Source organism: Clytia hemisphaerica, unplaced genomic scaffold, assembly GCF_902728285.1.
Source record: "Clytia hemisphaerica strain Z4C2 unplaced genomic scaffold, Clytia hemisphaerica genome assembly, whole genome shotgun sequence".
Taxonomy (NCBI): Eukaryota; Metazoa; Cnidaria; class Hydrozoa; order Leptothecata; family Clytiidae; genus Clytia; species Clytia hemisphaerica.
In genome coordinates, this window is record NW_027103358.1 from 198,277 (window position 1) to 259,224 (window position 60,948).

At 35.3% G+C, this 60,948-nt stretch overlaps 3 protein-coding genes and 1 long non-coding RNA gene across 4 annotated transcripts; 1 reads left to right on the plus strand and 3 right to left on the minus strand.

Annotated features, from left to right (window-relative positions):
• Positions 1-29: 29 nt before the first annotated feature.
• LOC136821195 (uncharacterized) lies at positions 30-776 on the minus strand. Its single transcript, XR_010848704.1, has 2 exons — positions 732-776; positions 30-419 (listed from the first exon to the last, which is right to left on the minus strand). It is a non-coding gene; the product is annotated as an uncharacterized lncRNA (long non-coding RNA).
• A 12,856-nt stretch (positions 777-13,632) lies between these two features.
• LOC136821204 (signal recognition particle subunit SRP54) lies at positions 13,633-32,739 on the plus strand. The gene is made up of 16 exons (XM_067077440.1): positions 13,633-13,813; positions 14,045-14,129; positions 14,485-14,589; positions 15,070-15,136; positions 15,381-15,438; positions 19,768-19,857; positions 20,538-20,598; positions 23,981-24,040; positions 26,761-26,849; positions 26,964-27,064; positions 28,016-28,102; positions 28,348-28,421; positions 29,349-29,457; positions 30,022-30,192; positions 30,578-30,673; positions 32,392-32,739. The coding sequence occupies exons 1-16, from the start codon at positions 13,644-13,646 to the stop codon at positions 32,490-32,492; spliced, it is 1,524 nt and encodes a 507-aa protein (XP_066933541.1). The 5' UTR covers positions 13,633-13,643; the 3' UTR covers positions 32,493-32,739.
• A 321-nt stretch (positions 32,740-33,060) lies between these two features.
• On the minus strand, positions 33,061-34,426 carry LOC136821214 (uncharacterized). The gene is made up of 2 exons (XM_067077451.1): positions 34,341-34,426; positions 33,061-33,969 (listed from the first exon to the last, which is right to left on the minus strand). The coding sequence occupies exons 1-2, from the start codon at positions 34,387-34,389 to the stop codon at positions 33,128-33,130; spliced, it is 891 nt and encodes a 296-aa protein (XP_066933552.1). The 5' UTR covers positions 34,390-34,426; the 3' UTR covers positions 33,061-33,127.
• A 4,465-nt stretch (positions 34,427-38,891) lies between these two features.
• LOC136821225 (F-box only protein 42-like) lies at positions 38,892-60,644 on the minus strand. Its single transcript, XM_067077459.1, has 5 exons — positions 59,792-60,644; positions 59,391-59,487; positions 59,040-59,096; positions 40,092-40,299; positions 38,892-39,864 (listed from the first exon to the last, which is right to left on the minus strand). Exons 1-5 carry the CDS (start codon positions 60,574-60,576, stop codon positions 39,569-39,571), a joined length of 1,443 nt encoding a protein of 480 aa, XP_066933560.1. The 5' UTR covers positions 60,577-60,644; the 3' UTR covers positions 38,892-39,568.
• Between the last annotated feature and the right edge of the window lie 304 nt (positions 60,645-60,948).

Sequence of the window (60,948 nt, forward strand, 5' to 3'; positions counted from 1 at the left end):
AAGAATCACGGAATGTTACAAGAAAACACTTTACTCGATATACTAAACAGATTTTATACACCTTCCTCTTGAAAAGTCTGTAGTTTATTTCGACTCTTACTCAATGATGACGTCATGAAATTAAATAATCTTATTTTTGACTTCTTTGGTGTTGCACCATCCTTTTTCGTATCCAGTGAATTGTGGGAACCACTTTTCGAATCTAGTGAATTACTTGGTTTCTTTTTATCGGTTTGTTTAAATCCGAGATCGACATTAGATGCTTCCGAGCGAATCGCATGCGTATAAGTATCGTTGAAATATAGCGTCAATGGTCGCTGGAGTTGTTCTTGACGAAGCTGGACTGGTATAGGTCGTACCATGGCACGCTTTTTGTTTTGTTATCACTTGCTGGTATTTGAGTCTTTTTCCCATAAGCACTAAAGAGAAGTAGTCACTTTGGTGAATGCATGGACTTATTTAGAGATGGGAAATTTCGACTCCAAGCCCAAACAATGCTATTTATTTTGCTATCAGTAAAAATAAGAAGAAATCATATCTCAAGACTTTAGTGATAGTATTTATGCTTGCATTAATGATTAATAAAATTTGTTTCAATTCCCGATCCCTGGTAATAACTAATTACGGAGTTATCAATAAATCCGTTCAGCACGATTAAATAAATTATACAACATACAAACACGCTTAAAAATAATCACCGACAAATATAAACCTTGTAACATTTTCTCTACCTTATATCACAAACTTTCAACTCATTGAAATCTAGTGAAGCGAAAGGGTTTCATCATATGTCATATTACATTTGTATGTATAAAACTTTGTTATGAAAACCACAAATATTCTCTAGCTCCTCTCACAAAGATCATGAAAGGACTTCTCGTTGTCCTCGTACTTCAATAAAATCTTTCAATTGGATAAAATTTGCCTTCAATTGTCTAATCTAGCTGCTGAGGGGCTGCTGAGTCAACTCCTCGGGACACAAAACAAGAAAAAAGGCACTCCAGAATGTCCACATGAGGTTCCACCCTTTTAGATAAATGCTTTTAGTTTTTTCGAATGAAAAAAAAGAAGAAATGAAGCATGGAATTGAAAATTTTCTAAAAAATGTAAATTTTGCCACATTTTGATGACATCATAGAAAAAAATCTATAAAATACAACTTCATTCAATCCTTCACTAGGTATACATCAATAAAAGGAAAGATCGACATTTTTCTTTGATCACCAAAAAAAGTCAGTATATTGCGCAGTATTCAAATTTACAATGAGATTAGATGAGAGACGCGCTCGCGTTTCTCTTCAGCTTATATTTCAGCGAGACCAAAACCATTGAAAACATCGAGGATCTTTAGTAAAGACTGAACCAGTCAAATGAAAAAAATCGAGACTGAAATTCCGTAATCGACGGAATTTATGTAAGTTTTGAGCAGATTATGATACTCCGCGCACAGGTTGTTAGCGTACCGCTTTGAACTTTATCTGATATTCCGATGGTGTATTGGCGGCCGCCCACGCTAAAGCTCTGAAGGAGCGGGCCAATATCACCATCGGAGACCTATAGTAGTCATCGTTTGATGTACCGCATCACAGTCGTGTCTAGCTGTCCTTACACTTTTTGCTTGACTATCGGTTGCACCCGACTGAATTTAGCATGAAAATCTCTGCTGCCTGAGAAACCTTACAGTAAAATGAAAAATGGTAACCCAAAGGTTCCAGATGTTAAAATTTTCCCGACCTTCAGAGCTTTAGCGTGTCGGAAGAAAATTTCTACATCGAGTACCAGATAACTTTGAACTCTTTCACACGGCGATCTTTAATCGGATTCAAAAATGTTCAATTTTGGTCATAAAGAAAAATCGATGATGTCTAAAGACATGATTTTTCCTTTATCTGATGAAGAGCTAAAAAGCGAGTATATATACAGTGAAAATTTCAAAGTTCTACTCCTTTCCAATCGGGAATAATTCCAATTCCGATTTTGAGGGAGCTCACGCGGGATGTTGCGGGATATTGAGGGAGCTGAAAGTAAACATTTCCAAAATTATCCGATTTTGAACAACTGTCTTAAAAAAAAGTTTTGTGTTAAAATTATACATACCAGGGCATTATTCACCCAAAGAATGGGGTCGTTTTAAGAACTTTTACAGAACTTTTTACAAAAATAGACTTTGGATTTCCCCTATTTTTAAACATTTCTCTAAAGATCGCAGTGTCATCCAGATTTTTTTGGGATGAATATTAAATGAGCTTTTGAACGTGGTAATTAGCTAAAACTGAACAATCGCACCAAAATCAAAACCCCATCATCATACACATGAACATTAGATAGAACCCAGTCGCTTTCGCTTTCTTGTTAAAAAAAGCAACACGATTTTGAATGTTTGTTTTAGTAAGATGGACAACCAGATCAGGTTGTCACCATATCCCCTTAGAGAGCATTTGGGACGTCAGAGACTCATTTGCTGTTTTATGGTTTGTTATACGCCCCTGTGGGCGGGAGACTTTCGAGGCTGAAAAGGGACCATTATCCTTGCACATACAATCATGGTCGAAATATAATAATATATTGACATTTTAGTGTATTTTAACATTTTTCAGAATTTAAAGTTCGGGCAAGAATTGCTATTATAGCACTTCCAATTTCTTGCAATTTCTTGCATTGGATATTTCGATTTTAGAGGGGTTCGATGGCTTCTAGGCTATATTCCAAGCCTTATTGGAGCAAATTTGAGCTTTTAAATCTTAAGTCTCATGTTAAAACTCAGAGTTAAAACTCTACTTTCCAACTGTAGTTTAAGGCCCTTGAACATCACTTGTGATGTTTAAAATTTCGCCGGGAAATCCCTTTTATCTCAAATTTTTTGTCCATGATTGTACATTCGTCACCCACCCAGTTTGCCGAAGTACAAAGAAGCCACCCCGACCCGCCGCCACCGGGCGTCTCTAAAGTAATTTTGTTTTCTTGAATCTTGAATCTTGAATCTTATAATCGTCCTCTTTGTTGACAGTGTTACATCAACAAGCACCTTCTTCCGCTAAATCACGTATAAGGTGCAAGACATTTGTTTCTTTTTTTTCTTTTTTTTTCCTTTTGATTTGTTTACAATGTTTCTTTTAGTTTTTCCTCTTTGTCTCTTTTTTCTATTTGGAGATTTAGAAATTGATTTGTTTGTCTAATGATGTTAAGATCGTCCGTTTCCTTCAAGCATGCTACTGTCAATAGACCTTTTCGCCTTTGCGTCCGCCATATTGAATTGTATGCAAAAGTTATGGTTGCCGAATTGCCGTGGTGAAATTCCCTTAGAAAGTATGCAAAACATATGCAAAAAGAAAGTATTAAATAAAAACTTAGATGCATAATTGGCATTATATTAAAGTGTAATCTTGTAGAAGAAAGATTAAATTTGCTTCTCTTGAAAACTAAAAACAATTATATTCACTCATCTCTTAGAACAAGCACTTCAAAAGACCATAACATTAGACAGAATCTCAAACTGAAAAATCACCCGCGAAGGTAAAAAAATATCCTTATTCGGCTGACGGCAAATTATTCTCCTGGGAATAGAGCCGCCAAATGATCAAATCAAAACATTGATAAAGTGTGACGTCATAATTACTGCTTTCAGTTTGCGTGTTTTGAAAGTTTGATGTGTGTACTCCGTCTTCGTGGAATTTCTTAATGGCATGAAAACAGAATATGCAATGTCTTTAAGAACAAATTCCTAAAAGGCTTTTGTTGTTCTGTAAATATTTCCTTTTGGATTAAGAAATTCCATCTTTTATTGTTCTAATGATTATAATATTTATTTATAAGATGCTTTGTTGTCTTTTTAATCTTTGTGTAAACTTGCATATGTTTTGCATACATTCCAACTAAATCCAACCACGGCATTTTCGTTCCTGTATTTTTGCATACAATTCAATATGGCGGACGCAAAGGCGAAAAGGTCTATTCGGCAGGAGCTGTTGTACTTCTACATGCTATCATGTGTTCAGTGCTTTCTTTCTCCTCACATAGCCTGCATGTTCTCTTCCTTCCAAAGTTACTACCAACATCAATCATTTCAAGCCTCCTTCTCATCGTTTCACTAGCTTCCTTTAATCCCATTTTATTTAGATAACTTTTCCTTTCAAACCTTTGTCCACTTTGATGCCTCATCTTTCTCATTTCTTTCTCATCCAACTCCCTTTCAATCTGCTCAGCAATTTTCCTCTTTATTGTTTTCTTCCATAGTTCTTTCTTGTATTCCTTAGCAGTGTTCAAGTCTACCCCAATGTCTCTAGCAATTCTTCTTGTCTCTGATGCCCAATTATTTGTCTTTGCTGTTTCACTGCATTCCTGGTCCTCTATCACCACTCTTCCTAATCTGCCTTTGGCTGACGTTATAAGGTTTTGATAGAGCATCATTCTGTGATAGACCACCTTCTTTTCAATCGGCCATATCCCAGTCTCTTTCAGGATGCCAAAGTAAGGTGTTGATGATGGCATTCTTAGTATGGACTTGAGTATTCTCGCTTGGATTCTTTCTAATTCTTCTATCTCTTTTTTGTCAATCCTTGTCCAGCATTCCAGGTTGTATATCAGAGTTGGGACGACTGTTCTCTCATAAACTAGCAGTGCTGCATCTGTGGACATTGATCCCAACCATTCTTCCTTCACTGTTCCTTTCAGCTCATTTAACATAGCCCAACTCCGTTTTTCAATTTCCTTTAACTGCTCAGAAAGTTTGCCATCTTCTGTGATCCAGTTGCCTAAGATTTTGTAGCTTGCAACTCTTTCAATTTTTCCTCTTTTGACATTCATATCCAGCTCTTGAACCTCCTCTTTCCTCTTTCCGGTTTTTATTATCAGGTAATTCGTTTTTCCCGTGTTGAAAGTGAACCGCTTTTCATGCTCCATTATTTGTAGCTTTCTCCCAACACACTTAACCAATGAGGGAGTCCCTGCAGCTGTAATATCATCTACGTAAGTCAAGGGGGCTATAGATAGCTTTGGGCTGACTACTGTTCTTGCGTCTTCTCCAATTTCTGTTATCTTTGATGTGTTGCAGCAGCACAGCAATGGTCCAAATATTGTACCTTGCTTGACTACTTCCTCAACCTGAAATTCTTCGGTCTCTCCACAAGGTGTCCGAACCGTCATTCTTGCCCTTTGGTTTAGCTGTTTTAATAGTTGGGTCTCTCTCTCTCTCATGCCACAGTCCTTCAGGTCTACTAGACAGTCATCCAGCCAGAGTTGGTCGAAACACTTTTCTGCATCGGCGCAAATAATGTAGGTGTCTCTTCCCACCTCCCTGTTCTTGTCTAGTACCGCCATCAGTGCTAGCCAGTTGTCCTTGGTCGATCTCTCCTTTTGTCCACCGTTCTGGAATTTGTTTATATTCAATTTTGACTCTGCCTTGTTAAGTAGTACTTTCTCATCGCACACCATAAGAAAACGATGTAATCAAATATGGTAGCAAAGCTGCGAATTAAAGAAATTTCACGAAGTTGCCAGAAGTTTCAGTAAAGTTGTAAAGTTTCAGTGATATAGATATATAGATATACATTCTTCAAAAAGAAGTGGTTGAAGTACAGTTTTTTTTGCAGCTAAGGTGAGGAAACACAAGGGGGGATTAATATTTTGATTGTAGGCATGGGGGGGGGGCAGTCAGGACCTCTTTGGTCTTTTTTAACATTAGTTCGGATAGAATAAAAACATACCTGATCAACACAACCAAACCTTCTGTCTTGCGTTTACTCTTTCCTTCACAACAACTTTCGTTTTTGCTTATGTAGGTTTTAAAATCCACAAGTAATGAACCTCTTATAGCTTTATCTGAATAAATCTGGTTGAAAACCTGCTATCAGGTTTCATTCCGTACGTTTTTTATCCACGTGGTGAACCGGTTTCCCCGATTTCCCGATAATTAAAAATTGGAACTTTCCCGTGGGCGCGATTGGGCGTACTGCCATCGCGAAATATTTTTCGTGAAAATTTACCGTATTCTAACGCTAATATAATCTAGATAGGAAACAAATATTAAATTTGACTCTTTTTTGCTCGTATTTCTAAATTTTACGATAAAAAGAACTATTTACAAATTATTTTCTTTAACGGGCGTTGAATCGATATTGACATATTTAATGATGTCATAATCAATGCCGTGCATATTTTGTCAGTGTCGTGCATATTATGTCAACATCCTTTTCATTGGATAAATACCACTAAAATATACAAGAAAAGTAAAGATAAATTTATCGCCCGCGAGCACGGCTTAGCTAAGCGCACCTCTCTTATTCATTATCTAATAATTGGAGCGGGCAAAGATTACCGCGCGGGCTGATAGCGGGCAAAGGTTATTTGAAGATGTTTTCAGTTATAATCCTAGGTAGAACAAACTAAACATAGAAAGGGGGTATTTTTTAGTGCTCTATACGATGATCGGTATTCTTTTTGAATTCTATGTTTAGATTTTTCTACCCAGCCCCGTTGCTATGTACGCGCGCCTTGTTGCTAAGACCTTTGCTTGAAATCGAAAGTGAAACCAAAATAATTTAGCGCAAACTGCTGTTTGCGTAATATCGATAAAGTGAAATGAGGTCCTGACTGGGGGGGGGGTGACTCACCCAGACAGTCAGGCATCCTGGCAAATCCAAATGAACGGGGTGAGCATTTGCATGGGGTATTCGTCACCCAGTGTAAATGAGATAGGACGTCTCGGGCTAAAAGCGTGAAAATGAATAAAAATGAACTTCAAACTGAAAATGGGAAAAAAGGAAGAAAACTGGGAACTTTATTTTTTCGTGTTAAAAGTTTCTTCAATCAGTCAGGAACAAGTGCAAATTAGGATACCTGTCGGCAATCTCTCCTACTTAGGAGAGTTGTATCCTAATTTGGAGATTTAGGTATCCTAAATAGGAGAGCAGACACTTTGACCTGAATTTTTGAGGTTACTACTTCGATCCGCGTTTGGAAAACTATGCAAACCTTTTCTTCATCGAGATTTGCACCACTGACCAAAATTTCAAGTAATTTCTCTGGCGGGTTCCTCGAAAATTAACATCCTTAATAATCTGCCGTTCAGAGCCTAAAATTTTGCTAACACGAGCTAAAGATTTGTTTTTCTTTTTTCAGTATAGACCTAACTCTTCACACAAAAATTATACGGGAAACGCATGTTTGGAGTTTGTACCCTATGCTGCACTCAAGCACTTAAGCCAAAGTCCCGCAAAGGCGGGACAAAAATCAGTTTTTTGAAGTTTGCAAAAAAAACGCCACATAGAAGATCTTTCAAATTCAGTATGTGAATAGAGCAGTAAAAAATACAACTTTTCTATTTTTCCTTTTTTTTGCAAAAGTTCTAGGAATGAAAACAAAGGGATAATGATAATTGAATACTATCCGCCATTGAATTGATGACCCACGGCACTATCGTAAAGCTAGAATCGCTTCGCATACTCTTCGCTTGAGAAAATGATTGACAGATTGAAGTTTTTCACCCGCGCAGGAGTTCCCGGAGCGTTCTCGGCTCAATCCTCGGACCGCGCTAAAAATGGTAGACTGAGCTGTGATAGATCATTTCGATGGAAATTGTTGGAATGTTTACAAGGCTCTTGACAGAAAATCGTTTTAGAGCTTTAGGTCTACACTGTTTTTAAGGAACGGCCCGCTACGGTCCGAATTTCAAGATGGTAGCCGTATAGAAGGAAGGGGCCTGGCGATTTTCGCGCTAAAAAAGCTTTCGTGTATGCTAGTTAGCACATTTTGAGTGGTTTTGGGCTATAGTTTTGCATTCCGCCAGCCAAACTCGATGAAATTCAGTACACAATCTCATTTGCTTATTATTTACATCTTGGAAGTGGTAAGATGGCGCGGATGTCTCTGGTTGGTGAAAAATACAGGTTTTTTGGTTTTTAGTATCCTAATTAGGATGTTGATTGCTATTTTGGATACTTTTTTGTATCCAATTTAAGATACTCACCTAAGTAGGAGAGATTACCGAAGGTATCCTAATTTGCCCTTGTTCTTGACTGTCAATCTTCGAAGACAAAATTGACCCATGGAAAAAAATATTCATCTATGCAGTTCTTTGAAATGAAGCAAAATATTTCGGACCCGGTTCAATTGCGTGGGGTATTCAGTGCTATTACATCACTTTTGTTTTCGACCCCTTGCATTTGCCACCCATCGCAAGTGAAAAATACCCCGTTCATTTGCCAGGATGTGCCTGACTGCCAGATTTGAAATAAGCTGCAGTTATGTTTTTTCCAGGGGATATGTCAATCGAAAATTTCGATTGTCGAACCAATCAAATATAATCGAAACCAATCGAAGTGATTGACCAAATCGATCGAAGCCAATCAAAGTGATCGATCGAAACAATCGAAGTCAATCGAAGATTTACATCATTTTAAGATTGATTTGGTTCGATTGTACTCGATTGGCTTCGATTGATTCGGTCAATCACTTTGATTGGTCTCAATTATATTCGACATTTTCGATTGACATCCTTTTTAGTTAGTGGACTAATGAAAAGCCCGAACAATAAAACCATGTTGTGTGATCAAATCAATTGAGCGAAGTAAATTGAAGGGATTCTTCAAATCAATTGAACTCAATCGAAGTGATTGATGGAACAATTGAAATCAATCGAAGTGATTGATCGAATAATAGATCAAATCCAATCGAAGACGATTGACAGTGTAGCTGGAACCTCAATATTCCAGGATTAGAAAAAGCTATACCTGTTATCTTTTTTCTTTAAAGAATCAACAAGCCATCAACATCGATAAATTACACACATTTCCTCAGAAACTTTTAAAATTATCTGCCATTATGACTTTCTTGAAGCCGTTCCGAAATTAACCAATCGGGTTAGGTATCGGAATTCCTTTGTATTTTTAAAAAGTTGATTCTTCTAATTTTGGCAGTATAACTTTCCCCTGGAATTTATTGTCGTTTTTTGGTTTTGAGACTGTTGGGGCATAACATATACCTGTTAACCGCAAAAATTCCAAAATTCTCAAATTTTTGAAAATCTTGAAAATCTGATATCTTGAGTTTAAAATAAAAAGGAGTTGGGAAGTTGTTGACCCTCATTGGATCGAAAACTTTATGAAGAATACAATGCGAGGGGTTACAAGGACGGTTTGAAATCTTTGGTGTTTTCAGTTGATGACATTACAACGGAAAAAAAAGCGATGTCTCAAGATTGGAAAGATAGATAGATAGATAGATAGATAAATATACTTACCGATAAATTCTCTACGTGTAAAATTTACATTTCAGTTGGATGAAATATTTACATTTTAAAAACTTTATACATACGTAATTACATACTACTAACTTAAGTTGTCCTTCACTATGAAAATGAAAATCATTGAAGCTTAATGTGTACTACCTGTAAGGGAACTAATTTTTGCGGGAACTAATTTTTGCGGGAACTAATTTTTGCGGACCATCAAAAAAAATTTTTTGCGGAATTAATTTTTGCGGTTGTTAAATTATCTTAATATTTACGGGAATTAAATTTTGCGATCAGCTAGCATGAAATACTCAACGGTCGTAAGGGGCTCATTTTCGGTTTTTTCAAAACTGCATGTACTTCCACCTCATAAACATACCTATTTTTGGACTTTTTTGGAGAAGCTTAATTTAGCCGTCATGAATGTGTCCTGTCAGATGTCCCATAATGCACCAAACTGGAAATTTTTTGGAAAATCCTTGAAAAATCCGCAATTTTAATGACGTCATTGACAGAAAAACTTGAATAAGTTCAGGTAGAAAAAAGATTTTCAGCTCAAATTTTTACCAGAGATTCAAATTAAAAATTAAAAGCATTTTAAATCGAAATTGTTTTGATTTTTTGATGACGTCAGCTTTTTTTCGCAAAGATGGTTTTTCAGCCATTTTTGCTGACGTAAGCATTTTTTCGATTTTATTTTCCAATTTTCTAATTCGTTTTATTTATATACGTCTCTGGTCGAAATTTCAGCTCGAAATCTTTTTTCTACCTGAACTTATTCAAGTTTTTCTGTCAATGACGTCATCAAAATGGCGGATTTTTCAGGGATTTTCCCATTTTTTTCGAGTTTGGTGCATTATGGGACATCTGACAGGACACATTCATGACGGCTAAATTAAGCTTCTCCAAAAAAGCCCAAATATAGGTATGTTTATGAGGTGGAAGTACATGCAGTTTTGAAAAAACCGAAAATGAGCCCCTTACGACCGTTGAGTAAAAATTTTCATGAACCAAAATTCTGTTGATACTCCAAGAAGAACACCAAACAACCGAAACCATGTACTAAGACTCGAAAAATGTTATTACAATGGACTAATTTCTTGAGGAAATAGTAGCATATCGCATTACTTTATATTTTCTGTTAAAAACTTCTCGTAGTTGTGCTTATTAGCAAAAAAAGCTTTGAAATGAAACTTAAAGAAAATTTATCGTTAAAATTTATTTTTGCAGATGACAAATTTTGAAAAGTTTTGCGGGAATTAATTTTTGCGGTCCGTAGGTCGACAAAATTTTCCCGGGAACTAAATTTTGCTGTTTGGGGCCAAATCCGCAAAAGCCGCAAAAATTAGTTCCCGCAAAAATTAGTTCCCTTAACCCTTTAACTGCCGTTCGTATTTTTTAAGGTTTGACCTATTTACCAGATGTCGGCATATGCCGACATGGGCAAAAGGTAGCGATTTTGACTTCATTTTCTGAATAATATATGAAGTCAAGGACTATACTTTTCAACATAGAAAAGCTTTTAACTATTATCTTTTTTCATTTCAAACCATCTAATACAAAATCTTTGTAGAAGTGTTAAATTTTGCGGCAAAGAAATGGAAAGTGCCCATGTCGGCAAATCCCGACATTGGCAAAGAAATTGAAAGTGCTCATGGCACTGTAAAAGTGTAATTTTTGTCAAAGAATTTGATAAGATGAATAGGTGTAAAAGTTTTTCGAAGATTTTGTTAATATTGGAAAGCAGGGAAATTGGTCTATAGTTTCCTACCTCAAGTTTGGAATCTTTCTTGTGCAAAGGTTTTATTGTAGCTCTTTTCAGACATTCTGGGTAGATGCCTTCACGAATAGAGCAGTTAAAAATATGAGAGAGGATGGTGCTTGCTGTTGGAGAAATCATTTTCAAGAATGTTGTGGGGATACTGGAGGGCCCTGAAGCTTTTTGGTAGTCTAGTTTATTGATGAGTTTTAGTACTTCTGTAGGCGTTACCCTGGTTAAAAATATAGAGTTTAGGGTAGGATCATTAAGATAGTCTGTGAAAATGCCTTGTCAGTTTTAGGAATTTTATTTTTTGTATCATCTGCTATTGTTCCATAGTAATTGTTAAAAGCCTCTGCTATGTCTTTGTCTCTTGTAACCTGAGTGTTGTTGTGTATAATTAATTTTGGAGAGAGGTCAGAACTCGACTTGATACCAATTATATTGTTCACCACCTTCCATTTTTGCTTTAGATTATTTTTGTTTTCAGAGAAGTAAATTTTGTAATAGTTATTCTTGCTAATTCTTATGAGCTTGGAAAGAAAGTTGCTATGTTTTTTGAATTTGGCATGTTTTTGAGATTTTTGTTCAGGGTTTTTAGCCTTTAGAAATTTTTTGTACAAGAGATTTTTTGTTGAAATTGATTTGATCAGTCCATTCGTTATTCAGGGATTTTTTGGCTGGCAGACTTTTTTCCATGAAGACTTAATGGGAGCATGGTAGTCTATTATGGTGTTAACCTCTGATATAAATGTGTGTAATTTCTCTGAGTTATACTTACCTTCAAATATTTGAGGCCACTCTAGAATGAGGAAGTCAATTACAAAGGTGTTGGAAGATTTGTAGACTGTACTGTGGTATAGTGGTCATTGACCTTGGTTGCTGCACGGGCGACTGAGGTTCGATTCCCACTCGCAGCGGTTCACTTGGCAAGTGAATGAACCTTCGCCCGGGTCAACCCATGCCATGTGAGGAGAATAGGGTAGTCAGTCCAAGGTGCTGACAGGGCGCTCATTGAAAGCGTCTATAGTTGCGAAAATAGGCCTCAAAGCCTCCCGCAACTAAACCAAATAGAAAGAGAAAGATGTCTGACCCCTCATTCAATCGGAAATTTTATGGAGAAAAGGTTAGGAGGTATTAGAGGGGGTAAATTTGGAGTTACAAAAAATGAGCATAATGTAATTGGCCCCTCATTGGATTGGAAATCATCAAGAAAATCTGTTTGGTCATTGAAGAAATAATTTCAGTGAAGTAAAAAGTTTATTAGACTTTCGATGAAAGTCTAACCATCCAAAGGGCTTATGATGCATATCAGCTTATCTACTCCTCGAGGGGTGCAGCACCAGGTGATGGCTAGTATCTATCTAAATGTTTAGTTCTCTGTGGTAATGGTGGTGAGCCAGATGCACGAGATGTAAATACAAGAGCTGAGGCAGAAAAGAAACTTTTCATACAAAGAACTAGACAGGGGGGGGTCATGCAGTTATTATATAAACACTATGACAATTACTACCGTGGTGGTATATAAACCAAAATTTGGGAAAACAGTTACTCCACCAGTGGACTAACTGCAACATGGGTGGTGCCTAAGCCCAAAATTGTCAATTTTGGTAGGATATGGTGTACTAAGTGAGCACATTTTTCAATTTTCACCTAAAATTTTAGGTTTTTAAAAATTCCGGAAGCAAAAAAATTCAAAACATTTTTTTCAAAAGTCAAAAAAAAATCACAAAATTTTTCTTCAATCAAGGCATGAAAGATATTTTAACAAACTTGGAAAATGATTGAGATATTTAACTCTTGAACGGTCGTTAATAAGACGTACCCAGTAAAATGGTATCAAAAATGAGGAATTCAGTGAAAAAATTGCCAAATTTGGCATTTTTGGGGGTGGTATACACCAATTTTGAGGGTAAAATCAGATAGTACACTATGGAATAACTGCAAGGGTGGTGGTGTCTGTAGAAAATGTCCAAAATTGCAGTTACTCCACATAGTGTCAAGGAGTAACTGCATGATGCTAAGACCTTTCTACACAAAGCTACAAACGTTTGGAATAGTTTACCTACCGATGTTTGTCAGGTCACCTTCAAATCCAAATGACCAACTGAATTTTGATTTTTTGATATTTTTCATAGTTTTTTTCTGGACGCCTTTAAAAAGTATAGGAAATTGTCTATCATTCTTTGCAGGATTGACCCTTTTCACTCCCCCGCATTGGGCGGGAGACTCCCGCATACCAACGTTTTCTCCCCAGGAAAAAAATTCAACCAAATCTCCCGCATTTTCAGGATTTTCTCCCGCATTTCCAAAAATTTTCAGATTTCCTGAAAAAAAATTCAGATTTTGAAAAATGGAATGGCAAAATTTCCTGTATAGGAAATCGGGACGAAAAATTTGCCAATTTTGCCGATTTCTCGAAAAAAAATTCCGATAAAATTGGATTTCGTGGGAAAATTCCCCCGAATTCTTAATTTTCCGATTTGGAGAAATTGGATTATCGGGGAAAGTTTTTTCAACTTGGAGCTCTCCCACATTTTTGTGAGACGAAGTTGACAGCTATGCCTTTTGCTGCAATCTTAGATTATAATATGCAAACACAACACCTAACTGCTAAAAACACTGTCTTTTTATTTCTTCATAGTTAAAATAAACAAAATGGTTTTAGCAGATCTTGGAAGAAAAATTACCAGTGCATTGAAGTCACTAAGCAATGCTACTGTTATCAATGAGGAGGTTCTTAATGCCATGCTCAAAGAGATATGTGCAGCTCTACTGGAGGCTGATGTCAATGTTCAACTCGTCAAAAAGTTGAGGATAAACATCAAGTGAGTTGTGTTGTTTTCTATCTAATGTTGAGGTAGTTCCCCGGATGTTTATTGAATGTAATACTGTAATAGAATGTTCGATTTAACACAAAAAGCCTGTTATATACTGTAAAATTTGTAATACTGTTCTGAAATAAATCTCAGCTTATTATTGGTTTTGAAGTTTCAAAATAAACAGCATCAGGATAATAATGATTCTGATATGGATTTTCAATTTTTAAAATTTTTTAGGACTGCTGCGAATTTTGAAGAAATGGCTGCTGGGACAAACAAAAGACGCTTAATTCAACATACTGTCTTTCAAGAACTTTGCAAGGTACCTTCATAACTGTTATGTTTGCTCATACGTATGTGCTTTTGCAAAATAATATTCTTTTTAAAATACCTCTATATATATTAGTTTTACTAGTTATACTATACCATAGGTGTATTTCTTCTTAATACTTTTAAGTTTCTTGCTTGCGAATTCATTTCAGTTGATTTGAAATAACTATAGCATAGTTTTGGATATTAGCAGTTTGAAACAAATGAGAATTTGACTTTTTCCAGAGTATTAAAGAATAACCTTTTAGAAGTGTTACTGGTTGTGAGTAATTTGAATAATTGTGATGACTACCTTTCAAGATGGAATTCTGTAAACTTTTGTCTCTTCTATTTTTCTCGACCTTAAGCTTGTAGATCCAGGCGTAAAGCAATGGCAGCCAAGCAAAGGGAAGAACAACGTCATTATGTTTGTTGGTTTGCAAGGTAGTGGTAAAACAACCACTTGTACCAAGGTCAGTAAGCTCATTCTTAAAAACTTCATAAATTTTAAAAAGGGCCATTTCATGGTCGAAATGAATCATGGGCAAATCAGGACTAGCTGCACTCCCAGACTTCCTGTTGGTTAGACGAAAAACCATCCAAAAATCCAGAGTGCTGTGGTCCCGATTACCCATTATTCCTGTGGATCGTGAAATGGTATACATTGATGAATATTAGTACCAGATATCCTATCAGGGGTGAGAGTTGAAAAGCAAGCCAGCACAAACTTTGGATCCTCGCTGTCCTCTCGCTCCCAAATAATTTCCAACTTTTTATCTTAATAAGGCTCCAACCATTTCGACCATAATTTCTTTCGATTGTTCATGATTCTGGTTTTGCCTTTTCATTTTTTCTCTACATTAATTTCATTCTCCAAGCTCTAAAAGTCTTATCTTTTTCGAACGGTAATTATTTGTTATAAATCATACAGCAATCTTTTTACTTTGAAACAGTTGGCTTATTACTATCAAAGGAAAGGATGGAAAACGTGCTTAATTTGTGCTGATACTTTCCGTGCAGGTGAGTGGTCAAAATGTTCATTTTGTTACAAATTGTTTTATAGTTTTTCAAAATAGTTGGACAGGTCCACAAACTTCGGGCCAAACTTCAGTATTCTTCTAACTATTCGGAGGTCTGAATTGAGCAATGAGAAATTCGTTCCCAGGTCCTAAAAACCTAAACAAGTCCCAACCTCTTCCCCTCAAACTATAAGACTAAATGTTTCTGAAAAGTTCAATCATCCTTTCTTTATCTTTATGAACAGGTGCCTTTGATCAGTTGAAACAGAATGCGTTGAAAGCGAGAATTCCATATTACGGCAGGTAAACATTTTTCTCCTTCTCCTTATCTAACTGTATTTATAACTCCCAAATAGAACGCTTCTTCGTCAAGGCATTTGATTTTTAAAATTCTAAGTGTGACACAACCTTCATTTTTATTGGAGTTTTCTATTACTTTCGATGACCTTGAAACTCAATTTTTGTTTTTTCAATGGCTCCATCTAGTTTGATCCCTGCTATCCGCTTATTGGAGGGAAATAAATGGTTTTTGACTATTTTGTTCAATAGAAACTGTCTGATTTTGTTTGCCAACTGCTTATTGGAGATCTACTGTTTATATATATGGTTTGGTGGTCGAGAGGGTGATTTATCTTCTAAACATTTTCTGGTGTAGTAAAGGCCTGATTTTTCCTCCCATGCCTAGATTAATCGCTCTTAATTCTCAAGCCTGCTAGAAGATCACATCAGTTTTGTTTTATTTCTAGTGCTTTCCTATGGGGCCTTTTTCATAATATGCATCATTGCAATGTCTTCTGACATTACATCATGGACCCAACAGCTGTTTGGTTGCAAGTGACCTATTGACTGATTTACGTCAATTACAACCAATCATCTGTTGGGCCCGTGATGTAATTGCAATGATGCATATTATGAATTAAGTGAAATCTTTTTCAGTACGCGAATAACTTTTTACAAAAAAGACCTGAATTTATCAAAAAGTAAGTTTTGGTCCATAGTGTAGGCTGCCATTATTGAGTCAACTGTCACTCCTGACTTAGCGATTTTCGAATTTTCCTTCGGGGGTGCGATCAAGTAGGTATTGGAATGACATGAAGTTTTTCGAGAACGAATCTATGATATTTTTCTCAACACAAATAAAAGTGTCCCCAAAGAATATAAAGTATATAAAGAGAATGGATAGGTATATAGATTCCTATTATTATGATTTTAAGTTTCCAAGAACTCCTTGAAATAAATGAAGTTCTTGTAAATAAGATTCGAACAAAAACTCCACAAGTCGAATTATGTTACTGTTCTGTTAATGTTCTTATGAATTACTGAATTATTTTCGGCATACGTCGTGAGGCCAACCATCCTTGCAACCTTGGGAGCTTTTGATCACTCCATGACTTCCTCTGGTATCACTGCAGACAGGGTCTGGGATTCCATCACCATCACAATCCTTGAAGACAAATGTTGATCCTGCGTGACTGCACCATCCTTTTGGTCGAGCACAGACTTTGCCTTTCATGGTTGCACAGGAAGCTTTGGGCCAAACTGAATGACATCCCTTCGAACTTTGGATAATACCAAGATTACCATTGGTATCTGAACACACAGGATCAGGGATGCCGTCACGATCACAATCCATCATTGTGTAGACAGACCCACTGTGGCTGCACCAACCATTGGCTCTCTTGCAAGTATGTCTAGCCGCTCCTTTGGCTTTACAGACGGCGTGTGGCCATGTCGATTTACATTGTTGAGAGCTTTTGATGATGCCCAAACTACCACGCGTATCAGAACAGACCGGGTCAGGGATTCCATCATTGTCACAATCTTGGTAGAAAAAAGTGGCTCCACTGTGACTGCACCATCGCTTATGCCGATCACAGACGCGCCCTTTCTGGTTGTTACACTTCTCTGTCGGCCACTTGCTTCTGCATCCTTTTGTCAATCCGATGACACCGAAAGCACCATTGTGGTCTGAGCATATCGGATCAAGGAGGCCATCTCCGTCGCAATCCAAGAAGGTGAAGGTGGAACCACTGTGGCTACACCACCCAGGCTGTCTCCAACAAGACGTTTTGTGTGGTGATGCACTTGATGTTTTATACATCAAAAGCAAACTGAAGCAGATTTGAATCCACATGTTGAAGTAGTTTTCCGTATGACTTGCTCTAATGCTTGCATTTACAAGAAGAATGATCTTCATGTATTTTTACGCTATAAATATGGTACCGATGACATCACCATGGTTTTGGTTTGCAAAACAAATAAAAGAGCCGCCGCATAAGGTCAATGGATTATAAGAATAATAACCTCAATATCCTAAAAGTTGAGTTTTTACGTAATACACATTAAGTGTTAACCATGTTCAAAGGTTCATTTATATGGGAACACAATAGCATATGATTTGATACGTTTGCATGGCCGTACTTTATACATTTTTAAAGCTTTTTTCACATGTACGTAAATTTTTACTTTTAAGGCCTGCAGGAATGGGGAATTTTCCTAAGTTTACGTATTGTTTTAAGGCCTTTAAATGTTTTTAACGGATAGAAAAATCACGTAAGACCCTCTTAATCAATAAAAACTCTACGTAATGTTGGGGAAAGACAGCCTTGCGAACGATTTTAAGTAAGATTCTACGTGCTTGTAAAAGAAGCTTTATAACCTTCGTTCCGTGTTAAATACCGACCATGCAAACGTATAAAACCATTTACACTAAGTATTGAAAAAGAGGAAGATTATGCATCTGAGTATTTAGTTAAGATAACCACCTGTTTGTAGCCCGGTTTTCGGAGCTACAACAAATATTTAAAAGAGGAAGTAAATGCTTCTCAGTGAATAAATAACACCTGTTTGTAGGCCACTTTTCGGAGCTACAACAAATATTTAAAAGAGGAAGTTTATGCTTCTCCGGATTTAGTGAATAAATAACACCTGTTCGTTGCCAGCTTTCTTACCTTACGTAAAGTTTTGTGTAAACACGTTTTTTATAAGTACAAACTATATAAAAACATAAAGCTTCGCTAGCCAAAATGTTAAGAACAAGTTAAGAACATTTTAAGGCTTTATGGACTCGAAAACACCCTATTTTTTTTAAAGAAAATGGTGAAAGATATTCACAAAATGGTCAAACTAAAACCCACGAATTTTTTTTGTGGACCCACGAATTTTTTTTGTGAGCCCACGAATTTCTTTTCAGGACCCACGAATTTTTTTTGTGGACCCACGAAATTTTTTTCAGAACCCACGAATTTTTTTCATGGACCCACGAATTTTTTTTCAGAACCCACGAATTTTTTTCATGGACCCACGAATTTTTTTCCGACCCACGAAGGCACGTAACCCACGCAATTTATCACACTCGTATCTTTATAAGACCTTAAACTACCAATTTCAAGAAAAACGGTTAAAAATTATTGGAGTCTTAAAGCAGGACAGCACATATAAGCCAACCCGTTGAGTGAGCCACAGTGACATGCAGCCGCAAAACCTGCCCCTATTTTGGTCCTTAATAGCTAATTATCGAGAATAGCTAATAGCTAATAGCTAAGAACCTATTTAACCTAACCTATTTTCCTAACAGAACCCTAATTAAATTATTACCAAATTACAAAGAAAAATATGTTAAAAGTAAAAAAAAGATGATTGTCTCATAAAATAAAATAAATAACAGCAATAAAATAACATACGCGTTTTTTATAAGAACAAACTATGTAAGAACATAGGGTTTCGATGGCCGAAATGTTAAGAGCAAGTTAAAAATATTTTCAACTTTGCCGACTATAAAACAGCTGGAATCTTAGGAAAATGGGCAAATAGAATAGCTAATAGCTAATTATCTTTTTATTTTACGATTTGTTTTAAGAATGAGCCACATAATATTTGGAAAGCTCAACTCTTCCTCACTTAGATGGTTCTTTTCATCTTTATGCAGCCACACTAATGTTAAAGCTGTGGGCCATAATGTGGTTGCAATTGAAAACCTCACTTTTGGGGGGTCTATTTTTTACTATCATCGTGATTTTACATTAGGAGGGTCCCCTACACTTTATCATCGTTCATTTTATATCAGTAGGTCTATTAATTATTCGAAATTGATAACTTTCTAAATAGCGCCATTGTAGCCAAACCTGGTTATAAATTTGAAAAAAAATTTGCCTGCGGTGTGAATTTTCTATCATTTTTATGAAAGAAAATTTTTAGTATTTATATATTTTGTACCGTGGCTTGTTGGTGCCATGTGTAAACTACTTATACTTAAGTCAACTTAGAATTACTAAGTCAACTTGAAAAAACTAAGTCAATTTAAGAGTGATTCCGATGGTGGAATCAATGGTGCTGGTGAATTTAAAGGTGCAATAATTAATATGTTGGAGGTAAATTGATAGCAATAAGTAAAGCTAGTTTAAGCATGGCACTTACAAGCCACGGTAATTTTGTACTAAGTACGAACTCTTTTGTATGCCTCGACCAGGGATTGAACCCTCGACGTTGCGCACCGTAGATGAATGCTCTCAAATCAAGCACTGAAGATTATGTGCAAAACAAATGAACAAGATCTGCTTATATCCTGCTTTAAGATAACTTTTAGGTCATTATTTCTTATTTTTCCCAAATTGTTTCTCTTCATCTTTTTAGTTACTCTGAAGCAGATCCCGCCATCATTGCTGCCGACGGTGTCGAGAAGTTCAAGAATGAAAATTTCGAAATCATTATCGTAGACACTAGGTAATAAAAAGACCGTTAGACCACTATTAAATTAGACCACTAGTAAAGCTTTTGTTTTTAAATAAGACTGATATCGTTTGTTACTCATCAATTTAATTTACAAGCTTTTTGTTGATATTGAATTGATAAGAATGTGGAGCAAGATTTGTCAGAAAGAGGAAAAGAAAAACATTTTTTTGCTTATATCAGAATAATATGACAATAGGCAGACACTGTCCTGATATGAAACGTGTCTGATATGAGACGCGAACACTTAATTAAAACTAAAACCTTTAACCCTTCGAGCATCTTCCTCTTTTTTACTAGCTAAAGTATTTTTTTGCCCCTCCTTTAAATATCAAGATCGAAAATTGCTATCACCTTGAAATCTTTACCAGAGTGCTAGATTTAAGTAAATTTTGGTTCCTCCTGGCTCCCAGCCCCCCTCCCCCCCCCAAGGAGAGATACACGAAGGTTTAAGGCTGTCGAAGCCATTATTCTATTCGTTGGAATCGACGTCAGCCCGACTTGAAGCAACAAAAAATCATGGTATAGGAGTACTCGAACTTATGACTGTGCTGTTGTGCTGTTTTAATAGTCTTTTTCCCGACATTCCCCTTGAAATATAATCATTATCCTCTGAAGCTAACATCAAAATCTTGATTAGTACAGTTGTTAACATTCAAAGTCTTACATTTTAGTGGTCGCCACAAGCAACAAGAATCTTTATTCGAGGAGATGTTACAAGTATCAAACGCTGTGGTAAGTGTCACCCCATCCATCCACTAACCAGTAGCGTAGACAAAAGGGGCGCAAAATTTGTGTAGGAGAGCACATTTATATGACACAGTAATTATCTTTTTGGACCTACCTGGAGGTCCTATAAATTAACCTTTGTCCGTCCGTCCGTCTGTTACCAGCTTTTCTCGAGATTTCATCATTAGTTTTTTCAGATTTTTTGCACAAAGATGCGTATTAGCAATGCCCAAAACATAGCAGAGTCTGATTTTTGAGAAAAAATCTTTCGGAAATATGCCGGAAATCGCCGTTTTTGCAGATTTTCATCGGACTTTTTCCTTATATTTCGTTGTTTTTTCACACAAGAACATTATTAATAGCAATATCCACGATCAAGCATGGTTCAATCTTCGATAAAACTGATTTTTGAAGCCGGAACTTTCTAAAAATCGCCGGAACAGCCGATTTTCGCCGGAAAAGCGGTATTTCATGAATTTCTCGAGCTGTACTTTATATTTTTTTATGAAATTTTGCACACTGATGTAAAATGACAATACCTAAAAAGTGACGGAGCCTGATTTTCGGAAAACATTTTTTTCCGGCCGAAAATGCCGGAAATATGCCGGAAAAACTGTTTTTTTGGCATTTTCTCGAGATTTTATCATTAGTTTTTTCAGATTTTTTGCTCAAAGATGCGTATTAATATTGCCCAAAACATGGCCAAGTCCGATTTTTGAGAAAAAATTTTGCTCAAAGATGCGTATTAATATTGCCCAAAACATGGCCAAGTCTGATTTTTGAGAAAATTTTTTTTCCGGCCGAAAATGCCGGAAATCGCCGTTTTTCTGGATTTTCATTGGGCTTTTTCCTTATAATCGGTTATTTTTTCATTCAAAAACATTTTTAATACCAATGTCCACCATCAAGCATGTTTCAAACTTCAATAAGATTGATTTTTGAAGCCGGAACTATTTAAAAATCGCTGGAACAACCTATTTTCGACGGAAAGACAGTATTTCTTGAATTTCTCGAGTTGCACTTTATATTTTTTTATGAAATTTTGCACACTGATGCAATATGACAATACCTAAAATGTGACGGAGCCCGATTTTCGAAAAACATTTTTTTCGGCCGAAAATGCCGGGAAAACCGGTTTTTTTACATTTTCTCGGATTTTCATCTTTAGTTTTTTCTGATTTTTTTTGCAGAAAGATGCGTATTCGCAATGCTCAAAACATAGCTGAGTTCGATTTTTGAGAATTTTTTTTTTCCGGTTGAAAATGCCGAAAATCGCCGTTTTTACAGATTTTCATTAGATTTTTTTCCTTGTATTTCTATGTTTTTGACACAAAAACATTATTGATAACAATGCTCACCATCAAGCATGATTCAATTGTCAATAAAACTGATTTTTGCGACCAGACCTTTCTATTTATTTTTTCCCTACAACCCATAGTGTGCAAGGGAGTTCCAGGGCCCACCTGAAAATTCAGGTCCCACCTTATCCTAAAATTCCCACCTTAAGCCCAGACTCCCAGATCCCAGCTAAAAACAAAAAAAAAATACTAATTCGAGGAACAAAAATAATTTTTTTACCGTAATATGAAGATGCAATATATTACATATGATATATTAATATGTCTATTATATACATTTAAAAAGCAGATATATTAAGGCTCTCAGCTTATACAAAATAAAAGCAGCTCTATCTATCTAAAATTAATTACATAATTACATGGTAATAGTGACTCGATAGTTTTCAGAATATAAGTACTAAATAAGAAAGATCTAAGAGCAACTAAAAAAGCTTTGATAAACATAATAATCAAGTTTTATAATTGAATTTCAGACAAATAAAAAAGGTAGTAGTTGTTTCTAGGTGAAACTCCTAGGATGGGTGTTGAGCTCTCAAAGTTAGTCTTATTCTGAGTTTTAAAAGAGATTGAATTAAGTAAAGGCAGATTTTACCCATTGCCTTGCAATTACTAACCTTGTCGTACAATGCTTTACGTATCTGTCTAAAAAAGCTTTAAAACAATCTAAAACTGAATCCTCAAATCAATTTAAAAAAAAGAAAATCTGGCATGAAGATAAGATAATTGAAATATATATGAGGGATAAAGATTTGATATTGTTTTAACAATAAGCATATTGATCAAAAGATATAACTATAACCAGATATTTTCAATACTTCCCTTCGATCATTACAATAGAATGCTTACACTAAATAAAAAAAAGTAGAGAGGGTAAGGATAATCAAAACCAATATCAACAAAAAAACAGTTGTGTTAAATGTTAAAGGTTTTAAACTGAAGTCACAAAATTTTACTTTAACTTTTTCCAAAACACCCAAAGCCCCACCTAAAGAAATTAACTCCCACCTTAACTTGTTTATCCAAACCTAAAACCTTGAAAACCCCAAATCCCACCTGAAAATTTTCGACCCAAATCAGCAAAACCGCCCCCCCCCACTATTCTGGGGGGTGCACACTATGCAACCCTTCCCTCTCCCCTTATCAACAATCAATGATGAATTTATTGCGTTATGCATTTTCGCTAAACGCTATATTTTGTGACTGATTTTTTTCTCCTCGCATTGCTATCTAACTTTCATCATCAGGTAGGTCCATTCAGCATCTAGCTTGTTATATTATGAATAGATAATTGCTGTGTCATAAAAATCTGTTCTCCTACACACATTTTGCGCCCTTCTTATCTACGCTACTGCACTAATTATCTCTAGAAATTTAGAGCTTGATTCACAGATCAGCCTTTCTCACACTTGAAAGGCTAATTGTCCTTTCCACTCATTCAGTTAGAGATCGGTTGTCTAACTCTTTAAAAAGTTTCATTTCAGATAGAAACTTGCAAAAAGCCAAAAAGCGGACAAATTTTTTTATATGAAGTCATAATTTTTGCCAAATTTCATGTTCGTATATTTCAAAATTTCAGTCTTGACTTGGTATCGAAAAAGCCATTATTTTATTGATATAATTCTTATGTTGGGTTTTGCGGGAGCGAAAGTCGTTATTTCTTGTGTTGAAAGTGCTGCAGGACATGCTAAGACCACCACCATCATGGGATACGACAACCGAACTTAGGAATGCCATTTTTAGATGCTCAAAATCTTTGCTTGAGATGTGTCTTGTATGTTAAGTTTTAGGTCGAATTGGGATTCTAACCTAAGAATTACCGTTAAGAATATTTTAGGATTATTTCCCCCGCAAAAAGTAAAGAAAATCTATAATGAAATGAAAAAAACACAATTCTTGTAAAAAAGCATGCATCTCTTTCCTGTTTTTTTTCTCTCCATTTTTTACTATAATAACCCTTGCGATCTTCCAGTTCGGACCGAAACGAAAACGAGGCTGATGCCGTATACCCTTAATCATTTTTTCTTTGTCAGGATCCAGATAATATCATTTTCGTGATGGATGCGTCCATTGGACAAGCTTGTGAAGCACAGGTGATTTTATTTTTACTATCCAGATGGTCGTTATCGATATAATTGGTCTTTGATCGATACTTGATCGATATTAATCGATAGATTTCATTTTGAGTAGAATTGGTTTTCGATTAGTTATCGATTGCTTGTCAAGGGCTATTGATCGTTAAATCGGAAAATAATTGGTGAAAGCTCTGATGTTTGATAAAACTAACATCTTAATTTCATAACAAAACAAACATGCTATATCGAGCATAGTGATACCTTAAAGTTTTGTTTTGTGGACTGGAAGTTTTGTCAGTACACACACGGCAGAAGATACATCGGGACACTTAAAAATTTGGGTGTATAAAACTTTAACTAAACATTCAAAACCTTCAAAACCTGAAGAAGGTAAAAAAATACCCTCTTATTCTTCAGTCGTCTTTCCTTTGAACCTATCTGAAAGTCCTATAAATCATCCCCTGTTTGTTCGTTCGTTACCAGCTTTTCTTGGGATTCGGTTGTAGAAATTTTCTGAAATTTTGCAAAATCATGCAAAGAGTAAAGCCGAAGTGACGAAGCCTGATTTTCGAAAAAAAGCCAGATGCGGAAATGTACCGAGATTTTGATCATTAGTTTTCCAGATTTTTTTTTTATTTTGAATTGTTTTCTGTTGATGAGCCAGGTAGGTTCGTAAAAGTGTTTTTTAGAAATTTGAATTTGTTTTCAAAAACTGGACTGTGGACTAGTTTACAGTTGTGATTTTGTTTTTCGTCAAACTACTTTTTTTCTCTATAACATTTTTTAGATTATCTGCTGTTTTTGCATTTGATATTGCCTTTTCTTTATGTCTTTATTTTCCCATCTTTTACTCATTGTTTTTCTTATCGCCTTATCTTATATCATCCTTGCAAAAATGAAATTTTCAGTTGAAGTATTTGTTCTTAAAGCCTACGAGAAAACGGGTCTTTGGTCAAATTTTGACATTTCTTATATAATTCGCAAATCAGAACCGGTCAACTTTATATTACTGCTTTTTCCTTATAAGTGGAAAATAGCTTTTACAAAATGGTGCATAGTCATTTGTTTACTACAAACAGCTCTGAAACGATTTCTGATCAAATGCTATTTTTATATACAAGTATCGCCTATATACCTTTGCTTTTTACCGGTGGAGTTTTGAACGTTTATGCATTGTACTGTTTGTTGAGATTCAGACAGAAAAACAATAGTTTACAGTTTGGCAATCTGGAGAAACTTTTACTGGCTTTGAACATTTCTGATTTGCTGACATTCTTCATGTCGATTCCAGTAAAGATTTTCTTTAACTTGCTCAATGTTACCCAACATTTATCCACTAACAGTATGAAGTATTTCTACATGGTGGACCTTATTTGTCAGCCTTCGTCGGCGTTGATACTGGTCGCCCTAGCTGTGAACACTTATGTTAAGATCACAAACTTCACCAAGTATGATGAAATGATGTCGAACAGTAGAGTTAATGGACTCCTCGCAGCCATTTTCATTGTATCCGCCACGTTACCTTTCCCGGTCATTTTCTCGCCGCCGTTTTTGTTTACTATTTTATTTTCGGTCATATTTATGACGTCATTGGCTGTAATGATAATCAGTTATGTCTATCTCATCAAATATTTGAAGAAAACTGATCAAAAATTGCGAAACGAGGTTACAGTACACGGCAAGCGTAGAGTGAAACGTGATGAAAAATTGACGAAAAATATCCTGTTATTGTTGTCTTGTTTTTTCATAACCCTTATCCCATACCTCGTTGTTGGAATATGTTATTTAGTTTTTGGAAAAGAAGTTTTTAAACTATCTGTCGCTGTCGGGGCGTTTGCAGTGAACTTAACCTCCGTTTCTAATCCGTGCGTGTATATTTTACGAAACAAGAAATATAAACCAAAATCTAGAAGTAAAATCAATACAAACAAAACGCATATAGCAACCCCTCAAAGGTCAAATATAAACAATAACCAACAAGAAGCTATTGAGTTGGAAGAAATCAGGAAATATGGTACACCGTCACCCTCACTGCACGGGAGAGCTTCATTTACACCGACACATCATCCTACCGATGCCCCTTTTCCACTGATCATCTCTCCAAATAATGGAATGGAAAGAATGAGTGAAAAAACCATCAAAACTGTACCCTCTGTCCACCGTATCGAGGTCCTTGAAAATACGCATCAGAAATATTTATTTTGATTTATTTATTTTGATTAATTAACCTCCTTGGGAAAGAAGAAATATAAAAGGAGAAAGGAAAATCTTTGGTCTTTCTTATTCACAATGTTCTTCAGAAAATGATAAAAATCACAAATTTTAGTAACAAAACTCTCAAGATTTTGTCTTAACCGCCAGTAGCGTGTTAACCACCAGTAGCGTGGTGGGTCGACTAAAAAACTAAAATTTAGAAGATTTCGATTTTGGCGCTCTCTGTTAAAAGTAAATGAATATCTTTGCGAAAATTACGCGAGCGATAAACACGAAAATTTATGGGTATTTTCTCTCTTTTGGCCGAAATCTGCCAATTCTAAGGTGGAAAAAACAAAGGGGCGACGATATTAGTAATAAGAGGCGCCCCAAAAAATCGCCTGCTACCCCCCCCTGCAACCACGCTACTGCTGACCACTTTTTGTTATTTTAGTACACAATGGAACTAAAAGGATTTTTTGGTTGTTTTTCTTGGATTCGAGCTCTAATAAGATTTTTATAGAAATAAATTTCATATTTTTCAGGCGCGAGCTTTCAAGGAGAAAGTAGACGTGGCTTCAGTTATTATCACCAAGTTGGATGGTCATGCTAAAGGTGGTGGTGCTCTTAGTGCGTAAGTCATTTTTTCAACCTTTCTACTTGAATAGGGTTTTGGTTGATTTCTTGCCTTTTTCTTTTTATGCTATAGAATGTTCAACCTCCATAATACAAAATATTACTTTTTCAGTGTTGCGGCGACGAAGAGCCCGATCATTTTCATCGGTACTGGAGAGCATACGGATGATTTTGAATCTTTCAAAACACAACCTTTTATTAGTAAACTTCTCGGTAAGTTTTAAAGGTATTCTTGAGTATAATATAGAAGGGGGACGGATGTAAAATGGCTAAAAAAACACGGCTAATTACAAAATCACATGTCTTTTTATATTATAGAGTCGATGCATTTCACATGCATCGGATTTTATGCGCATGCGTAAATTTTTACTGTTCAAATATATAAAAAATGAAAATCGTAACATTTTCTGAATAAACCATACCTTATCGGGGAAAACTTCGTCGGGGAAAAATATTCGTCACTTGCTGGTAGTTGGTAAACGCATTAAGGCCGGGGGAAAATATTCGTCACTTGGCCAAAATTTCGTCACTTTTCCCCGATAAGGTACCTTGGAAATGTCAATTTACATACTTGTAGTTGTCTGGTATGTAGTTTACACGAATATAAAAATATAAAATACAGAAGTACAGTATAACACCCTGAAAATTAAAACTCAATTATGTAAAAGCGCATTTTTCTGTGCAGTGCAGGTGCAGTGCAGGTGCAGTGTAAAATGCAATTTCGCAACTCGAAAATAAGAAACCGCATGTAAAAATAATGAAATTTTGGACAAAAAAATCCCACGCGGACCATTTCATGAGTGTGTGATTTTATTTTATTTCTCCTGACTTAAGTCTTTTGCTTAAGGGCGTAATTAGGCTGACTCACTTAAGAGGTGTTAAAGCAAATGAACTATATATAAACAGTCGTTATTTTCTGTCCAAAAGCAAAGAATCCCTAACTTTGAAAGTATTATAAATTCTATTGCGTTTGGAAGAAGCAAAAAATGCATTCCGAAGAAAATAGAAGTGAAAATGGAAATGGAAAAATATATTTATTATTCATCCTTTGGTGTCATACAAGACACAGCACCATCCGTACGTCAAAGAATTCTAAGGTTCCCATCATATCATGAAAATTAGGAATGAAAACATATTTTTCAAGAATTGGTTTCTTTGTTTAAGGAATGGGTGATATTGAGGGTTTGATCGACAAAGTCAATGAATTGAAACTGGATGAAAATGAAGAACTTATCGATAAACTGAAGCAAGGTAAGTCCAAAGATTGCTTTGGTATAAACAGCCCTTTCCTGAAAATAATGAAAATAGGGAACTTTCTACGCTTCATACTGTGGAGAACGTTTTTTTTGGCGTACAATATAGACAGCTAGTATTTTTTCCGTCCATATTGTGGTAATTACTTTTCCATCAGGCGAAAGTTTGTTTTGTCAATACAATATGGCAACGGTTACTTTTTGAGCTTTTTTATTATCCGCCTTATATTTCTTTTATTAAAGGTGTATTTACACTACGAGATATGTACGAACAGTTCCAGAACATCATGAAGATGGGGCCTTTCAGTCAAATCATGGTAAGAAACCTCTTCTTCTGCTTCCCTTATGAAAGCCCCTTTTTGGATGTTATTTTCGTTAGTCTCTGTCAAAATCGTGATGGCTGTTGATGGAGGTTGTTATGACGTCCCCATATCATCCATACGACGTCCCCATAACATCCATACGACGTCCCCATAACATCCATACCACGTCCCCATAGCATCCATACGACGTCCCGATAACATCAATATGACGTCCCCATAGCATCCATACGTCGTCCCCATAACATCCATACGTCGTCCCCATAACATCCATACGTCGTCCCCGTAACATCCATACGTCGTCCCCATAACATCCATATGACGTCCCCATAACATCCATACAACGTCCCCGTAACATCCATACAACGTCCCCGTAACAAACATTTGACGATATAGTGGGCCACTAATAACACTAATAACATCCATTTGACATTTCAATAACATCCATACGACGTCCCAACAACATCGGCTGACGGCTGAGTAAAAGATGGACGATCCTTTTTCCACTTCAATTAATGTGTAACATAAGCCACGCTGTTGTTCAAATATTTCCTCAGCAAGACAAATGTCGCTAAACTTTTCTACAATACAGCCAAACTCCACATTGAATTATAGTAACTGATGTAAAAAAACACGCCTTAGACCCCCCTGGAAAGTCTTTTCGGATTACCCACTGGTAAAGCTTGTCCAACCCCCTGTACGGATATAAAATGGAACGGCCCATTGAAGATAACGGAATGGTGGTTTAAACGCGAGATTTAGTCAACAAGGACTCCGAGGACTGCTAAGTCTCGGTTTTGTGTCGGCAAATTAACACTAAAACTAAGCCTGTGACCCTGCATGAAACTCACGAAAAAAAAGCTGCCAAATCTTAGACAAAATTAAATGTTTTTAATAAAAGAGGGTATGTATATTCACTTTTAGGGGATGATTCCTGGATTCAGCAACGACTTCATCTCCAAAGGTAACGAGCAAGAATCTGTGGCTCGTCTCAAACGTTTGATGACTATGATGGACAGCATGAATGATACAGGTAATGAGCGCCCTGGAATCAATTTCCACATTTTCTTGGTCCCTGGGAACTTTTTTATGAACACATTCCTGGACAGTATGAATGATACAGTTAATGAATGCCTCGGAATCAACTTCCACATTTTCTTGGTCCCTGGGAATATTCATTGACAGCCTGAATGATATAGGTAATGAATGTCATTGAAATTAGAATCGATGTTGTACGTGGATAGTTCAGTAATCTAGAACTTTTGTTAAATAGTCTTTCAATTGTTTTCACGAGGTCAACGGCCACCCGGCTTGGTTATTGATGAACCTGACGGTACATTTGAAGAGCGGGGATTTGAAAAGTGAACCCCTGGTTTATGGTACTAACACCTTAGACTTATCGGCTATCCCTCCTTCGTAAATCAACTTTATGATTTCTTTGGGCCCTGGAAACTTCTTGATTAAATGTTCCTTGAAACCTTAGAACTAGACAGCCCAAACGGCGCAAAACTTCTTAATTAAATGTTCCTTGAAACCTCAGAACTAGACAGCCCAAACGGCGCAAAACTTCTTAATTAAATTTTCCTTGAAACCTCAGAACTAGACAGCCCAAACGGCGCAAAACTGTTCACCAAACAACCAGGTCGCTTGACGCGTATTGCCAGAGGATCGGGTGTGTCCACCAGAGAAGTGCAAGAATTGTTAACGCAATATCAGAAGTTCGCACAGATGGTCAAAAAAATGGGTGGCATTAAAGGCTTGTTTAAAGGTATGTAAATAACGAAATTTACTTTCTTCAGTTTAAAATTAGGATTTGATGCGACTTGGTTTAGGCCTTTCATAGATTTGCATATCTTCGTGTCTTCATGCAATTGTAGAAAATAAGACCTAATGAAGTGTAACCATGACAAGAAATTTCCATGAATTTAAAAAGTATAGCTCACTAGTTAAATTTTCAAGGGAATTGAATTTCCATCGAGAAGCGTATTGAATAATAGAGCGTCTTTTATGAGAGTTTCTCGTTGCCGGTTGTTTTTAATAATCATCGAATAATTGAGCGTATCAAATAGTAGAACGTCGAATTAGAGAACGTCAATTATAATGTACATTGAATAACTCATGTTTTTTAAAAAACTTCTTTTTGCATTTTGAAGGTGGTGACATGGCGAAGAATGTGAACCCGTCCCAAATGGGTAAATTGAATGCACAAATGGCCAAAATGATGGACCCCAGAGTCCTACACCAACTTGGTAAGTATGATTGTTTTGAACCTCTCCCCCCCCCTAATTTTTTTATCAAGGTTCTGTGAATTTCAAGATGGATAGGATGACGCGAATATTTGAACCAGAGAGCCTACCAGCTACACGCCTACATTTTTTTTTTTTCAGCGCATTCTGTTTTTGAGTCAACCAAAATCTATGTCTGCTTACCTATTTAGGCTAACTTAGAAAATCCTACCACCTTCAAACAGTTCGAGGATTATTTCCGCCAGGGACATTTGAAGGAAGTGAAGGAGTTTATAATTTAATAAATAAATAAGTAAATAAGTTTAAAAATATAATATTCATATTCATTTCTTGGACCTGTTTGAAATTTAAATAGTAGAAATAATAATAATGATAATAAAGCTTTACAGGTTTGCAGGCCACCGTGAAGACACATGGGCCTCTATAAACCGCTCGTACTTTTTACAATGATCTTTTTGAAATATAGTTTTTTTCGCGGGCTCCCCCGGACTTTCCATTTTGTGTTGTCTCCTTTGATTTTAGCATTCATTTTTTCGGCTTCCTTACACCATTCTTTGATTATTTGTCTTTCATTTTTGGTCAAATCCTCTGTCACTCGGTAAGGAAAGCCTTTTGCTTTTGTTATTGCCTGCAACACTGTGTTCTTGTCCTCTTCGTTCGTTGATTGGTGGTATCTCGCTTTATCTTCTCTTTCTTTCGTAAATTTCCCGATCCGCTGCGTCTCGGTAGTCTTTATATTCCTCAGATGGAGCCGCCAACCAATAATTTTGTCATGGATAAATTCTTCGTCCTTGATTTTCGTTTCTTCTTCAGATTCATCTGTCGATTCATCTATGCCATGAAAAATTAGGTTGCGTGCTGTCGATCGAATCAGCTGCTCCTCCTGCTTTTCTTTTCGAATTGCATCTCCAATGTTTTTCTCGATGTGTTTGGATGTGATTTTAGCGTGGCTCATTGGTGGTCTTTCCTCTTCTTTCTTTTCGATGATGTTTTCAATCTTCTTTTCAAGCGTGGTTATTCTGGTGTCGATAGTTTCTTTCATTTCGTTGACCATAACATTGACGTCCTGTGCTTTCAAATGGTTTATTTCTTCGTCCTGCCTTTTCATTATATTCTAAAACGCTTTGATTTCGTTTTTGAATCCTTCAATTTTTGATGTTTCATTTGAATTATACCTTTCCATTACTTGTGGTGCGATTTTGGTACAGTTTTGATACTGGAAACTTCTTGATTTGTATGACAAGCATATCTGGATTTGGTAAAGTGGCAGTTCTGTACAAAGATAATGGACTAAACGGTGGCACTTCCTGCATTGTAGGGTATCTTTTGGTGCGTTTTCTTCATTTATGATGCACTTTGACGGGCTGCAAAAGTCGTTTATTGATGGTGATTTTTGATTACTTTCCTGAATTTTTTCGCCATCTTTGTGCATTTTTTAGACGACAACCGTTCAGGTTTGTATTTCACGTCGAAAAGTTACATTTTTTTCAAAAATTATATTTTTTCACAAAATTTTGATATTCGGGTCTGTAAAATACACATTATTCGTGCTACCATCTTGAAATTTTTCACACACAATCTTTGATGCTTTATCTAAAACCCTGTAAAGTTTTAATAGAGGCAAATCGGCTCTAAAAACGATTGCCAAGTACCCTCGAAACACCCCCTCTGAAAAACCAACGAATCATAATATTCATATTCATTTCTTTTCTCCTATTCAGGTGGTATGGGCGGTCTACAAAACATGATGAAACAATTCCAAGGGGCGTCTGGCCAAATGGGCGGTCCCGGTCAAGGACCCTCTAAAGGAAGAAAAAAATGAGAGAATCTCAAAAAATTAAAATGAAATTAATATCCTTACATATCGAGTGATACCAAATGTGAATTTATTTATATCTTTGGCCGTACTGGAAGCTGTAATGGTCATAATTGAGGGACATTTTTTTACTTCAAGGTTACAATTACATAAAGAACTTTTTTGGGCAAAATTTTTAAATATTGAAAATGGATGATTATTTTGTACATATTCACGGACAGGGTTTGAAAGATTGCAAATCCCGATAGTGAAATTTTCTTTTATTCGTGTAATTCCTTGATAGAATGACATGGAAGCTTAATATCGTCAAGTTGAAAAGGTAAGTCTTTGAAAAGCAAACTCTTTGCCATATCACTCCGGCTTGAACAAACGTGCAATTTATTTGTCTTTTTGACATTTTTGATATTTCTATGACAATGTCAAGAAATTTTTTGATTATTTTTTGAAATTTTATTTACATATTGGGTTTATTATTTTACAATAACGATATTTTTTTAAGTATTGAAAAGTACATATTATGAAATATGCAAATATACTTAAATATCTGCTGAGTCAGTAAATAATTACACTAAATTTTTCCGCTCGGTCATGTTTAGAAGTCAGTTGCAAAAGTCGTTGAGTTTGATGGATGTTTTTTTTTTTTACAGCGGACCCAGGTTACTGTTGTCGAATTTTTTCCTAAGGATATCATCTGCTTGTAAGAACGACTGGATCTGGTCAAAATTACTTCCTAAAGTACCCGCCATCAAACTTAAATTGTTCGTTTTGGGTGATGGAAGTTTAGCACCGAAATGTCTTGGAGAAAGTTTTTGTTTGTTATTGATGCTTTGTCTTCGGCGAGCAGCGTTGAGATCGATGACGACAGATGATGGTTGCTTGGGAACGTCGTCTCCCACAGACTCAATGGAAGTTACCGCACCGTAAGCTTTATCCTCTAGATTCTCTGGTAGCCCTGTTAGCGGGTTGACATGCTCCACATTCGGTTGTGATTGGCGAATGAATGTCTTCACAGGGCGAGATTGTAGATTGCGTAATTTGTATTCGTTTAATAAGCTCAAAATTGTGTTTTGTGCTCTGGGTATTCCTGTGTTTTTACGTGCGTTCTCTTGGCGCGCAACCATTGGCCTTGGACGCTCTATAATATTGTTTGATTTGAATGAATTCTCGTTTATAATGCGTTGAGGTGTCAAGTTGAAAACATGTGAAGTGCTTTGAATTTGTTGACGTGATAAGGTGTTCGGGTTGAAAGCGCGTTCGGGTGTTTTATGTATGTTGCTTGATCCGCCATTTTGAAAGAATTCTTCATTGACATTGTTCATAAAGAAGTTACGGTCGTTGTACGGGTCGTTGATACCACGCCGCACGGTCTCTTCTAGATCGCTCAATGGATCGGCGTACTTAATAGCCTGTTGGTGATCTTGCACTTCAATCACATATTTCTTGTGGTTCTTATTATGAAAGTGGTTGTGTGATTTGGGTCGACCTGAGCAGAAATTAGAAAATTAAAATAACTTTGTTCCAGCTTATAACAGGCCTTATGACGCTCAAATTAACTGTCAGTAAAAATGGGGGGGGGTCACTTAGGCAAAATTGGATACGAGGACGAGTCGCTGGTCAGGGTCTATTTTAAGGCTATGAAAATATCAGACAGGGTCCAATATTTACTAATTATCAAGATGTATATCGGACAGGGTTGACTTTTGGTTATTTTGGACATTTATTAAGCCTATTCTCTACCATTTGCAAACGAGAAAATTCTCCATCTTACATTGTTCAGTGTATATAACGAAAAATTCCGGCAAAAAGACAATAAATAAAACAATAGATAGAATTATGATTTTGTATGTTGAGTACCTTGAACTCGACATGTCACCAAAAACAATAAAATACCCAGCCCCTTCATCGTGCGAGCCTCAGTTCCAAAAAGTTTTTATTGCTCCGACATATCTACAAAATTTACAGAAACTTGAACGCGAGTGTTTATTTTATGATTTTTTTTTTTTTGATTTTTTGTTTCAATTGTTTTTATTATGCTCAATGTGCGTAAACAAATTGTCTAGTAGCAAAATATTATTTCAAAAGAAATATTTCAACCTCTATCTTTATTTCTTCCATATAGCTTAGCTTATTTCAAACTTCGCGAGGTGTATATTGTAACATCTACCGTTGTCTCAAAAGTTTGTGGGCAGGACCCAATTATTTTATTTCAAAAAGTTTACACCCGTTGGAAAGGTATTCTCGAGGAAAATCATCTAAAAGATTGCGTGGTTTAAATCCTAGACTAGTAAACTAGTCGGTTATTACTAATAATAAAACTGTCAGTCAAATAATGTAAACACTAATTAAATATTCAGCGCGCGTGAGAGAAAAGGAAAATACCCGACTAGAAGCTTCTTCCAACGCCTTTTTTTCTTCACCTAAAATCGTAAGGAGAGACATACAGATTTCTGTATGTCTGACCCGTGCGGGATTGCATTTATTTTTCTTTCTGTTTATTGCATTTTTGGAAATGCTCATTTATTTATATGTTCCTATGTTTAGTGTTACTATGAAATATCATTTAGTCAAAAAAGTTGGATGGATTCTCAAAAACCTAAAAAAGGTTGTAAAATTAAACAATTTTGAGGGAAGAAGCTTCTAGTCGTTGAAATTCAGAAAAGACACGCAACCTCACCTCTTCGATTCTTTTTATTTGGAGCTTGAATCTTTTGTATACAGTATGGGTCTGTTTTCAACGACTAGTTTACTAGTCTATTTAAATCCCTATCCATCATTAAAATTAACTACAAATCTTTACATCATGTTTACACGGTTTTTATTAGAATAATCTAGTTTATAAGAATAGTTAGACTGGAATTTGGGAAAAAGTAAAAACAACTTTCAAAGAAATTTGCTTGAAATTATAAGAAACTCTGATATTTAAATTCCTTTTTGCAGTAATCCTTTTGCTTCCAATTTTTGAATTAGAGCAGATTTGTTTACTTAAGGATCAACTTGTTATGACCCGAGGCCCAGGGGGGGGGGTGCACAGACCTTGACGGCCGACGGAGAGGTGCCGCTGGAGTTTGAAAAATGAACCCTGTCGGATATGTGGCCAAAACAAATAGTAGTAGACAAAAAATCGAAAAAGTTTCTAAAAAAACTCGACCCTGCCAGATAAACATCTTGAAAATTAGTAAATTTAAGAGCCTGTCAGATATCTTCACAGCCCAAAAAAGGGACCCTGGCCAGCTGCACGTCCCCCGTACCCAATTTTGTCTAAGCCCCCCGGGACTCAAGGTAATTCTGTATGTCGGATAGATATTTTGTTTTGTTCTTACATAGAAGATATTTGCGAGTAGATTGTTATTTTTTTTCAAATGTAAAATTCTCAAAAGATGAAAAACGAAGAAGAAAATTCGAACATTACAAGCCGAGTCTTCCGCAGTTTCTTTCTAAAAATGAAGAAGGTAAGAAATTCTTCAAAAGACCCCGCGTTTTTGACGTCGTTCTTTCATATAAAGGAAATTGGAGAACCAATTTGCTAAATTGTCTGCTGGTCGGTTTGATAGAGGAAATCCAAAAAAAATTCTCAAATTACAAATTCGACTTTCTAATTCAAAACTTAAAATCGTTGTTTTACCACACACTAAAAAGTCAAGAGATTCTTTTTACTGAATTGATTATAAAGGTTGTCAAATCAAAATCGATGAAAAGGTGTGATTCCGAAGAATACAGTTCAAAATGGTTGGTTGGAAGCTAAGTAATTATCAAAATTTAGAACAAACTGTTTAAAAAGTTCATATCACTATTAAAGTAAACATTTTTCAACTGGGAAGGAAAAATCGCTTGATCACAGAAAAGGATAAGGAAGACCCATGTGGGGAACTTAATTTCTTATAATATAAAAAAATCTTATCGCCAAATTGATTAGCCTCTTTTAACCTTTTTTTGAGTCCATATTGGTTTTTGATGATTTTGATAACAGACATTCTTTGATTCTTTCGAAGAATAAAGAGTTATGAAGAAAGTGAAAAATAAAGGAGGTTTGTATTGGAAAGAATTGAGATTTTGGCCTTAAGGTTTTAGCAGATGAAAATGGGAAGGAACCGGTATTTGAAGATAATATTGGAGGATTCCCACTGAAAGAAATGTGAATTTGTCGAGTTTTTTTTTTTTTTTTGAACCGTTAAAGCGAAATATGAAACACTGACGCCACTTAGTATTTCTATCTTGCGGAAAGTCGTACCAACAAATCTTCGTTCTTCTGGGAAGTTTAAAAACACGTCTTATTATAGTTCATGTTAAAATGAAGAGTGTGTATGTGAATGTAAATTTTCTCAGAAATGTTTTTAACCATGTGAATTTGTCTTGAGAAAAATCTATCTAGGAAGGATTTAAGTAAGGATTACCGTCGGAAAAAGTTTAAATAAAGAAAAAGTTTTCTTGACAGTTCTTCTTGAAACGTTTCAAAAAAGTTAGTAAGCAAGAAGAAGGACCATGTAGTGTTTGTACAGGCTGTAAGTTTTGTTTGTTCAACAGTTTATCTCTTGATAGTGTAAGATGAGCTTTTCATGGGGAGGAGTCTGTTGAGTTAGAAGAAGAAGAAGAAAAGAAGACCGAAGATTTCTTCTGATGATCATTTTGCAAGAAACGAAGAAGAAACATTAGAAATGAGAGAGAAATGAATGGTATAGCTTTCTACTGTTCTAGTGGTTTACAATTGCAATGCGCTGATCCTTGATAGTAAATCAGCTCACACATACAACGAAATGATGTCCACCTGTCTGTCGTCCATAACGTAACGTTAGTTGAACGTTGAAACAATGCGTTGTGTGCCATTTTGCTTATCGCAGAGGCAAAAAATGAATTTAGAAATTTTTGTAAGGGAGATCTTCTTGGAAGATTTGGGAATAAATATAAATACAAATGGGAAACTCACTCTCGCGATATAGATCAGAATAGAATGTTATGTTTGCTAAAGTATAGAATTCTTACTGCGTGATAAAATCTTATTTCTTTAGATCTAACCGAGCCATGAAACTCGGTGTATGCAATATCATCAGTCTTTACTCTGAATCTTTTTTCTTAGATCTATAGTTTTGTGAAATAAATAACAGTGACACTGGAGAAGGGAGAAATCTCATTTGCGATTCCGAAGCACATCGATTACCGTTTAATCACTCGTACGAATTCAATTTTTGTACCAGCTCGAATCCAGTCCCTTAGGCCGCTGTTTTATGATTCTGACCGGCACTCACGAAAGGTGTTTCATTGTATCATCCAACGTCTATAATAAGTAAAATCAAAAAGTGGTGTAAGTGACTCTGGGTACGCGAGATTGAGATATTTCAGACATAATATACAAAATTGCACTGACAATCACATCCATGAACACTTCCAGCAAACCAACCCAATGAATATTTCTTATATGGACATTATCAGCGTCTCATTATGTGTTTGTATAATCGTTTTACATTCAGTATGTTTGACCATTCTTGTCCGAAGTTACAACCATAAGCATCAAACACGATGTTTTCTGATCAACATTTCATTATTCGATGTTCTTCTCTGTGTTTGCCATATCTCTTACTTCATAATCGATCACTTGGTACCAGACCCCAGAGTCTATACCTGGATACGAGCTTTAGTCAGCGGTATCGCATTTCCTCAATATGGGTCATACATACTTATAACTGTAAATCGTTTCTTGGAAGTGTATCGTCATATGAAATATCATTTATCACTGTTGCACCGATATCGAAAATCTTTCTGCTTGTTGCCATGGTTATTTTGGTTGCTATGGATACCAACTATAGTGTTACTTCATGAAAAACTCGAATGTACGTTAGAAGAGATTGTATTGTTTTCGAACACCATTTTAGATTTTATTGGTCACTCGATTGTGGTCTTGATATTCGTCATCGTTTATACGTATCTCTATTTCAAGTTTCGTCAAGCACTCAGTGAACGAGGTAAAAAGAATTTCCTTAAAGGACACGCCTTTCTACCGTTCCTGATCGTATTATGTTTTCTGTTGTTCGAAACGTTACCGTTGCTGTATTATATAATTTTCCAAATACGTTCCATGAAGATCGTTTTCCTCTTGAACCGTTTCAATGGGCTGAGTAACGCAATATTTTACATCGCTTTGAAACCAGCCATTCGAGAAAGGTTTAAAATTTGTAAAATGAAAATTGCACGAAGTGAAACGTACACAATGACTTCAAAACTGTGAACGATTCTTGGTAAAAAAGCTGAAGTTATTTGAAAATATTACATTGTAAGAAAAAGATTGGAGAAACTCCTAGAAGTCTGAGGTGAAAAGTCAATCAATTACACGAATCTTACACGACATTTGACAAAATTCGACTTCAAAAACCTTCGTGAGAATCAGTGGAAACTCTATCAGTGGTAACGAAAATATTAATTTGAGATTTCTGCATATTTCTCGATGATGGTCGAAAAATTTAATAATATGTTCTGCTATGATAAAGATAATATATGTACAAAACTGAAGAAAAAAAATTATATCAAAATATCAAAATAAAAAGTTTGCTGTAACGAAATGCAACAGTTTTAAAATTTCGAAGGAACGTGCGTATTTCGTATTTCGCAAATTCAGAAAATACCGGCTGATGGCCAACCATCGTTTGGCGCAAGGAAGAAAATTTGCACAATTTGAGATGTCTAGATTGCTGTAAAACTCATTTAAATCGAGGATAATCTTAAAATTAATCTCAGCAATGTAAGATTTTTCGTATACCGTAACTTGGTGTAATGCCGACATAACATACCTTGTCATAGCAACTATCTGGTCTTTAAAATGTTTATGGATAAAACCTTCTGAATAAGCTGAAATAAATCACTGTAACTACTTTACAGACCAGATGTATAGCGGGATTAGACAATGTATGTCGACATTACACGAAACAACGGTAACAACTTTAGAAGAATTATTGGAGAAGCAAATCCACTCGTTGGCCCCGGTTGTCGGTTTGGTAATATGCTAAATATGCTTTAGAAAGGTAGAAACTTTCGAAAATGATAAATATCTCTGTCAGTTAAAAAACAAAGCATTTAATTATTACCTAATTAAATCACTAACTAGGCGAGGGTTTAGCACGCACAGCTATCGTGCAATCGTCCGATCGCGGTGATTCATTGCGATACAAGTTCGAAAGTCCACCAAAAAGTAAAATTTCATTTAATCCTAAAGAAGCGGTGAAAAGTTTCCGAGTGATGGGGGCTGGTGCCAAGTATTGGCATGGTAACCAACGACATTTAGAGTTTGTGAATAATGAGGAACAGTCTAAAGTATACATTTGTAAATGGTTGTCGTATAAGCTGATCATGTCTTCCGGTTTGCGTCGTCCGCATGAACACGTCACCGCGTTCGCTGAAAACAAGAGTGAAGATGTGATTGTAATTTATCTTGACCTTTTTCAAATTCTCAGAAAAAAAGGCGGACTATAGTCATAATTCTTTTTTTTAAGTAATCCTTATAAGAAAAGACCTAGGAGGAGCTTTCGGGAGTATGAAAAAAAAGATCATTATTACTAGCACATGCCTTATTCCAAACTGGTCAATATTAATAATCATAATCATATATTATACTGCACTTACCATCTGGTTTGAATTCCGAAACTTTATAATTTTGGATCGGGCATGCGCAATGCGGACATTTCTTTTCCTCGCTGAAAACTATAATATCTTGATGGACAAGCACACTTGCGTGGCACCATAGTTCTGGTGGTTCGTAGATGGCTCCTTCGATCTTGATTTGAATCCAGTTCCACGTTTGAACGTCCAACACCCAGGCATCAGCGAACAACTAAATAAATAAAAAAGTAAATCATTATTTCAAATGTATCGTGTCCGAAAAATTTAGCGGCTAAATGATTTGGTGATGATAGATCTGTTTGTTAACCCTATTTGGTCAAATGCAAGACACAAGTAATATTTAGTCTTTTGAGTATTCGGCACTTTGTAATCCACGTCATCCCTTGCATAAATTCAGCAAATACTAGAGTTTTTTGCTTGAAATTTCAACCATCTAAGCTTGTGCGCAAAGTTTCAGTTTGGTCACGTCCGTGGTTAGTATTTTAAAGACCGGTCCGTCGTTTACCTAAATGCTCACTTTCAGCATAACCCCTCATCTGATTTCACTGAAATTTTGACTGCATGCTTGCATTATCATTACCGAGGACTTGTCAACATTTCAAGTCTATAGAATTTCCCAATCCATACCGGGTGTCCCACAAATAAGTTACCCTCTTTGATTTGATATTGTAGGCAGTAGAAAATAGATTTTTCAAAGATTATTTCGGAATCATTCAGAGGAAAGCCTAACTTAAAATTTAGTGTATCCTTTTTAATTTTACTACATTAGCTCAAAAGTTATGTTCAAAAACCTGAAATATAAATTAAAAAAAATGGCAGAAAAAGGCGAAAAACGAGAGTATTAAATTGATTGTAATAAATAGAGGCACAAAACGATTTTATGCATCAGGAAATGTATTTCCATTATGTAAAAAGCACTTATTTACAATATCATGCATTCTTGTAAATACATTCCATCATCTGTGAATCGAGATAAGCTGCAACAGTTAAAACGAAGCATTTTTCTGAAAACTTTCACCTTCTCCACCTTTCTCAACGATTATGCACACAGAGAAAAACTTTTGGAAACTCTTGGGGAGATGTTGAAAATTTTGTGGGGTTTGAAGCATTCTGCATCTTGTTTATGCCCAAGGGAAAAACAGAAGTAACAAGCTACATGCGGAATGGACCTACCTGAAGATTGATGTAATAAGACAATTGAAAAATAAGAACAATAGTATGAAAATGCAGAATAATACGAGAGCAACTCGAGAAATTTATGGAATTCGGCGATTCTCGGCTGTTCTGGCGATTTTTAGAAAGTTCCTGTACCAAAATCAGTTTCATTGAAAATTAAACCATGCTTAATCGTGGAAATTCTTATATTATAAATGATGTTTTTGTTTGAAAAAAAAACAAAGACATGAAACGAAAAACCCAATGAAAATCTGCAAAAAAGGGAAATTTCAGGCTTTTTTGGCCGGAAAAAACATTTTCTCAAAAATCGAACTCGGTCATGTTTTGAGCATTGCGAATACGCATCATTCTGCAAAAAATCAGAGAAAAAAGCATGAAAATTCGAGAAAATGACAAAAAATCGGTTTTTCCAGCATATTTCCGGGATTTTCGGCCGGAATAAAATGTTTTTCGAAAATCGGGCTCCGTCACATTTTAGGTATTGTCATTTTGCATCAGTGTGCAAAATTTCATAAAAAAATATAAAGTACAGCTCGAGAAATTTAAGAAATACTGTCTTTCCGGCGAAAATAGGTTGTTCCGGCAATTTTTGAATAGTTCCGGCTTCAAAAATCAATTCTATTGAAAATTGAAACATGCTTGATGGTGGGCATTGCTATTGATAATTTTTTTGAATGAAAAAACAACCAATTATAAGGAAAAAGTCCAATGAAAATCCAGAAAAACGGCGATTTCCGGCATATTTCCGGCCGAAAATTTTTTTCTCAAAAAATCGGACTCTGCCATGTTTTGGGCATTGTTAATACGCATCTTTGAGCAAAAAATTAGAAAAAACTAATGATAAAATCTCGAGAAAGTGCCAAAAACTAGTTTTTCCGGTATATTTCCGGCATTTTCGGCCGGAAAATTTTTTTTCTCCGAAAATCGGGCTCCGTCACATTTACGAACGGACATGGGTTAATTTAAAGGACCTCCACCGGGGTACCCGGAAGTAGGTCCAAAAAAAGACAATAGAGATAAAGAAAACAAAAAGAGTGTTACAAGGAGCAGGACATTCTATTAAAGTTTTGGTAAACGAGGAGTCGTTTTTCTCATAAATTGATATCCTTGTTTTTAGTCTTTTTGACATTTTTTAAAATTGACATTTTAGGTTTTTGAACATAACTTTTGAACCAATGAAGTAAAATTAAAAAGTAATACACCAAATTTTAAGTTAGGCTTTCCTCTGAATGATTCTAAAACGATCTTTGAAAAATCTTTCTGCTACTGCCTACAATATCAAATCAAAGAGGGTAACTTATTTGTGGGACACCCGGTAGATCAATTTACCTAGGGCGGATTTAGGCAAAAAGGCAATTTTGAACTGGTCTGTAAAATACGCACGATACCAGCAGGTGGCAAAAAATCGATCCTGTATATTTACACGTCGCGTGAAGTTGCCTCACAAAATTTGAGCAAAAACAAGTTAAATGAAAATTTAATTTTTATAGAAAATGATGACGTCATCAGTGATACCAAATTTTTAACAAAGATACCAATTCGTATTTGGCGCACACTCGCAAGATTTTAAGTCAATTGGATAAATATTTCAAAAGCTATCAAAAATGTTCGTTCTTTTTTTTTTTTTGGGGGGGGTGGTTCCTAAATCCCCGTGAACATGAAATTTTGATTAACCTCGATTTTCGTTTATGTGCCCCTACATAATTTTCTCATAATTGAAATCTGAAAAGACATATACCTGAGTATATACCCGTTATAATCGGCCATCAAAATAACCATCAAAATTAAGTCATACTAGAGAGGTGCAATCAGTAATATTTTTGTGTAAAAATACAACAACAAACAAAGACTAAAACCGGTATTTTTGATCGGAAAGAAAATTCCTTGAAATCCAGACTCAGCCACATTTTATACATTGCTGATAACCGTCTTGGTGTAAAAATCAGAATACATTAATGAGCCAATCTGGAGAAAAGCTGGTAAGGGACGAGCGGTAGTGGCGAATGAAGAGATTGGTGTAAAAGGGGCGATGATTTTAAGACGACGCGATCTTTCTGATGAGGGGAATCAATTAAAGTCTTGTGATTTTAATTACGATACTTCTACGAAAATTAATTAATTTCTAATTTTTAAACATTTTTCGCTTACAAAAATGTCAATCTTAAGGGCTCTGAACATAGTCGAAAAATTGATTTAAGTATTTGAACATAAAAGTTATGTTTTAGATTCTTTAGCATTTTTGACAAAGAATTGCCTTTATAAATTGCTTTTTAATCAAATCTCTTAAGAGTAATTAAGAGTTTAATTGCAAAAATGACGTTATGAACTTTAAAAAGACGTTAATAATATGTTGCATCACCTTCTACTATAAAAAGTGCTAAGTTTTAATGGTTGATTAACCTTTTTGTTTCGAAGTTTTTTCAAACTGTCCGCAAAGAATTGAACTGTTTTAAATTTTTCGGAAAGATTTTCTACATTTATGCATCAAAAGTTATAGCCTGGGAATCCAAGCGTTAAACTTTGTTCACAGTCTAGTTTTATGATATTTTTGCTGCTTGTTTAACGCTTGGCGCAGGTAACTCGCCATCAGGGAGATTTTTCCCTGCAATGCAGGTTCGGCCTGATTTGCCAGCTTTCGGCGTATTACTTAGCAGTACTTTCGCGCACATTTTAATACTTTCAATGCGTGCGCATAATTTATGGAAAAAGCTGACTATGTAGAAAAAAGGAAAACAAATGAAAATGAAAATATAGATTTATTTAGAAACAAAATGGCTGTTCACTGGAAGTCTAAATACATGTGGCTGATGTTTTGATGTGGTTTTTAGTAGTTTTAAAAGTCTTTAGTTACTCTAATAGAGCTTGTGAAAGAGTTTTTATGGTAAGTTGATTATGTGTGTGTTGCCTGGGTTTCCAAAGTTCAGAAAGTCTGTCAACAAGGGTTCACACACAGACTGTTTATAACATTCTGTGTCAGATTAATCTACCTGCACCAAGCTCTATAATTTTAGAACTTTGTGAGGTGAGGTATTTTTTGTTTTTTTCTAAGATTACGAGCTTGGATATCCAGGCTACAAAAGTTATGGCTGTTTTTCTATGAAAAATTGGGATGGAAAATTGGTCAAAAAGCACTATTTTCAAGATTTTGAAGCAAAATAAGCTTTTAGAAAAATTTTCCGATAAAATAGTTTTAGTTCGATAAAAGATACACCATCTACCGCAAGAAATTTTTCAAAATGTTTTTTCTTCACCAAAACTAAGCTCTTCAAAGTTGAAATACTCTTCTTCGCGAAAGTCTTCATTTTCTTCTTCATCAATTTTTTTCAATGCAATTTTTGAACTTTTAGATTCAGGAATAGTTTGTCTATCAGAAAATGTATACAATGCCATAGTTTTGTTGGTTAGATCAGTCAGAAAACACATTTTAAACACCACAATTATGAAAAATTCACTATGGTCAGAGCCCTTAACTTTGTATTCGGGCGGGTTAAAAAACAAACAGTGCGTCATTGGTCACCGTGCTTCTCAAACTCATTCACATCTCATGTTTTTTAAGCAAAGACTATTTCAGGGATACGCACAGTGTAGGTGCTCCTAGGTGTATACCTACTGGTGGATCAGGCGTTTTCGTTTGAGATTTGGTTCTTAATGGATGAGGATCTTAAAATTTTATTTTCTACTTGGTAATCACTCACTGGATCTGTAGTACAAGCGTGTCATCGATTGAAAACATTCAAGTATTTCAAAGTTTCCTTACAAAATCAATTTAGTTTTATAAATCCCAAGTTTTATAAATCCCAAGTTTTATAAATCCCAAGTTTTATAAATCCCAAGTTTTTAGTTTTAGTGTTAGATTTTCAGATTTCAAAGTACAATTGATTGCAGGTTTACTTTAACGGTATTAGTTATAGTCAGTGCTTACGAAGGTTTGAACTTTAACAGCAATTCCCTCTTAATAAATATTGAGAACGACCTTTTGGGAATACATGTTGAATGTATGAATACCATTCGAATTAATAATGTTATTTGAAAACGAGGCCCACAAAGATTTCATATAATTCGAGAGGAAAATATAAGGACGAGATTTTTTTCGACCATTTATTCGATTTTACTTTATAAATTCCGATTCAATGTTTCACAAAAGGGGAGGGGCGAACTTAATAAGTATAATCTTTATAGTGTCTGTAAGCTTGGCCCTTTTGAAGGATATAAAAGGGTGTGAAGACGAATTATTGTAGCGCCACTTACCACACGACAGAGCTTACACTTTCAAAGGATTATAGTTTTTCGTGGGTTTATGTATTATGCGTGAAATTGAGTTTGATTTATTTCAAATAGATTTTTTTATAAGCATACGGGAAAATCGGGTCGAGGCTCGATTTCCTTAGCAAAATCTCATTTTCAGCTTTAATTTATGCTTATTCATATGCTTAGACCTCGATTTGTTGATTTTCTTTGGGTTTATTTAAATCTTGAATTTTTAAGTCGGAACATTGATTTGGCTCAAAGAATTACAGTTTTTTTTTTGTAATTTGGCGCCGCAGACGAAAATCTTTGTTCTAAGAAAGCTAAAACAGTTTTAAAAGTAACCTTTAGAAATGCTGCACAATTTTGTTTGCATTTCAGAGGTATGCTTAGCATTATGTTTATTTTTTAAGACAAACAGATATCTTTGAAACTCATAAAGTACTTTCAATATCATGAAAAAGACCCAGTGCCCAAGCGGTAACAAATCTTATCATATTGAACGAACAGCAAGTGTAAGAATTCATCCATCACCATTGGAAGAACGTAAGAGCCGATATTTCACATGTTTTATAGCCAAACAATCTAGGATAAGCTTTGACGAACTAGCAGATACTTTTAACGAACAACCCAAGATCGTATATAGAAGAAACAAAAACCTTCGTGACCTAATAGGTCAAACAACAATAAAAAACAATAAAGTATTTAGAAAATCCCACACACTGAGAGAAGGCAAATGTCGCCCATGTCTCACAAATTCCAGAAACCTTTGCTGTCGTCAAGTAACCACAACCTCCACGTTCGTGTCACAACAAACAAAACGCCAGTTCAAAATATTCCACAATGTCAACTGTAAAAGCAAATACGTCATCTACCTACTAGAATGTCAAATCTGCAAGATCCAATACGTCGGTAAAACTGAAACACCCTTCAACGTCCGTTTAAACAACCACAGAAGCAATGCACTTCATCCGAAAGAAGACACCATCCCAGCGTGCAAACACTTCAACAAGGAAGGACATAATTTCAATTGAGATGCTAAATTTACGATCATTGAACAGCTAAGAAATATCGAAGGAAATGAAAGCCAGCTGAAAAACACCATTCTATCACGAGAGAACTTTTGGATCAACAAACTAAAAACCTTAAAACCCAAGGGTTTAAACCAAGAACTCAATTTGATAGCACCTTAAGTCTGTGTTTACACGTCCATTTTTTCCAGATCACTTACAGACGGATCATAAATATACGTCACAAAAAAGCGTTTATTTGACGTCAAAAATTTTTTTTGTTAAAAAAAACTGAATTTTTTTAGCTAGAAATATACCTTGAAAACGGCCCTGGCCGAAACATGTTGGCAATTTCTAGCATCTAATGGTATTTTTGTCTCGATCCTCCGTCCGATATAGGATAAGCTTTCAATTGTTTCCATTGCCAGCATGTTTAGCTTGCTATGGATTGAACAGAATATTGAAAGAGGCGAGAAGGCGAACCAGGTACTTGATTCATGGCGCGGACGCCTTTGGCAACTCGACCATCCCTTAAATAACGATAAGATGCCTGTACCTAGTTTCATGTTATTATTCATCTTATTAAACCTGAAGTTAGTGTGTAAGATCATGAGAATATCCAACACATGCATGATCCATCAAGTTCTTATAATTTTATATGGATTTTTCGCCACTGCTTGGGCGCTCTGAGAGTCATAGCTAAAAGAATTACAGCTAAGACAAAAGAGATATATTACACAAAAGGGCAAATGGACGAGTTTTTTATCATTGCTATTACCTTTCAAAATATTTTCTGACGGCTTATAGAGCAAGTTAGGATGACAAGTGTTAGATGTCAACTAGTGATGCGTTTGCCAAAAAACTGTTCATCGTCGCCTCCTGGATTGAGTGAGGAAATAGGAGATTACAGTATTGTTATTTATAAAGTAGGATCGGCCGTAAACGAGGGTAACCTTCAACACGCTTTTGCGAAACTTGAATAAATCTGAAGAAGCAGAACACAGAAATGGCTGTTACAATAATCATATTACTGTAAAAATAGTCCTGATTTAGCACGTTGAAGTAACCCTGATTTACAGCATTTGCAGTTTGAATTAAAGTTAATTTGGCTATAGTAATGCAAATTGTTCAATTATGCCTGAGAATCTGACGTTCAGTCTATTTTAATCGAAAAAAGTCACCCAACCTGTCCAGATCTCACCTTCAGTTTTTTCTTATCCGGCAGAAGCACAATTATTGCATGGCTATAACCTAAATAGTTTGTAATCGGCAACCTTAAGCACTTTCACTTTTATTTTCGAATCTCTGAATCGAAGATTGAAATTGTCATTTTCTTTTTAGATTAGAAATTCATAAATCATGCAAAAAATTCTAATAACATTACAAAACTAATAAAAATGACGTGATTAGATTGTATGAAACAGACCATGCTTTAATTTTAATGGTATTCAAATTTTAAAACGAGCGATTTGTTTGACCAAATTTTCATGATTGTCGCGCCTACCATTTTGCTGTTGCTCTTTGACAATGTGATATTTTCTCATAACGGCGCGCCTTCGACTCCGTGATTGGTACATGCGCACAACCATGCAAATAATGAGAATGAGGGCGCAGGTGGGCGGTATAAAGTTCACTAAAAAATGTTTTAGGGTCGATTGTCGGTAACGTTGTGCTTTTGAAACATAGTCCGGTTTCTTTGTTGTAGTTATATATTTGTGGATGTCTTTTAAACTAAACTCGAACTTAGACGATCGCAAATTATTCCAGCCCAATATTCGAGGCTTGATGGTGATAGAGTATAAAGTATCTCGCGTTAAGTTTGTGAATATTGCGAAAGTGTTACGAGTCTCGCGTAGTTGCAATTCATATGGTCCCTGGCACTGGATGAGGTATTTGACTTTCCTGGTTAATTCTTTTGACGTTTCCCATTGAATATGTAAGGATGAAGAGGATGTTTGTTTTATATAAAGATTTTGAGGTGATGGGTTACAGCAGGGTGATGAAGAGTTCATGTTGTGCTCTGGTAGTCGAATGTACCCTGGATAGCATATACAGCGCGTTCTGTTAACATTACTCTGACTATTGTTTCCGCATTTACGGTATAGTTCATTATTGGACACACCTGTACCTCGATAAAATGAGTTTGTATATAATATACATTTTCCGTGGTATAAAATCGTTCCTTTTCGGCAATTGATGTCTACCAAGAGAGCATGCGCGAAGGTGGCCGTTATGATTGCCCAAAAGAAAAGTTTGTCCGTCGTCTGTCGCATTTTTTAATTGGTGATTTTGATCAAAATATTTCCACTCATCTAAGAATCCACCATCAAGTTTTGTATTCGAATTCTTGGTGAAACAGATAAATATTGAATGGAAATTTCTCTTAAAAGCTTATGACTGACTGAATATCTTATTCTCCACAAAAATATCTTCGGAAAGTCTCCACTATTCAGACATAAACATTAAACGTTTTTATTCAAAAAAACTTTGTCTTTACAATTCAACTTATTTTTCATCGAACTTTCACAGTTAGCTTATTTTTCTCTCCTTCATTCGCTTGTAAAATGAATTGGATGAGACTTCTCTACTTGGATACTCAAATGAAAAGTGGAGCTAACTAACTGTTAAACCTCAAAATGTCTGAGCCAATTTGTGAACTATTCTTTCTCCTTTGTCTATATCATAGAATTCAAGTGACCTGAAATATCATCACTTTCGTGGAATTTTTATAAGAACAACTCAACTGTCAAATAAAGTTAATGTAAATTTGAATTAATAAGACAGCGACAAATACTCTACTGTTAGCGCTGGAGTGAATAAGGTCAAAAAGCATAATTCCATTATTACATACATTGCATTACTCTTTTAAAACTCCAAGAAAAAGCGCGACCACAGCAAATGATCATCCCTAACAACATTGATAGAAAGAGAGTATAGAGAATACAGAACACATCCCAAATACCAGATAAATAAAAGACCACCACAAAAATTCATTATTTTTGGCAGCAGTATAGAGAGTCCATCAAATCCTCACTTTTCCACATTCCAAACAACCAAACGTGGTATTAATGTAAAATAAACCGAATTGTTAGAATACCCAGTGTTGCGCAAAGCATAAAAAATCAGCAGTAAAAATAGAATCTCCTCCATAATTCAAGAAAATCAACAAAAATCACATCAGCAGTAATAATTCTTATCTGGTCTGTACACAAGTATAATATGAAGCATTTTAAGACGTACACCAGCCTTTAAAACAACTTGAACAGCGAGGTGAAGAAAAAAACACAATGAAAAGGTGCTTTTTACCAATAACATCACAGCACGCCCTTCAAGTAACAATCAATATAGAGTCCCAATCTAATTATATAGTTCAATGTGAGAAGGTATGACTTTAATTACTAATATTTTGAACTGTAATAAAAAGCTTCGCTATACATCACTCACCTTGAATGAGACAGATCTGTCAACGGCTATTATTGATAAAAAATCAGTCTGGCAGATAGATTTAAAAGGACAATAATTGTTCAGTCAAACACCGAAAGTCGATCAACCCTAATATTAACGCAATAAATTACCTATTTCGAATGCTGATGAAATGAGATATTGACAGATGTCAATGTAGCCTCTGAAATTGGATTATTACTTAACATTTATGTGATCATATCCACGAATTACTCTGCATTGAATCCGGGGGAGGGGTGAAAAAATCAGTCCCTCGTAGGGTACTTTTTTGGGGGGGAATACGAAAAAAAAGGTGGAAACTATTGAGAAAATTTCGAACTTTCAGTCCCATTCAGGGTCTGTTAGGGTCACTTTTTTCGCAAATTTTCGCAAATTTTTCTAAAAGACGAGTCCTCCATTCTTCGAACCTCAGCGGCACACCCCCGTCGGTCGGCAAGGGTAGTACCCCCCCCCCGGCAATTGAAAAATTGATTTTTGAGATTTTAAATTTTGATCGAAACTCACAGAAAAAGAAAATAACAAAAAGGTAAATTCCCTCTATCACTGTTTCGTGAACCAACTTAAACCTTCCATTGTGAATTCACATGGTTGTATACTTGGTATGATCAAATGATACTTAAAAAAAAATTCAAACAAAAACCAATAAATGTTCCTCTGTTTTCCAAATTCAACCATCAAGTCTTTTGACACCTTGAACAAGAGAAGTACAGAAATATATTTCCCCGAGTTGATCATAACTCAGATAATAATAATCGCTAATTAAACTTTTGAGAATGTATACGTTTCCAAAAGCTGTCAAACATTCCATCTTGATCATCGTTAGCACGTCACTGTTTCAGACATTCAAATCTAGATAGACATGATAAAAACAGATCCTCCTTCGAGCTATACATACATCTAAATATCACATGGAAACTCGAAATTCAATTGGTATATTTATCGAATAACCTTCGACATCCCAACCAGTTTCACGATGCCGCATCGAAAACATAACAAAATACTTTTAGAGATCAAATGATGATTTAGTTTAGTATCAAAGGACTGATTCTTGAAAACTTTGAAATGCCGACATCTAATTACCATACAGGAGCCGCCTGAATGAAACAGAAAAGCCGCAAGCAAAAAATCAGAATGAAAAGGAGATGAGACTGACGGAATAATTACATATATCAAGAATTTTGATATTCTCGATAAATAGAGTGTGGATGGTTTTGATAATCAAATTTGAAACGTCAATCACCGTTTAAAACATCATATTATTTACTTATAACCTAGCTTTTTAGCATATATGGTGAATAGGTAGGATTATATTTAGACTGAACGACTTTTCTACAAGTTCAAATGTCTGTTCTACACTGTATGTATTATAGTTATTATAGTTATAGAAAAACTGATTTACAATAATATGCCCAATAACTCCTATATCTAAATATTATTAAGTCTTTTTAAGCTAACTCCACCTTAGCTCTCTCTTCCCAAGTATCAAATTGTCATCAAATGCAAGAATCTTTTTAAATTGCAGGGCCATTTTGCACGAAAACCAAAAAATTAGTGTATTTTCCTTACTTCTGATCAAATGCGTCACTACACAATTAAAGCAAATTACCCATAAATTAGTGTAAGTTATTATTACGATATGTAGGCAGGCACGCTCAATAATTTAGATTCCTATCAAATGATTAAATTGACCAAAGGAGATATTCCGGCTAACTAACGTAACTTTAGGATGTTTTGTTTTTACCAAAAGCTCTGACTTTATTCGTGTAGGACAGCTTGCTTCAGATCAAACCCTTGACAATCCTGACGAACAAATTTGAGATATTCAATGTTGAAGCCTCGCTTTACTTTAAATAAGAAAAGGTACAAAATTCAAAATCGTTGACTTTAAAAAGTAGCAAAATATTGGAAGGTTGGTTTTCTCAAGTCAGAACAAACATGTAGCCCATAGTGACAAACTTACTCGCCTGGCTTTGCTCTAAATTGAAAAAAATATATTTTGACATAGTTTAACAACTTTTAACAACTTTATCAAACTTTGAACTGAACTTTGTCAAACTTTGATCTAGACCAAAGCCTAGACATGTCTCAATATATAAGAATTCTTTGTCGACACTAAATAAAGCGGATTGAAAGATTTACGTAAATTTATGATTATGTAACGGAAATCTTTCAAAAGAAAATTTCACAACTTTTTAAAAACTAATTGCTACGACTTCTTTACTAGAACTAGAAATCTTCAAAAGTGAATGAAGAACTGTGAAGAACGAACTCTGCAGCAAAACAGTGGTGCAAAAAGGAAAAATATTATCTTTGAAAAATATCAAAATTCAAAGAAATAGATAACAGCCTGTCGCACGCGTACTGTTCATCAAAAGCTAGTAGTACCCTTTTAAAAGGTCAAAATGGGAGAAAATATAAGATAAAGGGGAAAGAGGGGACGATTTTGAAAGTTTAAAGCCGTCTAATCGATCCACAAAAGCAGTTGAGTGAATATCGATTTCCTCGATGATGAACAGTGATGGAGGGAAAGAAAGAATTCTAATTAGATTACAAAAAGTATTTTGAAGGGGTTAAACGTCTCCCAACAAAAGGGAACAAATTTAAAACAGCGGAGAAAGTTTCTCTCTGTAACAAACCAAGCAAGCCAACTGTGTGTTGTTTGTCCACAAATAACTCCAGTACCAAATAAAGTATAATTTTTTTACCCCTCTTTTCAAAATGACAAACAGTTTAAATGTCAAAATATGCTCTACAAAATATGGTGTACGATTTTAAAATGTAGAAAAAATATATTCATTTATTATTTCCAAAGCAAAAGAAACTTTATGAAGGTATAAATTTTTCACGAGAAAGAAAAGGAATATATATAAAAGTTTCGAGATGACAATAAGATAGTCCGCACTGATAATTTGTAGCTTGATAAATAGGCTTCAACAATAATAGGGGAAGTCTTTGTACAGTGATGATAACACCTATCGTATCCAACTGACTATATTTAGATATTTCAGAAGCCTTGTGCAACTGATAACAAGGAGATCTGCTACTGATCAATATGCCATTTCTCATTTATCAACATTTATAACAAAAACATTTATCAAGATAATTCTTCCATACTTCTAACAGAAAAGTCAAAGAGTAAAAGCATAAAAAAGATAAGACAAAAAGATTGAAATTTTCTTCATCTTTGCGTGATGGTTCGCTCATGAAGATGACAAAGACAGTCGTTTCAATATTGTTAACAAGAAGTTTGAATTAGGGTAATTCATAGGATGTTTCATTCACCTTACACTTTACCCCAGATACTGCGATTGGATTGATTGAAACAAAGTTTCCAATTTAATGTGAACTACAAACAAAGCCCGTCTCTAGGTGTAGCTAACTGTGGCTTCTTTCATTAAGTAATAAATTGTGCCTAGATTTAGGTAATTTTAGGAGAAAATTGATACTTGTGATTGCAAAGTTAAACTTCAATTAGCACTAAATGATTTCAAAATATATCCATAATTAGCGGGATAATGTGAGGTTTAGTACCGACCGGCATAGTTTTATTTATTTATTTCAACCGAAAAAAAAATCAAAACAACGAAAAATCAATATTTCTGATAACGTCATCGAAAATTTATGAAATTTTTTTTATTTCAATCGAAATAGTTTATTAATAGTTAATACGATTTTTCGTGAAAAATTGAAGTCATTTTAGTGAGTACTTCTTGAGATATTCAATTTTTAATTTTTATGACGTCATCGTTATGACGTCAAAAACCATGTTTTTGGTAATAGCTTTTTTTGGGTACAAACCAAAAAATAATTCCAACAAAGCGATTTCGTTAATGTACATCAGAATACGCTTCTTTTGATGTATCAATGAGTACCCTTAAACTAGTGCTATTGATGGGCTGCATTGCATCATGGCAAAGTTGGACGTATCGTAACTCACTCGGAGGTAACACCCCGCCCACGGGGCGTTTTTTATATCTACTTGCCGTGTGTTGGTCTGTTTCAGTTAGCGAGATTCTGTATCTCAGTTTGTCTCAGTTTTCTGGGATAAAATCCTAGAAAACAAAAGCGTAGGAGTTCTCTTTTGAAAATTGAAAGATGCCATAGCATTGATGCGTCAAATGTAACGTCACTTTAGTTGAGCTAGATTGAATGCTAAAAAGACAGAAACATTCAGAGATTTGCGTAAAAATATATGAGACACGGAATGTTGCCTAACCGTAACAAACTCGTGAACTTCGCGTTATCTTTTCAGTCAGCGAAGAAGAGTTTGGCTACAGCCGGCAAGATCATTGGGTAAGCTTTATTTAGGCGTGGTGAAGCGAAATTGTATATTTCTATATTTGCCGTGGTCGCAAAATAATGAATCATTCGCCTTATAAATTTGGGTCAGGTGGAGACCTCTTCATATATCAGTGGGAGATCTTGAAATATATGATTGTTTTATAAATTGTGAAATCAAATGCTTTCTTTAGATGCGCTGTATTTTTTAGCAAAATCTGTTAAACCCTGGCAGAATCATATTTGATATTCTTTTCGAGCAAAAAGCCTTTATGGTTTTACCTTAAACCAAACTTTCGCTGTCTAGAATGAAATTCATCCTTCTTATACTTAAATACACTTTGAGAAAGAAGATTGCAAGGAATGGCCTAAAATAATTACAATTGATAGCCTCCCTTCCGTGTCCATCCCTAAAACCTGATCTCTATAAGCCACAAAAAAGTTGTTCAAGCGTTTTACGAGCGGACCATCTTATCTTAAAATAGGAATTTTAAGATGTAGTGTTTTTGTGAAAATTTGATCTATTGTGCACGATTTTAAGGTCAGAAGTCCAAAATTGGCCGAATCCCCCTAATTCGCACTAGAAGCAAAAATTCAAAAAATAGTATTTTTAGGCCTTTTCTAGACTGTAAATATTATGTCAATGTCTTTTTAAGGCGAATTTTGTTAGTCCATAACTTTTAGTTTATAAACTCACATGTCTGAAACGAAATTCTTCAATGCGGTCTTTAAGCAAAATGAATTTTCAGATTTCGTGAAAAATACACCCGAAATTCGAAAATAATGCTACAACTTGCTTTACAAACACGCATTGAAGTGCTTTTATGAATCAATTGAAAGTGTCTGGCTCTTTATGCTTCACCCATTTGAACCAATCATTATTTTGGCTGACATGGGTGTGGTTGAAAAGACCTTGGTAGAAAAATTTATTGACGATTTCATAGACAGAACTATTTCAAAAATTCAAAAAAAGTATTCAAACATTAAGTAAAATTGACCTTATGAATATATTTCTAGATTCGAAAATTTGTTTTTAATCAAAATGTTTGTTCAACAGTTACGCTATTCAGAGCAATAAAACATTAATTGGAGTCAATGTTGAACTGAAATCACACCGTTGGTTAACTTTTGTATTTGATACCATACTTATTGCTCCGGCCTAGGAGCTTTAAATTCTCTCTCGTCCGACGACGACGCTCAAGACATTTTTTGTTTGTTTATCTAATCCGATAATCTATTCCGATTTAATAAAAACGGATTACCTGATTCAAATAATACTGTGATTTGATTGGCCGAAAGTATTTAAGAAAAAGATGGCTGCCGAAAGTGGACTAGTTGACTGTGTAGCAAATACTGGCAAATCTCAGTGAAAAATTGATCATTTTCATCATTATTCATGATGTTTTGGACATGATTTATGAGAAGTTTGATGCATACTGGCTCTCTAACAATGTGGAAAGACTTTGGAGAAATTTTGGCCATGAATCGTCAGCTGATCGAGTGCTTAAAAAATCTTGCATATGGCTAGCTAACCATAAAATTCTGTTGGTAACTTGACAATGAAACTTTCAAACACACATCCATTGGAATTTAAAAGAGAATACTAAAATTACTACATTACAGTGAAAATTTGAAAAAGATCTGAGTAGTTTTTGTGGTGTTATGTTTATGGCTGAAAATGATCCTGTTTTGTATTCATCATTATTATTGTTGACTGGCGACCGTTCCTTTTGATTCTTCAAACCCGACACATATTTTTTACAAACATATCACTATGAGAATTCAATAAAGGATACTATTTTTACAAACATATCGCTATGAGAATTCAGTAAAGGATACGAAACACACAATTCCTTTTTAAATTTGAACAAGATTGGAGAAATTTTCACAGTGTTATGGCTGAAAATGATCGTTTTTGCACTTTGTCGTAATTTCATTGCGGCTGGCGACCGTTCCTTTTGATTTTTCAAACCCGACACAAATTTCTTACAAACATATCACTATGAGAATTCAGTAAAGTATACTAAAACACAATTCCTGTGTAAATTTGAACAAGATCGGAGAAATTTTCACAGTGGTATAACTGAAAATTATTTTTTGGACTTTGTCGTAATTTCATTGCGGCTGGCGACAGTTCCTTTTGATTTTTCAAACCCGACACAGATTTTTTACAAACATATCGCTATGAGAATTCAGTAAAGGATACGAAAACACAATTCCTTTTTAAATTTGAACAGGATTGGAGAAATTGTCACAGTGTTATGGCTGAAATGATCGTTTTTGGACTTTGTCGTAATTTCATCGCGGCTTGCGACCGTTCCTTTTGATTTTTCAAACCCGACACAGATTTTTTACAAACATATCACTATGAGAATTCAGTAAAGTATACTAAAACACAATTCCTGCGTAAATTTGAACAAGATCGGAGAAATTTTCACAGTGTTATAACTAAAAATTATTTTTTGGACTTTGTCATACTTTAATCGTAGAAATTTTAGCGAGACTTATTTTAGCGTATAAAGTTAAATTTTAGCGATCTGGCGATTTGGTGTGTTTTAGTGAGATTTATTTTAGCGAAAATAGGGAGAACTCGCTAAAACGCTAAAATTAGTCTCGCTAAAATTTCTACGAATAAAGTAATTTCATTGGCTGGGGTGACCATTCCTTTTGAAGATTTTTCAAACAGGAAACAGGTTTTTTCCAAATATACCACTATTTATAACATACACACTATTGTACCATTTTATTTGGTTTATCCTACTCTTCCAAGTATTATCCCAACAGAAAAAATAATGCTTAGCTCAAAGCCGTGGCCTCTAATTTAGGCTATTTTTCTCCCCAAAATTTTAACCGGACCAATCAAATCAACGGCGCATCATGGCTTCGCTATTGGTAAGTTTAGAAAAAAATTAAACTTGGAAATATTCACTTCTAAATGTTCATCTCCTTTAGCTCCAATTTTGAACTTTTTAGTCGAGGATGAGTGGGCGGGGGTGGGGTTGGTTCTTTAGGCAAGAAAGTGCATGTGTAATCACTTAGAAGAGCTAAACTTCCAGCTGGCCTATTTATTTGTTAAGTTTATTTCTCATACTCGCTCTGCAATAGAATATTACTCAACAAGCTCATCTTTCACATCTTTTAATCTCTTAAGCCGGAGCTTCCAGCGCAGCTGGTTTATATTATATTCCAATAAGAAGAATGATGTGTTATAAGTAAAACTTTAAATTAAAAATACTTTATAATATTTTCGTCATTATTATTGTAATTTTTAAAATTAATGTAATTTTAACTTCTTCTGTTACAATCCTTCTCGAAATATATATATTGAGATTTTAGTGTATTTTGAGCTTTTAAATCCTGAGATCCTTAGATTCTAAGTCTTTAGTCTAATGTTGAAACTCAGAGTTAAAACTCTACTTTCTAATTGTAGTTTAAAGCGCTTAAAAATCATTAGTGGTGCTTAAAATATCGCAGGGAAATCCCTATTATATTTGTCTCGAATATTTTGTGCAAGATTGTATTATTTTAACTAGTCATTATAGAAAAATTATATGTTACACACGTACACAATCAACTTAATTTTTGAAGCCATGAAAACTTCTTAATGAGTTTGTACACGAAAAAAGCTGATCTCCAAAATTACATGAAGACTAGAAAAACAATCAGGAATGCGAGGCAATTAGGAGTTGATTGTCAAGTTTGGCATACTTCATTTTAAGTATTTTTGTGCAACAGCAGCACTTTTCAAGAATTTTTAATAGTCGGACGTGCGCAACGCACTGGGCTCAACTTCAGTGGCTTCAAATTATTCATTGCTGAATATGATTGCCCAATTGTAGACCCTCAGATATTCGCTCAATGAACAACAAGTGTGCCAAATTTCAGCCAAATCCGACCATTTTCCAAAGTTTTAGCCTCACTTTGGCGAAAAACTCGTCCCCAGGCCCCAAAAATCAAAATTTTTGAAAAATGAAAAAAAAAAAACCCAGATATTCGCCCAAGGAACAAGTGTGCCAGATTTCAGCCAAATTCGACAAAGTCTCCAGGCTGCCCCAAAGTTTTGGGACACACACACAGACCACAGACAGCTCAACTGAAGTTGAAAACTACATATAGTGCTCCTGTGAGCTCTCAAAGTGTCTTTGTTATGTTTCTATACCTTCTACACTTTTGGTATTTATAATATGTCCAGTAAGCGTTTGAACCCATTTTGTCCTCAATTCATGTGCTCTAATACCGTAGTTTTCAGATCAAAGATTTCATCTATTGTCATTAACATTTAAGATGAAAGTTAGATGAAAGATATACACTTTCGATATATCAAGCAGAGTCCAAAAATTAAATCATAGAGGGTAGGATTAGAGGCTTGTCTCCTTCTCATATAATTTTGGTCATTTGCCTGTGTTCGTTGTTTCAAAGATACTTAGGAAAATAAAAAATTAGCAGTACCATCAGTGTGACCAAGAAAATTTAATAAAAGAGTGCGTTGCTCAATATCTTTGTTTACCATATTTCAGAACGAGTCAATATTTTGTAACTGAATCAAAACCTTTCTACCTGATAATGGAACAAATTTCCTCTGGAATTAATTTCGTGGTTCAGACCACAAAAACAGCAAACTTTAGTGGAATTTAATTTCGCGGTTCAAACCACAAAAACAGCAAATTTTCGTGAAGTTTAATTTCACGGTTGAGACATTTTCGCGTTTTCCCAGAAAATTGAATTCGACGAAAATTTGTTCCGTTAAAATTTCTTCCCCTAAGGTAAACAAAAAACAAACCTCATTGGGACCACCACATCCACCGAGCACAATCATTGCCTTCTCGTTTAATGTAAACTGAAAATGAATCAAAAAGCATGGTTGCATTAATGTTTGTAGCCTCCCCAATCCCCGTCCCAGACGATTAAGAAACCTTGGTTTGAAATAACCCCTTTAATTAATCTAAGATAAATTTTTGTTCAAGGTAATGAGAGTTTTGGCAAAAAAACTTTTATGATTTGATTTTTATTTCAAAAATATGGAACATTATACACAGCAAGAGTCACCACATATTTTGTTCGAGATATAGAGTTTTTCAAAAAAGAGAAAAGTCTCTACCTTTGTATTGTGTATGACTTTAAACATATTTACCTGTGAGTGACCGAAACGTTCTCTTGGCTTCGTTCCTCGAATATATTGATGTCTCCAAGTAAGAGTGTTTATATCAAACACCCAAATGTCGTTCAGTCTGAAAGAAATATTTATTATTCGAAATACAGGAAATATAGTTTGGCCATGACCCCAGAATTGTGTGGAAGCAGAGTACTGCGGTTTGACGCACTAAAGATTAATTGTGCATGTCCAAACTTTTAGTAAGTTAAAACATGGTTAAACCCTCAAAATAATTAAATCTTATTGGGTGTCATGCATCACATGACTTTCTTTGGCAAAAAAAAAAGATAAATTTCTATCTTAGGGGAGAGGACCCTGCTAAATTTCATCATACTGTATCAGACAAGGAATTCTTTGCGAAAAAAACTTTCGATACGTACCGATCACTACGTTGTGAGCCACCAAATATGATCATTTTATCACCAACAATGGATGCACTATGACCAGCTCTTGCAGGGGGTGGACTTGCTATCTTGAGGCGTTCCCAACGTAAGTCGTTCAAATGGAAAATTTGTGTATCTTCGAAGAATCTAGCATCAACACGGATTCGATTATCAAGAGGTGGTTGACACCAACCTCCATACATTATTAAGAGCCCTTTATCATTTATATGTGGTGGTGGTGGAATAGGCGACGGTAGTTTTGAAGTACTATACCCAACTAACGTGCAGCATTCTCTAGGTGCGGGAAGCAAGCCGTTTGCCTGAACTCGCTCCCATGTGTGACTTGACAAGTCTAGTCTGTAAATATCATTATATGTTGAACCTGAAGCAAATTCTGAATTTGAACCACTGAAAATGTATAAATATTGTCTCATTATAACAGCTGCATGCGAGAACCGAGGTGATGGTACATTCTTATTTTGCCTTTTCACTTTGGTTCTAACAGCGCCTTTTCGGTGTGTCCCTGGGACAAGAGTATCTGTGATATCATAAGATCTTAGCTTATGGATTTGCCACATGATATTTGAAGTTCTAATGGCCTCATGAAATACACGGTCGTTATGACGTTCAATGGAGGATATCAAGCGATTCCAGCGTCTGTTGACAAGTTTAGCAGTCTTTGTATCAGTATACGGTGAAAGATATGATAATACTTTAAGAATAAGTTCTTCAGGAAGATGGTTGAAAAAATCCCACTCCAGTTCTTCATTGTCTTCTTCCATTATGATTTAGTATTTTTGTAAAGTTTTTGCTTGTAAACAATAATTTAACAATAACTGTAAATAAAAAAGATAGAAAGAATAGAAATTTTCTATGAGAAAGAATTAGAAATTATTAATAGTGTCAATTTAGTGTCCGAGAATCTAAAACAAACTCATCTATTCAGTGAATGTGGTAGCAATGAAATTGCATTTTACTATTATGCTGGGGTGGGTAACGTATACACGTGTGTCCCAAAAAAGCAGACAAAATTTATGTAAAGTAAAATCCTCAAAACTCATAATCCAAACTGGGCTTAAGAAAAAAATTCAAATTCAATTTCAATGATTCAATACAATTCAAAACTCAGCTAAAATTGCTAAAATCGTCAGCAA

What these genes read in the sequence shown, in the direction of transcription:
- LOC136821225 (XM_067077459.1), bottom strand. Translation starts at nt 60,576, where the DNA reads ATGGAAGAAGACAATGAAGAACTGGAGTGGGATTTTTTCAACCATCTT. An exon ending in AACGTTTCGGTCACTCACAG is followed by an intron (nt 59,097 to 59,390) that starts GTAAATATGTTT and finishes ATTCATTTTCAG; the next exon opens with TTTACATTAAACGAGAAGGC. An exon ending in GATGTGGTGGTCCCAATGAG is followed by an intron (nt 40,300 to 59,039) that starts GTTTGTTTTTTG and finishes TTATTTATTTAG; the next exon opens with TTGTTCGCTGATGCCTGGGT.
- LOC136821214 (XM_067077451.1), bottom strand. Translation starts at nt 34,389, where the DNA reads ATGAAGGGGCTGGGTATTTTATTGTTTTTGGTGACATGTCGAGTTCAA. An exon ending in GGTGACATGTCGAGTTCAAG is followed by an intron (nt 33,970 to 34,340) that starts GTACTCAACATA and finishes ATTTCTGCTCAG; the next exon opens with GTCGACCCAAATCACACAAC.
- LOC136821204 (XM_067077440.1), top strand. Translation starts at nt 13,644, where the DNA reads ATGGTTTTAGCAGATCTTGGAAGAAAAATTACCAGTGCATTGAAGTCA. An exon ending in AAACAACCACTTGTACCAAG is followed by an intron (nt 14,590 to 15,069) that starts GTCAGTAAGCTC and finishes ACTTTGAAACAG; the next exon opens with TTGGCTTATTACTATCAAAG. An exon ending in CAGAGTCCTACACCAACTTG is followed by an intron (nt 30,674 to 32,391) that starts GTAAGTATGATT and finishes TCTCCTATTCAG; the next exon opens with GTGGTATGGGCGGTCTACAA.